A 58,294-nucleotide genomic window follows, 5' to 3' on the forward strand; every position below is an offset into this window, starting at 1 on the left:
CACTGGCTGACAGTGAGGGGGGGGAAAAAAAGGGGGTTTCTGTGCGTGCAGTCGTAAAAATGTGGAAAATAAAGATTAGCTGGGATGTTCCAAAGCTGTGGTTAAGCGTAATATCTCCTCAGGACACAGTTTCATCAGGCAACAATAAAGATGTTCTCCTCCTCCTCACATCCTCCTCCAAAAAAATGTGTGTGTTCGATCAAAATACCCCTTCTGGTGTCTTTTGATAAGCGTTTGATGTTTTCGATGACACTGCCATCGCACCTTGCAGCCTTTCTGTGAGATTTTTTGCGATTTCACTTGAAATAATCTGTCTGAGGGTTGTCCCCGCGAGCAGCAGGATTTCTAGTGAAATAAAATCAAATCTCTCTGGAAAATACACCACCTCATCCATCGTGCTGGAGAAATCTGAGTGTAGGTGACCCGTTCTCCACAAATATGTGGGGATATGGAAGATTTATATCTTTAAATCATTTATTTTTTGGTCAGGAGGGTGGAGCAGGGAGGGGTAGGTCAGCAAGTTCAAGCTAAAACATATTGTTTTTACAGTAGCTGCAGGTTCCTGTTGGGTGATATGTGGCTTTTGGGGGGGTAAAAAACGCCAGCGGCCCTTCTGTGATGCTGCTGCACAGAGGGGTGAGCGGGACAGCAAGTTCTCCTCAGCCCGATCCTCAGAAATGCGTGACAGGGAACAGGCAGGACCCCCAGGAGCAGCAGCCCAGACCCCTGGCTGCACGGGGTGGGGGGGGATTTTGCAGATTGGAGACACGAGCATGCTGGGGATCAAGGCTCCCTTTTCCCCAGGGAACAGGAGGTTTTTAGAGTGACTAGACTCAAACATTGCGTGACTTTTCTGACAGGTCATGCCCGTAGGCCAGTGAGAAGCAAAAAACAACCCATAGCATCAGATCCAATGGCACGGGACAGGAGTGTGTTACACAGTGACACAGGTGAGGAAGTTTATTAGAGCTGGATACCGAGGTGAAATAATCGCTACAGGCAAACGCAGTGCTGAGGAGAGATGGTGCAAAACGTATGATGGACAAATGGTGCTCCCCGTAAGGCCACGTACCCATCAGGAACGATGGAATCGGTGAAGAACTTATTTCTGCAGATTGTCTTCTCCAAGTGCACCTGTGGTTACCGGCCCATCTGGTTTTGGTATTTTAAACAATCCCCCTGCCACCATGGCATAACGAGATGTGTAACAGCTGCTGTACCGGCCCTTCCCCACCACTGGTACCAGTAAAGAACCGTGTGGGCTGTCGTTTTCAGAAATGAGCAATGGGGGGAGAAAGTAATGTCTCTTTAACATCTTAATAACTTAGAAATGTAGGCAGCCAAAATCAGCGGTCATTTCTGAAAATCACGCCTTCATGAGTACTGGGTTTTCAGGGGGTTGTTGGTCCCCCGGTTGTACCATGCACGCTCAAAACGGAGCCGGCCCAGCCCCTGGGGCAGACACGGCTGTAAGGTCTCACCCTGAAGGGTGCCAGGAGCAGAGCTGTTACTGCTTTCCACTGGAGTTCCCTTCGTGGGGTTGCTTCTAAGGTTGTACCGACAGTGCGGTTAAATAACTGGTACGGCGGCCTAAGAAAAGCTAAGGAGCACTTGTGCCGTAAAACACTAACTTGCTAAGCTTTTGCATGCACGATAAAAGTGACACTAACTTGCTAAGCTTTTGCATGCACGCCAGCTTCTATCCCTTAGCACATAAAGAATTATCTGGCTAACAACAGTCTGCATTAGAGCTTTTGCCATCACCTATTTCCATGTAAGAGCTGCTACAGAACTGACTTGAGTGCTTTGCAGACATCCCTAATGCTCTCCAAGAAAAAACCAGAACTCTCTGAACACACTCAGAGCTGTACTTTTAAGGCATAGAGGCTGACTTTCCAGTCTCAGTATTCGGCTTTCTCAACTTCTTAACTTCGGAATGAAGGGCTAAAATTATGTGGTTCTGACTTCTAGCAAGTACAGCATCTGCTAGAAGTTCAATTTTGTGAGCATTTGAGATGTAAATAATTTACAGCAATAAGAGAAGCACTGCGGCAAGCCTTGGCGAGGTGGGGGGAAATCCAGATTTCAGTCAAGCAGCGCTCCTTGGCAGCAGAGGCAATTGAGACACCTATTCTCTGGCACGTTTTGTACGGCCACTGGACACCTACCATCAGCGGCCAAGTTAAACTGCCAGGTGAAAGAGAGCGTTATCTTCCCAAACAGACAGCAGACACACATGCTGCTGCAGCAATCCACCAGGGAGTAGGCAGGAAGGGGAAATTAAAGCTGACACAGAATTAGAGTAAAGTGAGTCTGCAAGTGCTCCTGAAAGCCTGTGGAAAGCAAGCGGAAATCAGGCAGAAGCTATTTCTAGGCAGAATTTGGGGGTGAGAGAAGCAGAAATAGGCTTTTGCTAAGAACTAAATTCAAACCCTCCCAAGAATCCAAATTTAGTGTTTTAACACTTCTCATATCTGCTTGCTTTGTGCCAGCTCACACGCACTAAGCTGCAGCCTGATTGCAGAAATTAAAAAAATAATAATAATCAGAAAATGTTTCTTGCAATTAGCGTAGATAGACCTAAGGAGCTCTGCCTGACTTCCCACACAGGGAGCACTCTGGAATCTGAATGAAGTTAAAGAGGGACTCGGCACCTTTGGAAAAATCAGCCCACTTATCTTTGCAGATGACACTGCCTTATCTTGTTAACGTTGGCACTTGTCTTGTGTGCAGCTGACAGCATAAACTAGCGGGTGTTAAACTCAGTCATTGTGATGAGGCAGTGAGAGGGAAAATAACTTGAGGAAAGGAGGGAGCAGGAATTCTGCTATCTTAGCCAGTCAGGAACTGCTTGATATATTCCGATACGTGCTGCTGAGGACTTCCCAGTGGCTGCCTCCTCCAACTTTGCCAAACCCTGCAAGCAAATAAGGAGAAGGTGAACACAGGAGCTGGGTACCACAGAAAACTCTGCAACAGAGGTTAAAAAAAAGGGAGAAGAAAGGGGAAAAAAAGGCCCAGCCAGCCACATTGCATTAAGAGGCAAGCAAAGCAGCCGCGTACGCAGCGAGGCAGGTGCCCCTTTCCCTCTTTCTCTCTACCAGGAGGCAGAGGGAGGAAAGGAGGCTCCTTTTTATAATCTCAGAGCAGTGGCAGGGTTTCTGGTTGCCACTGCGGTGACTCCTGGCCCACCCAGTCCATCAGACAAAACAAAACCATATCCAACCTACGTCCTTGTCATCTGTGTACAACTCTTTAGTTCTCCCAGTGGTTTTCACTGCAGAGGATCTTTACGTAAAACAGTAACTGCACCTGCCACTGACATGCTGCCTCCTTGCTGGAGGTGACGTTAGGGCTGCAAACAGCACTCAGTCTCCTGCAGCGGGTTAGCCCAGGACATGAGGAAGAACTCTTTAATTACCTTCAGAGAGGCCTCTCTGCCTCTAAGGGACATTTCTCTCCTCACTGGAGCCAGCCCTCGGCTGTCTCCCCCACGTGAAGCTAACACAGCCTGTTTATCACATCATGGCCCAAGATTCTGGCTCTAACCAAGACCCCTGGGACCAGCTCTGGTGTGTTTCTAGCTAATTCCGCAGCAAGGGTCACTGCTTCCCAGTAAAAAGCCACAGTAAAATCCCTGTCTGGGTCAGTCAGTAACTGTGAGGGCTACATGCTCTTCATTCAGTAAACTCCATGAGGTCTCTCCTCCAGCTGTTTATGCTGACACTGCAACGGGGCACTCACCTAGAAGAGTTTCTCGTAGCACTTGTCACAGTGGACAATGTCCCGGTGGATGAATATTTTATCCAGAAGATCTCCCATTGCTTTGTGGCAAATTCCACACTGCCAAAGGGAAAACAACGTGGTTGGACAGTAACCAAAGCCCCAGGCAGTACTGACAGCAAGGAGGGGGCAGAGAAACTAACAGTCTCTGTATCATTTTATAGAGGTGTGAGGACACCAAAGCAGTGAGCTTGGAGGCTAAACTTTTCTACAACAGACAGAGCTGACTTGCGAGCTTTGCGAGGTTTGACAGATTCAGCAAGACCTGCACTGGGGCACAAAGGCCACCAAGCAGCAAGTCTACCACAAGGACAGGGACAGGAGAAAGGAGGGGGCTGCTATTCTATGAGATGACAATAAAGAATTCTCCTTGTTCTAATGCACATTTATTTGAGGAGCTGAAAACTTTTGGGGACACAACCAACACCTGTGACTGCACGACTTTTTTTGTCCCAAAGTGGATGCAAGCATTTGCCACACACTATATACATTACTCTGAAAGTTTGAGGACAGAATTTGCAGCAAGATTCCTCCCCCCACCACTCCGTTTCACAGCAGCACATAGCAGGTAACCAGTAGTTAAGGTTTGGTTGGGTTTTTTTTACCCTGAAGCAGTATTCGTGGCAGCAGATGTTAAGATGCTCTATTATGATCTTAGGGCAGTCTCGGATCTCACGGCTGCAGTAACTGCAGACAGGTTCACTGGACCTGTGAAGGAACAGCAGAGTGAATTCCTCTCTAACACAAGCTGGTTCCAGTCCCAGCACTGGCACCAGAGGTTTCTTACCTAACCCCAGCCCTGCTCTGTGCCAGCTACCCGCCACTACACGTGTTTCACTGTGTCAAGTGACAGTACAGAGGGACACACATTATCCCAGGGATGCAGAGACCACAACAGCAGGACAGTACACATCCTTAACTCACTGCCACTGCATTTTCCAAAGATCATTTACATTTCATGCTGTTATTTCACCAAACGCATACCAATATTCTAAAAAAGCAAAACCTGAGAGTCATTTCTGTTTAAGAGTTTGCTGAAACCCCCGAGGCAGCTCCGAACTGTCCTACCTGTGCAGGGGAGTGCTGGAGAGGTAGCTGTGGTGGCCATAGGTTGCTCTCTCCAAATCGGTCAAATCCACAAGGCTGCTGCTGGAGACAGAAGGAAATATCAGCACTTGACAGTGAAATACGGGAAGAGCATCTCGGAGGGAATAATTATTCATTAACCCAAAGGAGTAGGCACCTCCAGGGACAACAGAGACAGCAGAAAGCTGATGGCCCCAACACTTAACTTCAGAGCACCGAAAAATGTATCTGGCTGCTGCTGTCCCCACAGTTAGAGGCAGGATGCAGGCAGCATGGCTGGAAATAGGGGCACACACCCTGAAATGGGGCTCCTTCGAGCCTGAGGCTGAGCGGCGTGGCACAGGCACACAGCAGCCCTGCCCCTTGTCACCCTCTGAGCCAGGACAAGCAGGGGCTGTCAGGAAGCCGGTGCTGTTAGTCCCATGCGAGGGTTTGCCAAATGCAGCTCAGGAGGAGGCCGAGAAGACCTAACCACCTTGCCGAAGCAAAGAGAAAGGGTCAGTCTGGGGTAGCTTTACGTAGTTACCTTTGAGCAGAATACAAAAGACTGAACATTTAAGCTTGAAAATGGCATCTTTCAACTTTTTCTAACTCATAAATACCTTTTCTGAGTGAGAACCCTCAACCTCCACATTTTTCTCACCAATTCCAATCATTTGTTTTTGTGTGGAAATGCACAGCGAAGCCTGGCAGTGCCAAACACACAGCCTAAAAAACTGTAGTGTGGCGTTTTCACCCTGTCACCCACCTTAGAGACCAGCTCGCTTAGGCGGGGGAGCTTACCCCTCCATGGGGAGTTGTGGGACAGAGGGTCCTCCTGTCACCACAAGGGGACTAGACAGCACAGCGGGCTGCAGAGTCATCTGTCTGCATCCCCAAAGCAGCACTGCTGCCTTAGCAAAACTCTGCCCACCCGATGTAACCATCCCTCCAGGGCTAATGAGCTCAGGCAGAACGGCGTGCTGACGCAGCGCTAACTGTTCCAGCCCCGAGCTTGCTTGGTGTGTGGTAGCTGGCAAAGCCCCACGCTGCTGCTCTGCACACATAGGTAGGCACACGACTGGCTGTGGACACTGCTCATACCTGCCGTAGCGCGGGGAGGCCGATAACTCGCTGCTGTTGACGTACTCCTTCACAAAGAGGACCCCTTTTCTGGGAAGGGATGGAAACAGAAGGAGAAGCATTTGCATTAGAAAAGAGTGGAACTAATGAGAGACAGCGCGGGGGACCACATGGGTACACTTGGACCCGGAACGCGTGCATGAAAAGACACAGAGTGAGATGCTGTTGGTCTTGAATAAATACTGAATATCCAGCATTGTTGCTAAATAACACCTAATATTCCCCCCTAATTAACCCACCAAAACAAATCAAGTTAATTAAAAACAATGGGATGGATAATATAGCTCTCTCATCCAGTTATCCCATTTTGCAAGGATAAGTCTTTTTCAAATCGTGTCAGGATTACGCACACAATGAGTATTTAGAGAGCTTGTGGTTCTGCCTGTTAACGTGCAAACCCTACTGGCACAGCAGTGCTTGCAGCGACTGTTTTGTCACTGGAATATCTCCAGCATATTCATCCATTAGAAATTGCTACTGGTTTGTTTTGGAGATGTTTTTTTTACAGAGCTGACATTTCTTGCACATTTCTCCCTCTTTAAAATTCTAATTTCAAAATGCCATGCCCCCATCTGTCTGTCTACTGCTCTGCCGCAGAGCGAGGGGAGACACTGTGCCCACCGGCTCTCTTCCCAGAGCCATGAAATGAACTAATCAGGCTCCTTCTCCATGGTGCATTTTCGTTGCTGCCTATAAGCTATGATTAATCCTCTCTTCTTCTATGACCAAACTAAGCCATGTCACAGCTAAGGAAAGAAAAGAAAAGCTTTTTTTTTTTTTTTTAATCTTAGCACAGACACTTCCCATGTTGAGTGTTTCAGATGAGAGTCTCCTGCGTAGCCAGGTGCTGTGATAAGCAGGCTGTAGCAAGGCCAGGAGGAGCCACATATTGCCCGTCAAAGCCTACGCTGACCTCTCACTGCTTTGAAACCCCTGTCTACATTGTGTAAAACTGTGCAGCACTTTTCACCTCTGGCGTGGAGCCTGCAGAGACCACAAATCCCAGAACACAACTCCAAGTTGACAGCCGCACTGCAATAGGACACTGTCTTCTGTAATATGTGACAGGTCAGGGTCCTGTGCCAGCCCCACTGAAATCTGGTAACACTTGCTATGGACTGCTCGCTTGCTCATGATTGACAACAAAGTAAAGAGTCTTCCAAGAGCCCCACACCTCTCATGAGTGTGAACGGCACAAGGAGCTTCATCGTGTCCCTCCAGATAGAACATGTTATGGACGATTCATGATTTTGCTATGCTGAGGAGAAAAAGGCACAACTCCTACAGTGAGCTGCATCCTGGTCTCTAAAAAAGGGCACCTGGAGAAGAGTATCCAGCCCATCTCTCCCTTTTTGGTGGCTCTGGCCACCGTGACAGTGTCTGTGCTCTTAGCCAGAAGTGCCTGAGAAATGTCCCGCAGCCCAGATGCCAAGCAGCACAGCCTGGCTTGACTTCACCGAACAAGACGGCTGCACGCACAACCTGTACTGCTGCGGGAGGATCACGACCACACATTGCTCTTTACCCGGCAGTGCTGGAATCAGGCTGGTACCCGGAGGCTGCTGGGCTGCTGTGCGGTAAGGTGGCCATCGGACTGCAGATCCTCTCACTCGAACTTGAGAGAAGCCTGGCAAGAGAGAGAAAAGTCTGTGGGCACTGGAGACGTGAGCCAGGACATGATCCAAGCTGGCAGCCAAGAAAAGACCTACCACTAATGTTTGGAGGTTGCAATATTAAGGCCCTTAACCACACAGATGAATTCACCTTTATCACAGACCAAAAAGGCTCCTTTCTCTTTTCATGTCTGCCACATAACAGTACGATTTTCCCAGAGAAGTGATTTGGAAAAGTCTCATTTTTAGGGCCACAGGAGAAAAGAACAAGATCTTCAAGTAAGTACAGAGCTTAAGTGAATCACGTAGCCTGAATGGGAGCAGCCACGGAGAGGAACGGCATACAACACATTGCAGGAGAGGAGGAGATGGGGACATACTGGCCAAAGTCCAACATGACTACCCCCAGCATAACTATCCCCAATTTAATAATTTCAAAAGCTGCAGAAGGGGAAGGCAGCAAAGCTACAGCTACTAAAATGTCCTTGGCAAACAGCTCTGCCTGTCCACTCAGCAGGGAGACCTGCTAAGGCTGCCTCGCAGGGGTGAAGCTGACCTTGCCTGGAGCCAGTCCTAGGCTGTCCAGGGATCTTGTCCCCCCTGTTCACATCCACAACACGCTCCCCTTTACAGATCGAACACCCAGACCTCCGCGGGTGCCTCCATCCAGTGTCAGACCACACGTGGATGGACTGACACTGCCACGAAGGACTGCAGGAAGCCCAGGGTAATGGTATTCCATATCGGATACCTCTCACCTTTTCCAACAGCCTTGTTCTGTGACCAGTTCAGTCATTTAATCATTGACGTTCTGGAGATAAAGATCATCCCTCTTGACATCTCTCTTTGCTTTTAAACCCTCTCTTCTGTAGCCTCTGCAAAGGCCGACTTCTGGTCAAGGGAGGGTAGCCAGGAACCAGCTCTTCATTCTCGTGTCACTCTGTTCTGGCACCCCACATGGTGAAAAATCTCCAGAGACCAGAGCTGGATGTATCACAGACTCTGTGCTGGGTAGCTTTTGCTAGGAATGGTTTAGGAGTATGTGCCTCTAGATCACACATCCACTACCTAGAAATCATTCACATCTCTTTCAGCTCTTGGCTTTGCTTCCTGGCTTCTCTTCCACAAGAGTTTCACGGAGGTTTCCCTCACAACCATCAAGACTACCCATTTACCTGGTGCTGTTATAGTTTAAGCTGTCCATGTAGAACGGCACCCTGTGGCTTCTCTGGGAAATGGACATGGTGGGATCTCTGGGAAGGGAGTCGTGGCTATGAAAGGAAGTGATACAATCTCAACACTGAACTTGAGCACGTGAGGGGATTCTCACAAGTGGCGAGAATCTTGGCTAAACATCTCCCTGCTTAGCATCAAAATCACCCACACACCACAGCCACCCACGCAAGCAGCACCTCACTGCACATGCTTAGACCCAGGGAATTACTAAGAAGTGGGTCAGGACACTCCAGATACTGAATAAATGCAGCAGTGGGGTATTCTTTGGGTTAACAGGTCCGGATTCCCTTTGACTTCTTACCGTCCGGCCGTGGGGTTAAATTCACAGTGCCCCCTGGCACTAGTGCTGTCATATCTGCTGTTCTTAGGGCTGCTTCTCCCATCATAAACTCTCCCCTCGTAATCTGGAGTAAGTCTGGCAAGGAAGCACAAAGCCCTGATTACACTGTGCCAGGAGTCACTGGAGTCCCCGCGTTGGCTAACGAGTATTTCGTCTCGGCAGTCACTATCATGATGCATTCTCCCTTAGCTCTGCCCGCTTCACCTGTGCTGGCTCTGCAGCTGCAGCATGGATACAAATCTCTGAGGCTAGGAAAGGAGGCTCAAAAGCTAACGCTTGAAAGTAAAGCCGAAGCAGTTCATAAATGGATAGATCTTCAAGATTGTTTCCTTTCCCAGCACTCGCCAAACCCACCACTGCACCATCTGCATGCGTGACCTGCTGACCAGCTGGCCCATCTGGGTCTCAGACTTGCACCTTTTTCCTTTTCCAAGGAGGAACTCATTACCAGAATGGCTTTAACCTGCGGGCAGAGCTCCGGCTCTTTCAATAGAGAAAATGAGCTTATAGCTTCTGGTCATTCTTTCCTTGCAAGTGCCCTGGGGCACAGATTATGTTTATATTGTGTATCAGCAGTTTTATCCTGATTAAATCTTCAGGCAACTGTATAACTTAATGTTAAACAATGCTGAAAAACACTGCAAATCAATGCTGCATTGAAGAGAGAACGAGGGACAGGCTAAGCTCATCATAAGATGAGAAAAACCCTGCTCTAGGCAAGACATGCATTTGGTCTACAATATAAACCCAAGGGCAGGAATGAAGCGCGAGTTTCTTGCACTGCAGCATCACACAGTGCCGGAGGGGTGATAACAGGCTATGAAGTACGCTAAAGGTCCCATTTTTCTGTCCTAGTCTGCAAACACCTCCAAAAGAACATGCCAGCTTTGTGACTCCAACTTTCTGAAAAATGCTGAGATGAAGGTTACATTCAGACCACATGAATGTAGAGATATTTATAAATAGTAGTTATAAGTGTACAACTTGTCTCTTATGTCATTGAGGGTCATGAGAAATAAAAACCAGACTGCTCCTGAATCATCATGGGGTCTCTACACATCTGTCAGGCTTCCAGGCACCGTGTAGGTGGCCTGAGTACAACCTCCCAAGGACTCTACAGTATTAGAGAGCAATTATCAGCTCAGATCTCCTGAATCCCTTCTTTAGCCCTTCAGGTCCAAAAATGATCCTGTTCTATGTGTTGTGTGACCTGGCAATACTGTTGCTCCCTCTGAGAACAAAATCCTATTCTCACTTCTTAATGCAGTGATCGTACAACCCGGACCAGAGTTTCTGTCAAATATTTCTGTGGTAGCAGCTTTCCCTGTCCGCATCCCATCCCCAAACCCTTACCTTCTGGTGCCGAATACTTGGCTGTCTACGTAGGATGGTATCCGGTGACTGGGTGCTGGCACACTGGTGCTAAAAGGCTGGCGGTCCGTGTACAGTGGCATGGGATGCTGGGTCTCGTACGCACTCTCTTTTGAGCTGAAGTTAGACCTGCTAAGGAATGAGAGCCAATTTGACCATAAAGCCAATGCCTGTATTTACTACGAGCAGCTCACACAAGTGTTCAGGATTTGCTGAGGCTGGACTGTGCCACCTTCTACTGGCAATAAGGAAAACCTGAGACACTATGCTGTTAATTAAAGGCAGGGGAAATGGCAGAGGTCTGTACTGCTTCCCCTCACCTACACAAGCTGAATTCCCAGCACAATGAAATGCTGCAAGATTCAGCAGTCGTTTAAGTTAATTTGATAAGGGAAATGAAATAGGAACAACCATTTGTGTCTGGAATCCTAAACCAAATATTCCTTTGGTCAGTCTCATTTGATTAGCACACGCTGGGTGAATTTCCACAGGCCCAGGACTTCAGCCAGGTTTGTATTGCAAAAGAGGAATGGCAAAGGACAAGGACTGAGAGCCACTGCTGGGGAGAACAAAGGGACAGTCCCACTGTACCTGGCTGCCCCTGGGCTGGGCTCATTGTGTTTCCAGTCTCCTGGGCTCTCGTGGTGACTGTCCGTGGTGGGGCAGGTTTGTTCTTCGTAAGCTGAAGTGATCCTGGTCAGGGAGGAGAAAGCCTGTTAGCAGCTTTAGCACTTGTGTCCAAACCTGCCCACTGCGGTGAGTAAATGCAGTAATATCACGTTTATGTTGGTTTCAGAATTCACTAGCCAAGAAACGAGCATTTGTACTGCCCTTGAACAGGGCAGCAGGGAGAATGCAAGATGTGCGAGGAGACAGCAGTAAAGCCATGCATGGTCCCCTGGCTCCGTACCTGTCCCGCTGTGGGTCAGATTCATTTGCACACTGGGGCTCTGGAGCAGCGATGCTGCTTTCTCTGGGTAGAGAGCTGGGCCTGGCAAGACAGAAGACCATTATAATCTGCACAAGGGCCTAGAACTACTGCAGGATGTGGATGCAACCCCTGGTGAATCTCCTGCCTCGAGAAAAGTACAACATCCCTGCCAGGTAATCCAAAGACAAGTGAAAAAACAAACAGAGGGAAAATACAGATACCTTCAAAAATGGTCCTGTGCCAGTGTGACCGGAGTGCAGCATGAGACCTGACACTGACTAAGGTCAGAAATGAGACTCAGCGTTACCACAGAGGTGTTACCCCAAGCCAGATGAGGTTGCTTATTGGCATGTCTCTAGAGACAGTCTCTGCTTCCAAATGTAAGGTCTAGGCAGCAACTCCTGGCAGTGCAGCTGGACAGTGTTTGATGCCTCCAGCTCATGAGGATGTTTTCTCCCAGGCCCTCATGGAAAAGCACAGTAAAAGGTTCACCCGGTAGAAGCAGCACTACAATCAGGCACAAAAGTGGAGCCTGGGATATTTTATCAGCATATGTATGTGGGGGAAGACACACAAGGATTTAACCCTCATTCTGCGGGAAATGGCAGCGGGGTAATTATCTGGTTCCTTACCGAGTCATGCTGGGTTCATGTGCAGTGTGTTCCCTTGACCTGGGAGGCTCTGGGTGGATGTCATGGTCAGGAGGTTCTTGTCCCTTCTCAGTATGGTGGTTTGAGTCCAAAAACCTAAAATAAAGATATGTGCTTAAGGACAAAAACCATGCTGGAGCAGGTAGATACCCATTCCCTAGACAGGAGCCATCAGGGAGCAGGACACACTGTTTGGCCAGAGCTCTTCCAAACTGCCCTGGTACTGGATCTGATGGGAATCGAGCACACAAATCCCACCTGAGCTGGCAGGATCACAGCTAAAGGGCTTTCATCCGAGATTGTCGCAGAAGGAAAACATTAGGCACAGGAGAAAGCACTCATCAGAATTCCTCAGACTGACAGCTGCTTCCAACACCTCAGGACATGCTCACACGTGATTTTGGAGCATTCATAAATGCTTGGGTAGTACTTGCTGAGATCTCTGGGCAGCAGAAGCTGCCTGCCATTGTAGCACCAAGGGAACCATGTGCAGAAACTGTCTCTCGGACTTCACCCACTGTGTGGCTCTCTCTCATCCAAGTGGCTTTTCCGACAGCGCAGGAGGGATCGCCTGCTGTAATGTGCCATTATAAAGTCCTTGCTCCTGGGTGCAAAGCAGAGGAGCTGTTCTCTGGTCTCAGGTACATTGGGAACAGAAAAAGACATGAAGAATTATGAACTTAATAGATACTGTGGATAAGTCCTACTGAGCACTCACCCTTCTTGGATCAGCTCTGGTTTATAGTCATCTGAGGCCTGCGTGCTCTCATGCGCCCTTTCTCTAGCGGTGTTCCCCTCTTTGAAATCCTGGGAAGACCTGGCAAACAAAAAGAAACCCCACACATGGCTGCCAGGCACCAACACCTGACAGATCAGTTCAGGACACGCTGAGAAGAAAGTCACAAGGCTTTGGTGGAGGATATTGCGAGGGCTAAGCTGTAACCAGCACGTGAAACACTGACTTCACGGCACTAAGCACCGCTTAACTGCTTGGAATTCAGTGGACGGAGCAAGCAGCAACATTTTCACATGCTGAAATTAGCTCTTTAAAATACCAGTCCAAACTATGTTCTCTAGACAAACACGCTGCTTTCTAGCATGGAAGTCAACCTGCAGGGTATCGGATTATTTACTGTGGCTATATCACACATCAAGATGTGCATTCCAGGGCAGGCACCACATCTGATACAGTGTGTGATGATACCTGAGGCAGAATTTGAAGTGTTCCTCCCTGTCCAACACTCTGAAGGGGTTTTTTTTGGAGCCAGACTCACTCATTCAGGTTATCCAATGATACCACTCAACACGGCTTCGTCTCCCCTTGCCTTTCTAGCTCAAACTCCCTTTCCTCAGGCTGCACGTTGTGCCACATGCAGCAAGGCTGTGGCTGATGGGAAGAAACTGGGAAATGGTCAAAGCATTTGCTATGTGGTCAGTCCTCAGTGAACAGGGGAGGAAATTTACTACTTCAGTGGATGCTGGAGAGAGGAGCAGTTCAGAGCTGCTTGGACAAATGGCCCTTATGATGCTGTTGTTCTGGTGCTCGATATCTCCTGAGCAATCAGGATTACCAAGGCTTTCAACAATAAGAAAGAATAGATCAGCAAACGTAGGGTTAGCACCCCAGGTCCTTACGTTGCTTCATCCCAGTAAGGCTTGCTGTATGCTGGGACCTCGGGACTCGTGTATCTGCTCTCTTGGGTGCTGCTTCTCTCCTTGTAGCCCACCACGGATCTGATAATTAAAGAAAGACTCATTACATCTTTATAACTGGCACATGAATCATTGCAGTAGTGAATACTCTCTACTCACCAGGCAAGGCTTACACCAGTCTCTACCATTCACTGTTCCACACCAGGGTTTTTCTCTAGGGACCATATTTAGACAACAGTGGCATTTCAGTGTATTTCAGCTGCTGTTCAGCTCCCCTGCTGCCACTGCAGCATTGCTGCAGCATTTCACTGGATTATCAGTGGGTGAGAAGGCAGCGACTGAACCCTACCAAGCACTCAAGCACCAAGGCGGGAAAAAAAGCTGGGGTGCTTGGCTCATATCAGCAATGGAGGAGGGACACAACGCAAAACTCTTGGTTTATTTTGCAAGCTGTGCTTTAAACCTCAGCACAGTTGCCTTCATCCTGAGGACAAAAAGCTGTGACAAGAAGCCTCTTTCTGTGCCTGCCCATTCAGATTTCCCTCAATCCTCAGCATTACTCATATGTCAAATAAATCTACCCCACTCTTACCTTTTAAAGGTATATTCTGTGTCCTCTAGGTGCACAGGGGCTCTGTCAGTAGGAGGAGAGGGGACACCAGACTGCAAGCTACACCTGTCAAAAAAAGGAAAGAATCTACAGCTTGCCAAGGCTTCAAGTGGGACTTGAAATAACAGCACTGCACTTATTATATGAGAGCAGAAAACAGAAACTAATTTTCTGAGAGAACTGATTTTTCTTCAGAAAAAACATTTTCACTATCTCTAATCAAGAAGAATAGAGGCTGTCAGTGGAACTAATGCAGTTTCTTGGCCTCAATTCACACACATCTTGGCTGGATATGTCACTTTCTGGCCTGTCACAGGATCATGCACCCGGGACAAAGCACAACATGAATAACTTTGGGGAAGATGTTCCTACATTACTACCAGCAGCTCTAGGTCTTGTGTTTTACATCATCCTACTGGGAGCCTTGTGATCCTCCTCACCTCAGCTGGGAGGTCTGAAAACATGGTTTGCTCACCTCAAGCCCTTTGGTAAGCCAATACATGGAGACAAGTCCCCAAATAACAGACTAAAGTAAGCGAAGAAAACAGCTTCAGGGAGATTAGTGTGCTTGATGTCAACAGCAGCAATTCTTTCCTGACTCCACACCTCTGACGTTGTCAGGGGAACAAGCGCACTCTAAAAAGCATGTGGAGTGGAGGCACTTTTGAGATTAATGCTAAAAGCAACGATAAAGCTGTTGTATCAGCTCCCAGGATGCTTCTGTAGAAAAAAGTTGATGTGTAACAGCAAACAGAAAGAATGCCGTTCCCACTGGTTAGCCACCTGGGATTTCCTGGCTCCCCCTGTTTTGTTGCCCAGTTTGGATTCTATTTCCAACTCCACTCTGGACAAGTTACTTATTCCCCCTCCCACACCCGCCCTCCACAAGCAGCCCTGTGGGTACCAGCACCAGGCCCTGACCTCGCAGGTCCAGACTGTGCACCGTCCAGGTAGGGAGAGGGCTCATACTGACGGTGCAGCTTCTCTGTGGCATCTGCAGGTCTGTCCCTGCAACCAGAGTTGGACCTGATGAGACAGGGAGATTCACGGGTCACAGAGGGAAGCTGAGCAAGGTGGAGAACGGAGCAAGAAGCAAAAAAATCAAACATAAGATTTTCCTGTCTCAAACATAACGTCTTGTCCTCCCTCCTGCTTTGCTCGGTAAATTTCCTGCAGCAGACCTGAAGGGCAGAGACAGAAATTCAACCAGCTCATGCTGGTGCAGGGGAAGAAGCTGAAAGATCTCAGTCCATTTCAATCTGGTGGATCAGGTCGACCCCGCTTTGCAAGTGGATGCAAGTGCTGCTCCCAGAACGTATTTTTTAGGGCAGTATTAGGTCAGGAAAAGACCCCTCTCACTCTAAAATCAAGAAGAAAAAGTGGATTTTAAACTTACTTTGGTGGGTAAAATCCATTGTCAGCTTCTGTGTGTTCAGAATAACTGAAAAGGATAGAAAGCATCTTTGGTTTGGGTGATGTTCTACAATTATTTTCTTATGCACTGAATTAAAGAGAGAGTAGGAAATCTCTAAAATCCTGAGATGTTCCTAAGGATATTTCTACAGGTAAAATGGCAAGAAACTTTGGAGAAATTCAGTGCATCTGAAGTAAAAAGGAGCATTCAGTAACTCTGAACGTCATCGACGCATGACAGATGCCCGTGGTATGGAGTCACTAGAAATTCAAGCCAGGACTCTTCCAAAACCAGTGGGATGTCCTACAGCCCACAGCTGCTACACAGGCACCTCCATCTGCACGCCCAGGAGGGAAGGAACAGCCCTGACATCCTCTGGCTTGTCTCAGGGGAGCTGACAAAATGGGGAACTTCAGGTGTCTGATCCAAAAATCCTGTTTCTGGTTTTTTGTTTCCAGGCTGTGGGCAGCGAACAGCCCATGAGTGAACAGCTCTCACTGAACATTTCCTCTTCTGCACACCACCCTTCCTCCCTTACTTCCACTTTCTCGGGCACGACAGAAGCACAGCCACTGCTCTTTGCAGTTTGCAACCTTTCTTGATTGGAAAATCTCAGATTTTTTTCCAGTGGGGGTGCAGACTCCCTAGAAAAGCTGTGAAACAGACAGCATAGAGACTGCCACGTGCAGCTGCAGAACAGGCAGGAACTGAGCTGTTTCAGTTGCCTTCAGCGGATCGCTGAGAGGTACCCTCAGACTCTCAGATGTTTCTAGATCAAATGAAACCTCTGGAGAGGGAGGTGTGCCTCCAGCAAGGTCCACTGGCAGCGGTGACGTCCTTAGCATTGGCTCCACACAGGAGAGTCAGGAAACAACTTTTCCTCATCACAGAACTTTTTCATTCGCCAGACAGTTTACAGGATGTGCAATTTCCTTTTGTGTTTGAGTTTTGGGGTTTGGTTTGGTTTTTGGTTTTTTTAGGGGGGTCTCTTGTTGTAAAAGTGAATAGGCAGGTGGAGGTTGGAGGCTTAGAGGGACTGTGTGAGTGTGAACCCCTCTATACTGCAAAAAACCAACCAACCAAATTACATTGCAGAATTGGTTTACATTTGGCAATAAACCTGGAGAATGCAGAAATGACCCGCAAAAGTGACTTTTTTTGTATGATGGAAATAAAAAAAAACCTGGAACAATTTTACTGAAGAGGGTAGCGTTTTCTGTTTTTTCCCCCTTCTTAAATAAAATTGTAGAGAAACTGCTGCAGTTCTGTGAAGCACAGATTGAACAGTTTTTCCTTCAGTAAATATCCATTCCGGGTTTCCATACAGCTCAAGAGCAGCAGTTTATGATGTGCACAATACTCAAGTCAAGAAAGGAATTTCACACTAACTCTACCTTCCATTTGTGGAAACCACAGACGCTCTGGGGGCCAGTGCATCCCCATCCCATGGGAATGGCTCAGACTTTTCCTTAAGAGGTTTGTCACTAGAAAGAGGAAAATGATGGTGAGATATGACCTGACAGCATTTATAGTGTATCATCCTAGAACAGTCTACTGACATTTAGCTAGGAGCAGCACAAAATAAGGCTAACTCCATCTATCAGGACAGGACTGGCCAACCTTCTGAGTACACTGGCCCTGGCTGCAGCTCACGGGTTACTCAGAGAGATGTGTTGCTCCCTGCAGCGAGGTGAGCATAAGTGCCCTACAACAGTGTTTCTCTCTCTGCTCATGGGCCAGAAACTCCTTCCTACAGGCCCACCAGCTGGACCCTACACCCATCTTTCACTCCCCCAGACCCTTCAAGCTGTGCATCTGTCTCCTTCCCTCCCTGCCAATTACTCCAGTTTTAGGTGGCTTAAGTAATGAGGCATCCTCTAACTTCTCTGGGAGACGGCCTCACAATTAGGAGCAGCTATGTGACCCAGCTGACCCCAAGCACAAGGGGTGCATTGTCATCGGGCTGTCCCTGCAACGACATACAAGGATGGATTTATGGGCCTCAGCTGAATGACCATGACAATAGGCCAGCCTCTACCTCTTCTCAAGCACTCAAGACTTTGCTTCAGCCTGAGAGATCAGGTTGGGATTGTTTCTAGCTTTATCTTCACTGATGGAAGTGGAGAGCGTGCTGCAATTAACCGTATATGCTACAGAAACTCATTTGGGGAACCCAAGCCTTCTGCAGCTGCTTAAGCACAGCAGAGCGAAATGGGAGGGCACGTGTACAACTCTGCTTACTCCAGTCTGGACACAGACAAAAGTCCAGGGTGGTACCACTGAGAACAAAAAGAGCCCTGCTAATATGGGATGTATTTTAAAAATCCGGCATTCTCCTGTGCAGTCCAGAGGATAAAGACTACCTACTGGACATAAGCGTACAAGGAGGGAGTGATCTCTCTCTCAGGGGGCCAGAAGCTTCCCTGCACTCAACTGCAAGTTCCCCTCTCACCTCTGCAGCTACACAGTGTCAGAGCTCTGCCCCTTAATGTGTCCAGCACCTGTACCCATGCTTTTAGGTTCCCAATCAGCTCCTTCTTTCTTAGGTTTTCCTCCAAACAGCAGAAGTGTTTACACTTTCAGCCACCCCTTCAGACTTTCTACAGGGTGCAGGGGACCAGAACCAATGTTAGCAGGAGCCACCAGCAACTGGGGTTCAACACATCCCTTGTGGCTGGAAGAAGCTCCCCAGGGAACAGCAGTGGGAGGGCAACTGCAGTGGCAAACAAAACAAAACAAAACAAAACCACATGAAGTAAACTCTCGGGACTGAGCCAGAGAGGAGAATCCTCGAGGGAGGTGAAGGAAGAGCAGAGAAAACCGAAGAGCTGCAGCCCAGCCAGCAGATGATGCTCTTGGAGAGCAGCCCAGGACCATGACTGGAGAGATGCCAGCTGTCTGAGAGCACTAGCAGGTATATACTGGTTTTGAGCAAAAAGCAGGGTTGCGCCTTATGTTCAGCAGCACAGATCAGCTTTTCTCAACTTCTCACCCGTCGCCAGGCTGTGACACAGTTTCAGGTGAGGGTTTCCCATGAGGAGCCTGTCTGTTTTCACCATTTCTGCAAGAAAAACAGCAAGCATTGTTAGGGAGATGAGGGGACACAACATGAGGCACAGGAACCATACAGCAAGTGTGCTACATACAGCGCAGGGACCGGATTAAAACGAAAGCCTGAGCAGTTCAGGAGATAGAAAGGTCTGCAGTTTTTGGGCTCATATTCTCACCAGAAAGAGCCGAGTAATGCTCAAGCCGTGGGAGGCCCGCAGCTTCCATCTGGGTGTATTTCCTCCCAGAATGCTGTTGTAAAGTGCAGCTTTCTTAGATTCCCTGTGCTATAGTATTTATTGTTCCATGACTGCACTGTGTCCAGAACAACCACGCGTATCTGGGAAAATACCACCCAGCAGAGCCCAATTCTCCAGCGCAGCGTGCCCCTTGCTATCCCTCGTGGAACTTGAGGATGCTGCAGGGCCAACAGACATACCTGATTTCAGTAGATGTGGAGATTCTCTCTGAAGTTTCACTTGAGGATGTGGTTGTTTGGATCTTACTGTCTGTTTCAGTGCTGCAAGAGAAAGCAAAGAAAGCTGTTATTCCTGAACAAACCATCTCCCCACTGCAGCTGGCCAAAATCTTCCTGCATTGGTGTTCCTTTCTGTGAATAAAAAGTGTAAAACAAACATCATTGTTTTCAATACATTCACTTACAACGTCATCTTAGCAGGAGCAATTTTTAAATTAAAAACACTGATATCTGCCAATGTTACACAAAGAATAAAAATACCAGAACAAGGTCAGTAACCAAAGCGCTGTTTGCAGTGCTGTGGAAATCCATTTCAACAGTTTTTTATACTATAGTCATGAATTCAATCAAAGTTGAAAGCGGCTGAAAATCATTCCACTGCACATATTTGGCGAGAAAGGACTGAGCATGTTTGTCTTTTTTCCTTTCAGGTTTTGAGCACTTCTACCAGGATGTTGTCAGATCCTTGCAGGACATACCACAGATTTCAGACATAAAACCTTTTTAAAACAGCTGCCTGCATCTAAGAAAAGTCTCCCGTGTACAAGGCTGACAAATTTGCTTCATTTCACCTCCCAGAGGGGTGCCCACAGAAGTCTCTGACCTACAGCTACATGTGAGCTGCTACAGCTACAGAAAATGTCCAAGACATTATAAAACTTACCTGGAGGGAGACACTGCTGTTGGCTTTGGCTCATTCCAGGAAGACCCAGCGGTGGTTTTTCTTGGCCCATTAGTACTGACAAAAAAAGCCCCACAAGTAACAAGCATTAAAGACAAAAGATTTTTAGGTGCCCTCTCCTGTGGGGGGACGCATCCTGCTGGCCGGCCCACAACTCTTGTGACTGCTTCCTCGGCAGCGAGGCCAAACCCCGTTGTGCAAGGACACTCACACGCAGCTGCCCCGGCCACTGTTGCACTGATGTCACTGGTATCTTTCTGCTGAAATACTCAGTCACTAGAAACTGGCTTTTCCTAGGTAGTACAGCTGGAGCTGTTTCTATCCCCAGCATTGGAGTTTGCACTAAAAAACAAGTTCCCCAAATGTATAGATTAAAGCTCAGTGCATTCACAAAATTGATTTCACTATGTGCACATGCGTAATATGTGAGCAAAGGAGGGTAACTGCTTCCCAGCCCTTCTCAGACCTGCACCACAATGGCACAAAATTGCTACCAAAATTCATGAGGCAGCTCCTCCATCCTGAAAATAAAGCATTTCAGCCTGAAAAGCCTCGTTTATTGGACTCCCTGCTGGGCCCACTGAGGACCAGAGTGGCAGAGAAGCTAATAATGCCACTGCCTGGCATCAAGCCACCCCTCAGAGCAGGAATAGAGTGCTGAATCCCAAATTAAAAGAATCTGCTTGAAAACAGAGAAGGATTCTCCCTCCTAGGGCAAACATTTCCATTTCAGCCAAGCGTTTCTGCAGACTGGTCCCACTCAGCCCCACACCGTGTGCCAGCGGTTCCTGAGCAGTGTGGACTAGGGGAGGGTGTCACTGCTGTCCCTTTACACCACAGCCAGCCTGTCCCCCGGTCTCACCACGGCAAGAGTGCTGCAGCCTGTCTGCCACAGCTCCGTCCGGCTCTGCCTACACTGGGGCTTCACAGCAGCCTGTGAAAGGGGCTGGGGGCTTGAACCCAGGCTAACATCTCCCATCAAGGCAAAGATCAATTTAAAGATAATGAACCTCTCAAACCTCTCTGGTCACACCTATCTGTTGCTATCATGGTTGAATAATTAAATCTAAAGTCTAACAAAGGCAGAGAGCTGGCTCAGGGGACTGGAAATAATGAGATATTGAGTACTTCATGTCTAGGTGATGGGGCCAGTTCACGCAGCCAAGTTTGCTAGTAAAAGAAAATCGTCACTATCTGATGGCTGCTGGATGGTAGGTGAGCTCATCTAAACCTGCTCTGACTTCTCCTGCGAGCTGTCTTTCCAGAAGTGCCGCCAGGCTCCTTCCTGTGGCATACGAGCACTTTGTGAAGCCAGGACTGATTGAGCTGCGGAGTGTGATCAGGAGAGGGACTCAGGGGCAGGTTTACACCACACCACTCACAATAGAGCGAGCCTGTAGTTAAACGCAGTTTGTCACCCTCGGGACTGTCAGCTGGGTACTTTGTGACACACTGGCCCTGTCCCCTTGCCTGCCCATTTTTTTCACCAAGTTAGCTGACCTCATTTTTCATTTTGGATCTTTCCCTTTTTGCAAGAAAGGGTCAAGCAGGATTTTCTGAGAAGTCTCTTTTGAAATGCCTTCATCTCTAGTTGTGTGCAGAGAGCTGCTACCTTGCGGATAAACACAGTTATCTGCAAAGATGGCAAACCAGCGTGCCCTAAAATCAGAGGCAGCTAACATGCTACTCCAGGATGAGGTAAATACCTGTTGTCATCTGGTGGAAACCTGCATGAACCAGACGCCGTTGGACTCCTCCTCTGCTGTCCTTCCTCTTCTTCTATCTCAATTCTTTCACAAGGCAAAAAGAGAGACAAAGATCACACCGTTTCCTATTCCCCACTGCTAGCTCATTCAGGCAGTTTATTCTTGTTTTCCTTAAGCTATGTTTTCCCTCTGTTTCCCCTAGAGGCAGATTTTTCCTGCTCCTCATGCTCCCTGTGCTCTGCTGCTCGTGAGCATCTCAACCAGCTGAATGAAGCGAGATCTTCAGCCACTGTCACAGTCGCTTCACAAAAAAGCATCAGCTGAATGCTTAAATTCCAGAGAGTGTCCTAGGCATCATTTCCCTATCGTACCAACTGCTTTAGAAGTGAAATGCCTGAAGAGCATTCACCCTGCTGGTTGGAACCAGCCTTCCCTGGAGGACGAAAGGCAGTGGACGAGTCTTTCCTTGGTTCAGGTTGCCCATAGCCCACAGCATCATCAGGACTGTATTCTCGGTGTTTACAGCACTCTGGGCTCTCAAAAGCCACCGTGATTCAACCCAGAGAATCCCTTTAAGGGAAGAGTCCCTCCTCGGCTTTGGAACACTTGGGATCTCAGCGTGAACAGCACCCTGGGACAGTACACAGACACACAAGCCCAGCAGTACTTCCAGAGGGTCAGTGACCTACCTCTTGGCGAACAAGGGTGGAAATTCTTGTGTAGGGCTGCTGTAAAGGAAACATAAAGGCAAGAGTTAGAAGTTTGGAGGTAATGACACACCTTGGGCAGGGGCAGCTCCCACAGAGTCTCTGACCCGTAATCCGTATGGTGCGAGGCATTAAGGGGTCATGTAACACCATTTGGGCAGAGCTGACAGCCGCCAGGTGCGTTAAACCGGAGCAAATTACAGAGCAGGGGAAATAAAAACAGGAAGAGCAGCTGGTTATAACATGTGAAGTAAAAAGGTTCCCCAAAGGGTCTTTTTAATTCTATACCTTTCTGATGGCTGTTTTCCTTCCTGCCTACAGACCTGCCTCCCTCCACACCACACGATACCCAAGCGCCAGAGGAACCAGCAGCCAGTGCAAACAGCCTTAAGGTCCTTACAAACCCTGCCCAAGCACTGCTCTCATTCTGGGCACAGCTGAGTGCTGCTGGCACATCCCCTCCCTGCTTCCTCCTGCACTAGCAACCTCCTGGTGCCTCATTGTGTCACCATGAGTTATGTCAAGAGGAAAAGGATTTATAGTGAAAGCGAGCTGCAAAAAAGTCACTATCATGGCTCCTGGAAGATCAGAGACCTTGGAAATCTGCTCTTTTTTCTTTTTCCCCTCCCAGGAAAGAGATGGACAACAGAGCCTTGAACACCGGTAGCTCCCACACATCCTTCACATTCCTGTTACACACCCACACATTCCCGTTAGGTTCTTTTTCCCCACAAAACTATTTGGAAGCTGCAGCTATGATCAGGATCTTGTAAATTCAGGTATTGTTCTAACACAATGTAAAGGCAAACTGTGTTGCAAAAAGCTGATCCGTATTGGATGCAGTTTATATTTGTTCTGATTTTCCCCTTGTATGCAACCAAACCGGAGAGAGCAGTATGAAGAAGAGTCTGAAAATTGAAGTCTTGACTACAGGCCTCAGGGAATTAGGGACTATCATGGGTTTCCTCTTCCTGAAATTCCATCCCCTTCAGTAAGGAAGATTTCCCAAGACTCTTGGAGGGTTTCCCCAATTCTGCAAAAACCTGCGGATACCCTTGGCACTTTTAGAGCGAGAGCAGCTCTATCTTCTCCACTCACTGGAAAGGTGCCCATCACCTTGGGTCAGGCCACCATCCCTGTGAGACCACCTTCAACAGCCTCTTCCCTCTCTCCTGCCCCACACTCGCACGCTGAAGACTCACCCGCTGCTTTTCTTGGCTGCTGAGAGGACGTAAGCACGTTCCCTGCTGGCAGTGCGTCTCAGGACACTGTTGGCTGCCTCTGTCCTGGAAGGGAGGGACGGGGTGACATTCTGCTCATGCTGTTCGTGGCTGCTGGGTGTAGCCTTGAAGAGGCAATAGGTGACCAACCCCGTGGAGGCTGGTGCTAGCCCTGACAGAGCTTCCACGCTCTGGGTAGCACGAATCCAGCCAGAGCTAAGAGGTCTAACAACATCTTATTTTTTTTTCAGGCAAATTGCCAGGTTTTCATTTGTAAAAGTCTTGTGTCTGAGGAAAAGTATCTTCAGAAACTAGACTGAAAGCAGCAACAACGCTGGCTGCATCAGATGCAGATCTGCCACACAGACAAAACACGTTCTACTCCTGGGATGAGAACCAGAGACCCGTCTGGATCTGGACCGTGAGTCCCCAGGTAGTCCAGACTCAGCGACGCACAGGTAGGCTGCAGGAGGTGGACTCTCCCTTTGCTGCCAGGCTATTTGTACGTCTCCATCTTTTCATACAGATACTACGCAGCCAATGGATTCCACAACCCCTTTCCAGCTGCCAAATTAATTGGGGTATGCTGTCAGATTGAATTATGTCAGGCTTTTAATTATATTTTGTTGGGAACGCAGTCGCCTGTGGGCATAGATGCGCTCTGTGTAGAAATATCTGCTTATTATTATTTTATTGCAATCAGCCCTAATGGCTCAGCTGACCCTCCCGGTAATGAACAGTTAAAGTGAAGTCAGTCCACTTGTCACTGCCCCTGCAAGAGAAAGGTGGTTACCTGCAGGGCATACCTCTTTTTATGTTCATCTGGAGTAAAAGGCACATCATCCTCATCCAAGTCCACTGATTTTTGCTTGACATTATAGGGAGCTCTTCAATACAAAGGGAAAGGGAGAGCCATGGTAAGGGAACTGCCTCTGTACACTGCTGCAGAGGCAGCACAAGCAAAAGCCAAAGTAAACCCAAGGGCAGGGCACGTGGAAATGGGTGCAGACCCTAGAAGTGTTGCACACAAGCATGCAAGACATTTGTATTTTTCATGCACATTGGGGTATGTGTGCGCCCATAGCATTTTATCTTCTTAGTATAGGGGTTAAGCCTAGGGGCTGGTTCATGATAAATGCTCGGCTGCATTTCAGATCAGAGCCACAGTCTTTGACATGAAAAGCTGTGCAGGAAATGTCAGCAGCGCGGTTCTGCCACAAGGCCCCTCCTTTCTCCTGGTTTCAGAGGGGCCAACAATGCTGCAGATCAAGTCCCCAGGCTGCATCTTCCACTTTCTGCCTTAATGACCACCAAGGGATAAAATTCCCTCCATACAGAGGCCATTACCAGTTCAAGGAATGTCTTATGCCCCACACAGGCCTGGAGGTAGCACTGGGAGCTCCTTCACTTTCCAGTGAAAGCTCTGCAGTGCTCAGCCAGGCATCCATGTGCAGGTGGCTTTGTCACTGAGGTGCTGCTGAGCCTGTGCACAGACAGAAAGCGCTGCTCCCCTCCGCACACTCACAGTTTCTTGTAATCCTCCGTGGTCATCCTGTAGCCAGAGGACGAACGGCTTGGGCTGTATCCCTTCGTGGCAGTGCTGCAGGCGGCACAAATCATATCAGTTATCGTGACCCTCCTCAGCTCTCACCCATTGCCACCCCCTGCCCCAGGTGAGCTCATGCTCCACACGATGGGGAAACAGGGTGATCCCAAAGATCCACTCTCCAGTTCAGGGAACGCTATTTAATTGAAGGGCAGCATTTGCCTTCTTTTCACAGCCTTGGACTAGGATTCCAGGTCTGCTCTGCTTCCCCAGGCCCACTGCGAGTTGTCAGAGCTGGTATGGGCACACCCCTCCACCCCAGCATCATCCTTCTCCCCAGATGAATCAAAACAGGGGGAAAAATGGGGTTTCAAAAGGTTTCACTTGAGGTGCGACAAAGCATCTGCTTAGATCAGAGCCATGCTTAGATCTTACTAGAATTAAATGTCAGTGCCTTTTACAAGAGAGGTTTAAAAAAGAAACACAAAACCAAACCCATATTAAAAACATCAAAACAAAGTGTTGCAGCTTTGCAAGGACTCCTTGTGATTTGTCTCTCACTTGAAACTATTTTCCAAATTAAACCCAAACCCATGAGTACTTTCATAGCCAACTGCCACCCCATACTCTGGCGAGGAAAATACAGAGTTTGATGCCTTGTCTTTTTCCCATGTCTGCTGAGCAGAGCTGTTAAAAGAACAACCACGTCTTCCAGCATTTAGTAGGGATTTAGTGGAGCTCAGTGGAAGCCCACAAGCACTGGCCAAAGTAAAAGGATGACTAGAAATACATACAACATTTAAAAGTTAATTTTCATGAAGATGATGACACACACATACCTTTTTTGTGCCCCATTAGAAGATGAATCTGGCACGGAAGAGGTCTTATCGATGGTTCTGGTGAACACCCCTCTAGGGAGAAAAAGAGACATGCTAAATGTTTTGCAGGACAGAGAGTTTGGAATTAAAATCTGTTAACATCACCATCAAACTACCTGTTAAACAAAACACTCAGGACTCTCTCTTCACCAAGGTACTCCCTGAGTGTTGTAATGTTCCTAACTAATAGCAGAACCCAAGAGATAGTAGTATTCGTCACGCTTGTTGCTCCTGATCTGGTTCCCCTTCCCCTACAGCCCAAATACATGCCACTCTCTACCAACCTGATGAGGTAACCGGACTGAGGCTTGGAGGCAGAAGACCTGTGCAAAGAACAGACATTAGTGAATTAAGAAATACACGGAAAAACAACAGCAGCAGCACCAGTATTAAAGGGAAATGTCCACGTGGCTCTGTCAAGCCAAAAATCTAGATAAATGGGCCTTGAGTGATACCTCAGCTGTTGCACCAAAATTAACCTTGGAAGATTCTTTAAAAATTAATAATCATCAGAACAAGCTCTATAAAAGATTTTTATAAGAAAAGTGAGGTTTAGAGTTAGCCAATTAAAATTATCCATGCTAACAGTGTTTTCTGGGCCCCCAAAATTACCTGTCGCTCTGGGGAGCAATAGGTGTTGAAGCTGGGGATCCCCCCCCGGGCCGTCCAGACCTGAGTAAAGACAAAACACAACGACATCGTTCACTTCTGGCCTTGCTAAGCTGCCCTGCTGGACATTGCAGTGCTATTTTCAGAGAGCTGCTAAGAGAAGACCAGTTTGGGTTTGGTTTTGTTTCTAACGAAGGAGAAGCGGGTGCAGACGGTGGTGTTCCCTGACACAGGGGTGGCTGTGCGACACCCTGCGAGCTGCAGGGGGAGATGCAGACCTGGCTGGTTTAGGACTTCAGCTCCCTCCTCCTATCCAGGTCTGCCCCTTCGTTTGTCACTCCAGAGATGGTGAAACACAATCTGGTTTCAAAATACTTTGGAGATCTCCTGAGACTTCAAATCTGCCTGTGCTGCTGGATTCCCAGCTCTCAGGAAAGGCCACTTCTCAGAGCTTCTCCCCAGCCTGCATTTATCAAAAATAAACAGGCACACCGCTTCCCTTTGGCAGCGTCCTTTCCTGGCACCATGGGTACCCCAAAGCATGCTGGTGCCACATGTGCTCCTTCGGCAGGCTGGAGAACAGGGCACTCACGGGAGGACAACGAGGGAGAGGGAAGGGAGAAGAGGAGCATTCCTCGGTGGCCACACTCACAGCGGGCTGCTCTTCTTCTCATCCTCAGAGTCTGAGTTATGGTGGTGGATCCAGCTCTTATCTCCTTTCAGGGTGGTGCGAACTTTCATCTGCCTAATGATCCTCCTGCGGTCTTCATCCGTGGGTGGAATGACACCTCCTAGGAGAGGGAGAGGGAAAGGAAGGAGAGAGGAGAAGGGTTGCTGCAAGAATTCAGAGTATCAGCAGGTGAGCCAGGGTAAATCTCAGAGAGCAGGGAGCACAGTTTCAGTCTGAGATTCAAACACTGAATGAGCCTTTTGCCACTTGTGATGAAAGATGGAAACAAGCTTTCATCCACACTTCAGGATCAATTTACCCTGACATATCACCTCTGCAGAGATTCGTACAGTTCCTCTCCTTCCAGAGGAGTGTTTCACATTAATGAATCATTTTCTCTCAGGAAGACCAAAGACATTCAGTGGGTGGTCTAATCACGTATTTACAAATCCGTGAGTTTCCTCTGGCATTTCCCATCCCATCAGCTCTAGCGTAAGGCTTTTTTGGTTTGTGGGAGAGGACGCTACGTCTGGAGCATGAGGCTGAGCCAAGAGTTGGGGGTTAGAGGCAAGCCATGAGATGCAAACACCCAGCTGTCAGCTCTCTCTGCTGGCCTGTCGGAGTTGGAGGAGACATATCATTTTGGAGCTGCAGGTTGGAGCAGGTCCCAGACAAGGAAGAGGTGTCCTCTACCCTGGGACACACTGTACTGCGGGAGTTGAGCAGAGATGTTACCGCTGATACAACTGAGCAAAGAAGGCAAAGGAAAGCCATGAGAGCGGAGAGATCCCCAACAGCGTGGGATGGGGAAGGGAATTACCTTTACTGACACCCAGGGACATCATGGTTCTCAGAAGTGCCTTCCCCTTCAGTTATTGTTTGAAGACAACAAGCCCCTGGAAGAAATGAAAAAGAGGAAAAGCAGATGAGTAGTTCTGATATAAAAAATTTTTGAAGTTATGCAGAATGGAGAGCATCAAAACAGTGTCACAGCCGCAGAGCCTGGAGGATGGGGAGGCTGTGGCATATAGACCAGAGTTGTGATTACTCCCCACGCCGTGTACCTTCAGCATCGAGGACAGGAAAAATCAAACGGGTGTGTTCTCCACACCAGCAAGTCTTCAGATTGTCCATAACGAATGTATCCTTCCAGGTCTAGGAGGAAAGTGGTGGAGTGGTGCCCAGCACCACTCAGGTGGGACAGACCTTCCAGAGCCTACAGAACTCAGAGCGGCTGAGGCTGCTGGCGTGAACACGCGTTTTTTTCTCCAGTGGGAGTATAGCATAAAGGCTCTCGACAAATCTCAGTCAGCAGAGATATCTGTTATTCCCCCAAGATACAGCAGAGAGAACATCTTACCGCCTCTGTCTCAGAAGCAAGAGTTAGTTCTCGCTTCTGAGGGCAGCTGGGCCCTCCTTCGAATGACCACAGTAAAGCAGCAAGGAGAAACTCCTGCATGGACAACCTTGGAGATGCTCTGAGATCAGGAATTTGCAGAGCACCAATTCTTTAGTGCTGTAGTTGAATCAAAACCAACCACAAAGTAAAAGTCAGGAAAAAAAATTGGTTGTTTCAGGTTCTGCCAAGACAATTATTTATTTTAATTTGTAAACAAACAAACAAAAGAAAGCAAAACCCCTCAAAATGGACCCACTGTTTTGTGGTCAGTAGAACTCAGGTTAATTCAGCACCTGATTACAAGTTTATCACAAACGTTGCTTTTTTCACTCAAGTTTTTCATGTAAGCTGTGGGATGAGCCCTTGTTTCAGAGAAGAAAATCAAGGGCACCTTGCAGCTTTTCCAACCTTTCATTCTTTCCTTGCCAAAACTATCTGCTGACCCTGGATTCTTAAGGGACTATGGTGTTCATTAATAAAAACGCCCAGCCCTGTTCGGGAGCCTGTGAATCTAAAATTAGGTTGTTATTATCTGCTGGTGGGCTTGTCCCTGCAATACCGCTGCGAAGCCACACGCCCATAAGGAAACATAGCGTTGCTTCTTGGCAAAGTCAACTCCTTTGGCTTGTCTCAGCCAAAGATCTCTCCACTGCACATCCACTCCTCATCCAGTCTGCACTGAGGTGGTGAACAAGCTCTCTGCTATTACCCCAAGGCTCCCTCTCCCTTTTACAAACACTCCCAAACATTAATTCAGCTTTCAGCATGAGCAGACAGCCCACCTCTTTTCTTACCCTTCCCAGATCCCCCCTTCTCACACAGATTTAATTGACCCTGCTATTTAGAGAGCAATGAAAACCGTGGCATTGTCCTACTTTGGGTTAAGAAGAAATCACAGCATCTTGGACCTGCACGTGGCTTCATTCCCTGCGGTACCTGAGCGAGGTACATTCAGGCCACAGCTCCCTTGCTAACTGCAGTTCAGAGGTGGATTTGGTGCTCTCTTCTACTTAATTCTTTCCTATTCCAGGACAAATTAAGCTCTGCTGGGCTGGACACACCTTTGTGTCCTCTGCTTATTCATTAGCTAATACAAACGGCCTCTGCTGTGTGACTGGGAACATGTCTGTTATAAAGGGACATACGGTAAGTCACCAAGTCACTCTGCTCTAGATACCAAACAGAGCTGTCCAGGAATATATATTTTTTCCCAAATATTCACTACAACTACAGAAACTGAGGCAAAACCCCTCTATTTAAATAAAAAATCCCTATTCCCTCTCTATTTATACAGAAGGTTTTCCTCCAGAAGTCCAGTGGGAGCCCTTTGAAGCCAACTGCCTCCTGTTAAGTGTCTCCACACCGCGAGTGCAATAGGCCCTTGATCCTAATTGGCACCCCTGGGTGCCATCGTTATGTAAATGAGCAATCATCCTCCTTTACTTCCTGACCCAAACAGTTATTGCAGGCTCTGCGGCACCGTTAAGCATTGCCCAGCGTACTCCAGAGTGGTTGCACCTTGCAGGATGATTCCCTCAACACCCCGTCCCTGGACAACCTCACAGTTGCAAAGTGCCCTGAGATCCCAAAATAAATATGAGATGGGCTCGCATGACACCAGCTCGGAGAGGTGACACCCCTCTGAACACAGTCACAGAGTAAGGAGCTGCATCTCCTGCAGATGTCAGGTTATTTCCTTTGCTGCTGAGCAGCTTGAGGCTGCACCTGGACCACAGGACTTCCCAGGTCCCCTGCTCAGGTCTGTGCTCCTGCCGTGCCGACTCCTGACACAAAGCCAGGGCCAGCGCTGTATTTCTTCCCAGTTCCATAGAGATTTCCGTGGCGCTTGGGAAGCTGTGGGGTAGGACAGCGGGTCTTTTACCCGGGCAGTGAGAGAGGACTGACATGAACATGAGTGTGACCTCCTAGAGAGACATCAAAACAAGCAATTAAAAACCCCCAGACTGACCATGGTGCCTAAACGTGCCCGTCGGAGTGCCTCTTTGTCGAGAGTCACCGACGTGGCCGGTGTCAGCAAGTGGAGCCAGTGGCATCGCCCGTCTCTTCGTGTCCTGCACAAAGGCGTCCTTTAGGGGTTCTGACCTCATGGCTTGTAGGGAGGGGGCACTCCTCTCCCCTCACCGTAATCTGCTTTTTCGATGTAGCAGTGCAACGTTAAGAGGAGTGGGAAATTAGTGGGGTATGGGCTTACTCATTTCTCAGGCATAACTAAGGCACAGGCAAAAGATGGGGGTTTTTTAACTTGCCAATCGTTTCCAGCGTAGAAAATGGTTGTTTTGGTTTGATATGAGAACACAGCTTTCAGCAAATGGAAAAATTCAGACGAGATCATGACAAACTGGCCAAAGGATTTTGTTACATGTTATTCTGCTATGTATGTTTTAAACAAAATTAAATGAAAGTTGAGGAAAAAAAACCACATTGTTTCAAAACATAAAATGCAAGTGTTTCATTACAAAAGGCTTAAGTCAGCCTTTTGTTTCAGGTTTTAATTTATTTTTTTCTTGGGAACAAAGACTTAGTGAAACTTGCATGTATTTTTGAAAGAGTTCACTGTTGCTAATTCTGGGGAAAAAAAAAGAAAGAAATTGTGTAAGTCTAACTACAGAGCTGTATCAGGTTCATCGCTGCGAGTCCAAGTTCCCAAGGCAAAGGAGCTGCCAGCTACAGCTTCCCCAAAGTCCTCCAAATCTCTCCTTTACCACGATCCTAGCCAAAAAAAACCAATCCAAACCCCCGAGAAGACCCTTCCCCAACTAAAATTCACCAAATGCTCTATCCGCAGCCCAAGCTTTGAATTTGGGGTACATCCTCATGGGATCCTACGGACATACCTTCTTCAGCACAGCCAGCCTCTGCTCTGCTCCTCCGACAGACACCTCTCCCTGCCACCCTCTGCTCTTAGGCAAGAACCGAAGCTTCATCCATGCTCCAAGAGTGTTGCTCTCCTCCCAGTTGCTGCTGGGAGCAGCACATCATGGGAGTGTTTTGCAGGAATTCCCAGTGGTGGCCTGCTTGTGTCCTCATTAGTGAAATCCTGTGGTGAAATCCTACCTTCTTGGCTTGCTGCAGGCTTCCCCGCTCCATATTCATCACCACTGCGCTGCTTCGCCCCGATACCGCTGCCATCTCTTTCATCTCTTATCTCCTGGTTTCCCAGACCCGTCCTTCCCTCGTGCTGGATCTGCCCACGGCGCAGATTCAGAGAGGCTGGCACCGTCCTGAGGCTCTGACTTCACGGGATGTTTCCAGCGTGGATCGGAACAGCAAAGCAACAGGGTCAAGTGAACCTGCCGCCAGTGTTTGGTCCTTCATGGGGGAGAGGTGACATGCTGGCCACTGGACAGAGTGATTTTTAAACTCATCTCCTCTCCCCAGGTTCTCACGAGCCCTTTATGAGTCAGGACCTGACCAGCTTCCAGGCAATGAAACCCAAATTGCCTCTCCCCTCCCTGCGATAGCAGCTCTCGGGTATGTAGCACAGGTGGAGCTGCGTGCCGGCTACGCTAGCGAAGGTGAGCTTGATCATCTGAGTGATACTGCTGGGAGAGCCTCTGCGGATCAACCACGTTTCCTTCTCCATCAGCAATGCAGGGCTGATTTCAGGGAGCAGCAGGGATTCATCTGTCCCAGTTATGACAGTTTACAATCTCCTGAATTCTGCAGAGCACTTCACAAGCCAGAGATCTCCAGGCCTGCCCCCCTCATCCCCTCCAGCTTCTCTCCAGCCCGTCCCTATAAGCAGCATCAAGATATCGGGAACTGGCTGGCCATCCCTGGGCAATGTGAATACGACAGCTATAGGCTAGATACTCCTTCTGATCTTTGAAATCATCTGTGAATTACAGTCCAGCTCAGCCTCGTGTTTCTAGTACAATATGGCCAAAACGCTCACACTGCAAGTCCCTCAACCAATATGCTGGCTGGTTGCATCCAGTGCTCAGCTTCCAAACAGCAAGCTCTGGGATAAAACACTAGGATGCCCCAGGCAACAGGAGACCCATAAAAGCGGAAAAGCCTAAATCCCTGCTGACAAAGCATCCAACATGAGCACCTCAGCACAATAAATAAACACCCTGCCTGCGCAGGACCAAAATCCTATTAGACCGTGTCCTGAGACTGCACGCCTCAAATGGAGCTGCTGGATAAATCCATGCCAACTACTTCTACAAAAACCCTGATTTTCAAAGGCACGGAGCACTGCCCAAGACCCTGGACAAGCAGGGTCCTCAAAAATCACATGCAGGTTATGTCTCTGGGATCCCCTGGGGTGCACGAGCAGCTTCGCTGCAGAGCTGGACGGGCAGAGAGCCCTGACCCGGGAGCCAGCCTGCTGAGCGCGGCAGGAAGGGCACGGTGCCTGCCAATATGCTGCCTCCCACCAAAGACACTAACTCTGAAGATCCTCATCACGTGAATGAAAGCAATTACAAGCTATTTAATAAGGAAAGGGGAGCTGAAACCTTTTTTAGATCTCAATCTTCAGGGTGCGTCCGTCTGCGGGCAGCCAGCCAGCTCAGCTCTCTCTCTGCACGCTCCGGGGTGCTGCTGTGGTCCCTGCCCTGCCTCAACGCGCTTTTGAGTTTTTAAGGGACAGTCTCTGCCTCTCAGCAGAGCTTCAGAGAGCAGCTCCTGGTGCAAGGCGGCTGTGCTACGTGAAACGAGCTGAATTGCCCAGTTTGGCTGCCCAGGGGTGCGGCGGGGGCTGCCATCAGTGGTACCCCCAAAGGAGCCCAGAGATGGCCCAGGCACCACAAACTCCTCTCCTACCCTTAGCAGGGAGCGATCCCTATGGATCACAGCCCCCGGGCTGAACAAGGGAATAACTAGAGCTGTGCTTTCCTGTCCCCATGGCCACTGATCTCCCCGAGGCCTCAGCTGGCCCTGGGCAGCTGGCAGAGGGAGCGGGTGTCACCAGCTCATGATGTGCAGCCAGACCAGCACTCTTCGCTAATAAATTCTTCAAGTGCCTGAAATCAGCAGCCCATCACTTAATTGGGAATGATTCTACTTTCTATGTAAGCCACTTAAAAAGAGGTAATTATACCCCAGGAGATGAAACACTTACTATTCTTTAAAAGCTGACTGCAGCTCCTATTACCTGCAAACACACAGAAGAAAAACCTGCCAGCCATCCTCCTTTGTGATGGCTCAACGGCACCTTGAAAATGTTAATAACAATTTTTTAGCCTGCTGTTGTCAGGAGCTTGTAGGGCACTTGCAGTAATAGCCCCTTTGTGCCTAACAGCCACCTTGCCCTCCGTTCGTCTCAGTGATGAGCTGGATCCGACATTGGACCTAGTTCTGAGGACTAAATGACTGCCCTGGGAAAGGAAGCGGAGCTGCTTTGATCCTGTAAATACAGTTTTCCTGGCGAGTGCCACAGGGTGCCTTTAGACTCCTGAACTCTCCGCACAGCCCAGGCCAGCCACCGAGTTCACATTACAGCCCTCCCATTCCCAGTGCCTCGCTCCCCAGTCTCAGGATGTGATTTCCCTTTGATGACCGGGGCACCAGGCTCACTTTACTGTGCCGGTCCTGGCGAGAGCTGCATGGCGAGAGCTGCATGGCGAGATGCTCTGCGCCAGAAAATGCTGTACCAGTCAGACCCCTCCGGTCAGGCACCCCACAGCTGAGCCATGCACTGCTGCCTTCCCCAGTCCACGCAACAGGGACTTAAAACGCTTGGTGCCTCAACAGAAGGTCATTAATAGAGGACAAACTCTGTCCTAAACCCGTGTTGCTTTCCTGCAGCCCAAAATCCACGTGGCATCACTTACATGATCAATTGCAAAGCAATCCTGTCCTGCCTGCAGCGCTCCAGGACCTGCAGCCAGCAGCTCTGGGCTCTGCTGCCTGCTAGCAGAGACCACCCGTGCTGTCACGCTGCTTTCCAAGGAGCTCTCAAGTGCTCCTCCTGTTCCTGGGTAGAAGCACAAAACTCATTTCACCAGCTAGGAACTTGTGTACTAATGGAGGACTTGCCCAGTGACCTGAATGCTGGCCCTCAGCTGCAAAGAGGACTGAAGTCAGTCATGAGGAAGAATATCCTGCTTTAATGATAATTGATGCCTGTTCTGACCTTCACCGTCCTCAAATTAAAATGTATTTAAAGCTTGCAAGAGGTTTGGACCTTCTTCATTTGAACCTGCTAAACTATGGTGTGAATTTTGTTGCCTAGACCTCAATCAGGGTCCAAGCCCCTATTCTCCAGCCCATACGGTGACAGGTGGGACCTTGGTTTAAACACTCCGCAGATCAAGCCCAACTTTTACAAACCCACAGGAAGGAAAGCCAGGGAGAGAAAGCTTTTTCACATAGGTGACACGCAGCCACGAGCCCCGCTGTCCCAGAAAGGCAGCGTTCAGGCTGCAGGGTTGCTCATCCAGAGCTGTGCGCTGTCAGGCTGCCCTCCAGTGAGCCGGGTTAGGCGTGGGCGCGTACTTGCATTTCTCTCGCATTAACCAGAGCACACAATGCAAACTTTGTGCCAGTGTTATGCTTTTATGTCAGCTGTTACCTGATCTGCTGTGAAGGGAGAGCAGCGTGGATAGACTGTACCTGATCTAGCATAAACCCTGCCAGGACAACGTTAACCCTTCAAACTCATTTCAGCAAGTTTGAGCTGGTAAAGGAAGTTTATGCTGGATTAGCACTTTGTGCCCAGTGGCTGTGAGATTTTTGAGCCAGCATTCTTGAAACTAGATTTATTTCACCTTTGAACTCCTACTTGAATGACATTCCGTGCCTGGGAAGGATGGACGCTGTCTGCACTTGGGGAAATGAGTGGCAACAGGAACTGAGCTTCAGGCTTCCCACTGTGAGCTCCCAACCTGCAATTTAGGATCGCAGCCCACCTTGTGCACACAGGTGGCAGATCATGTTTGAAGTGGGAAGTTGTCAGTCAGCCTCTGAAAGTCCAGACCCACAGCCCGAGGCACACGCCAGGACCTGAGCTGAGCCTCAATGGCAAACAACACCAAGTGTCCCCGATACGGGCTCAGTATCAGGAGCAGCTGGATGGCAGCGCGCTTTCAAACCGAGCCAAACTCACCCGTAACCCTCTGACCAGCAGAAAGTTTCCAATGCTAAACCCCAGCTGAACGGTCACCCACACAGGCAGGGTGACGAGGCCTCACATTTTGACAATGCTTAGCTTCCCTGAAGGACCAGCTTTTCCCTCTTGCCTTCCCCCTTTTCCCCGCAGTGATTATTTAACACTGACACTGCTACATACGCACTCCCTGATATTTAAGAAGCACTAGGAGATTTCTAAAGCCAAGCTTGCGAATGATCAGCAATGCCATACTCAAAGCAGTCCAGGCAACCTTAAATCAACTCCTCTAGGCTCATGCAACACAATAGCTCATCACTACTTTGTTGGGGCGTGCAGAGACGCTCTAAGGAGAAGGCAGGCTAGAAGAGGAGCCTCTGTTCCCCAGGAACCGCTGCTAGAGGTGTTTGAGAAGTCAGACAGCAGCTGGAGCGGATGGATGGCTACTCTGCCGCAGGTGACATTCTATGTCCCTGCCACAGTTCTTTCCTGATGCTGGTCAAATAGTTTAAACTGCATCATGGTCATCAAACTGCACACCCACCTGGGGACAGCGAACACCTCTTCCTCCCCGAGCACAGGGAAAAGAGAGGTGAAAACCTGCGATTGCCATGGGGAAACCTGCACAGAACTCATTAACATGAGCAACACAAACACGTTTCACCCATGTCCGAGACAACGGCTGTAAAGCTACAAATGCACAATTATAATTTTTTAATTCACTTGCAACCACATACTCCCCCCTCACACATACACACACACAAAAATTAGTCCAACCAGAAGAAGTTGGCAAAGATGTGAGCTACTGAAGTCAGGAAAATGTGGCATAAACTTAATTAGAGCAGCACGCAAACCTGCCTATCCCAAGAAACCATCCTGGGGCCCTGGTGTGCTAGGAGCTGTATGAACCTATGTAGCAGGACCACCCCCAAACAAAAAAACTCACTGCTGTTACTGCCAAAAATTACGAGATCATTTTTCACTATATTGGGTATACAGTTTCATTACTCTAATTACAAGGCATTAATTCCTAATTGCTCCACTAATTTCTGTATTTGAAAAGGAAGAAGGATGTAAAGGATGTTTACCACACCCGCATGCCATTGACCTTAAGCCTTGATGTCTAAACATGAAAGCAAGAAGGAAAGAAAAGTTCATTTTTCTTTCAAAGGCAGAGCTTTGCGTTTGTCCCACAGACCCACAAACAGAGCAGGGCAGAAAAGCTCATTGAAGCTTCATGACGTTGCAGAGACTGCACAAAGTTTTGCCAAGAAAAAACAATGTTTTGGTAAGAGAAAACTAAAATCTGTCATTTGTGGAATTTGTGACTTCCAATTAAGGCATGGTAAATTTTTTGGGAACAAATTTAATGCTTTTTCTTCGGCTGGATGAATAAAATAAACTAGCCTAAGTACGATGTTCCAATCAATCTGAGGAGGGGAGACACCTCTGCTGCCCAGCTCACAGTGGAGCAACCTGTCCAGCTGAACCCAGCTCGTCCTCCTGGGAGGGGCTGGGAGGCAGAAAGCGGTGCAGCTCACCCCAAGCCTCTCCAGAGACTGTCAAGGTGACAGGCTCAAATTTTACCTGTTGTCTAGACTCTGCTCACTCCTGCCCATACAGATTGTTCACAGTTAGCTCGCTGCCATGCCCCCTGCTCCACCTAGGAAATTAAGAGGGGGACAGATCTGAGAAAGATGGGGGGTGATGGGCAGGGAGGGAACTCGGTGATCAGACATGGGCAAGCAACACAGACCCATACTCAAACCTCTCCTCTGCCTCATTTGTGTATTTCTAACACCACCACCCCTGTAGTACTCCAGGACCATTTTAGAGCCACACTTTGGTCCAACCCACTACAGAAAAGAGCTTCATTTCCCCATGCAGGAGGAGGATTTAAGGTATTGGTTCAAGACTCCCTCATCCCCGCCAGATCCCTGCATCAGCAGGTTAGGAAAGGACAGCCCTCCTCTTCCTCCTCGTCCCCAGGCAGAGAGAGCAGGTGAAGCACAGAGAGAAGCAGCGTCGCAGCTGCTCTCTGCAAGGCTCCAAGGACCAGCCTCCCTGCTCAGCCCTACCTGCGGAGGCTCCTCAGCTGTGGCTTCCCCCCAAAAGACAGATGCAGAGCAGTCTTGCAAGCAATCTCCGGGCACTTCTGCCCCCCAAGGGCTCGCAGCAGGTATCTCGGATCCTCCCTGGCAGCGAAGGTGACTGTGGGCGAGGCTGAGCGCTTACCTGCTGGGCGGACGGAGAGGGCTGGCTCCTGGAAACCAAGCCTTGTTTTGAGGAGGAGACTTGGGTGTGTTTTGCCCTTCAGGGGAATCAAACAGGTTTCTCCATTCAGAGGGCATGGTCTCCCCTCCCTGTAAGCTCTCCTCTACATTCCTCACATTCTCCAGCAAATGCCGTGTTCCCCAGCCCTGTGCTGCAATGGGATGGAAGAGAGCAGCCCCCCATTTCTCACCCCACTGAATTTCTTCTCAGGCCAAGCATTGCCAGACGGGTTTGTCCCGCAGGAAGGGGGAGCAGACACCCCACCGCTACTCAGGTACCTGCAAGCCCTTGAGTCCAAGAGAGCCGCTGACAGCAGTGGTACCCAGGTAGCATCAGGGACTGGCACTATAATTATCAGTCAACAGTGATTGTCTACTCCTAACTAATTAAATGAGGTACACAGGTGTGATTATCACTATTCACTGCAGAGGAAATTGCCAGGTATTCTGCTCTTCCTCAGTTTATTTCCCCTTCTAATTGCTGTGGTCACCACAAGATCCCTGAGGCCCAGCTTTGGACGGACACAGCAAGGCCCTTGGATACACTTTTTGCCAGTTCCTGGAGACTGGTGCTACACGTGAGCTCTCTGACAGATCTGCTGCAGGATGGGGCGCAAACCACCAGCGGGTTGGGATGTGCTATAACAGGGCTAATAACCCATCCCTGGCTCCCAGCAGCACAGCAAAGATAACGTCTGAAAAGTCCTGATGTCAACGTTGTTATTCCAATCCCAGATCTTTCTCTCTATCTGCTCACACTGCAACACCAGCAGCAGCGCAGGCTCAGCTGAGCTTTCTTCCCCAGAGGCTGCCGGTGATCTCAGCTGAGATAAGCACAGGAGAGAAGATGTAACACCCACAAAGCCGCACCCTGAGCTCAAAGTGGGCACAGAGGCGTGTCCAACTCAGGAAAATTTAAAATGTTTAGAGTGGGCTGTTAAAAATACAGCCCAGACCCTGCCTCGGGAAAGCATCCTCTGCTTCAGGGCTGACAGTGCAGCTTTATGTTCAGTAGCCCCTGAGTCATCCCATCGTTTGCTGAAGGTTGGTTCAGGTTCTTTCCTGAAATAATAGTGACTAATAGCCTGGCCAGCCTTTTGGGTACAAGAGGTCCTCTGCCAAGCAAGCAGAAGGGACACCCCATGCTCGAAGGACTACACTTTTTTCCCAGTGTACACACTGTTCCACAGTAAGTGTTCAAAAGGAAAAAAAAAAAAAGAGGCACCTATTCTGAGCACCTTAATATTAAACATCAAAATAAATGGATACGAAGATCCTAAAACAACACACACAGAAGCTGAGTGGTGTTCCACTAGATGCAGAGAACTATCTTGCTCTGGCACATGTGCAGGCTAAAACATCAGTTGTCTATCAGCATTGCTCTCTTCGCCAGCAGAAAGGAACACAGCAAAGAATTGCTTCTCTAACTAACTAAGAGGAGATGGGTGCAGAACATTTTGTTCTTAGCTTGAAAATACAGGTCCCAGCATATGTACAAAACTTCCAAAGACAGGTCTTGAAGTCAGGGGTGTGGTGGCAAGGTAGAAGAGCAGAGAATGTACTTCCGAGCTGGCAGCTCCATCACAACAACCTGGGTGCGCGAAGGACACGCCGCACAGCATGCAGCCCATCCAGATACAGAGAAACGCCACGCAGGACGCTTCTCCTCCACAACAGGACGAACTACCATCCAAGCCCTGTCAAAGTCCCTAAAGTCTCCTCAACCTTCAGCCTCCGTGTTCAGCCTCCTGATGCCCCCCAAAGGCCCGCTGATTGAGCACTGACCTCACACAGCCTTCCTCCGGTTCAGGAGTCAGCTCCCTTGATACTCCAGTCTGCAATCCGTCTCAGCCCCGCACCGGGTGCTCCACGCTGCGCTAATCCTGCAGCAATGCTCCTGAGAGAAGGGACAAAAGGAGACATTTTATTTCACTTCCTTTAGCCATAGTTTTCTTGTGCAAACACTACCTACGGAATTTCAGCTGGTGGCTGACACAGCTGTGAGACACGAGGCTGTTGCACAGCAGCACTTGTTGAGCGAAGGAGAGCATTTGCCTCCTCATAACACTGGCTACACAGAGCTTCTTGGGAGTAAGGCAAGAGGAGAGTTAAGGCTTGTCCAGGACAGCCAAGGGAGAACTATGGTACTGCTACAACTGCCACACATGAACAGCCTCCATCAGAACAAAAAGGACTTCATTCTGATATATCTACTCCCCCTTTCAGCTAATTTCCCATTTAAATGTGGGACAGTTCCATTTTATTTAAGAAGCCACAATGCACTGGTGAACTGCGGTCCTGGAGAGGGGCAGCAACACCCAGCTTCTTCCTGTATGACCGCAGTCCCCACGTCTCCTGCAAGTGCACAGCTCCACTACGGCAATGCCTGCGCTTCAGCCAGTACCTTGTACAAAAGCTACGAGCATATAATTGCAATTAAACCCCAGACCTATCCAGCAGCTCCAGCTGACTCTCTCCCATCTGTTTTGAAGAAGCATAGCCCTCACCGCAGGGGAGCTGCTGTCATTTGCGGCAAGGTGATGGCAAGGAGAACCACGCTCATGCATTTCAGGACATCACGTCCCTAAAACATTGCACCCGCGTCACCATTTAGCACGTGTCTGCCAAACACCAGTTTCTGCGGACGGAGTAAAGCAGGGAAACGCTTCCAGCCATGAGTGTTGCTGACGAGAAGCCGAGAAGTAGATGCTCCAAGGACAGCCTGAACGTCACGGACGTCTCAGGGAGTGGGGTTCCCAATTAAGGACAAGAGAGAGCGCACTTAGTTTAAGTCCGGAAAGAAGGAATTCTCAAGAACAGTTGTGTTCCAGCACTGGCAGAACATGGAAAGGGACCTTCTGTCTTTCTCACATGGAGCAGGACAACACCAGAGAGTCACAGACATGAGATCATGGGAAGTGTCGTATATGTGTATACACCTGTTCATATACAGGGATGCTAATGTAAACCACAGCTTTGTCTTTTATTTCCCAGTAAGGAGAGTAGGATAGGAAGACACTTTTTTGTTTTTTCCTCTTTTTCCCCCTGTAGAAAAGGCTTTTCATACTCTTTGTTCAGCTGGATGTAGCCACGGCCAACCATGCAGACAGCTTACCTTGAGCTGGAGCTCTCCAGGGCTGTCGTGTCACCACAGCTCAGCAAGTACATCCACGGTGCTCAGCAGCTTGAACAGTTAGGGACCATCAGTCCCAACACGTCTTTGTGGTTTTATCCCAATTAAGGTCTTCGATAAACCACTCTTTCCGAAGTATAGCTGGATGTCACTCACACCACCAGGCACAGAAACCCTGATGGGTGTTTTTCTTCCTCGTAATTACAGGAATGTATTCAGTTTTTAATGACATGGCATTTCAAAATCACAGTGGTGGCCAGAGGCAGAAGGGTTTTTGCCAGCAAGTGGCAGGGCTGCGTGACATCTGGAAGAGCACCATGCCGCAGGGCCGCTGAAACGCAGCACCACCAGGTCACTCCAGACCAGAGGCTGAAAGTCTGCAGGGGAGGACAATTTGCTTCACTGCAGGCACTTAACTGAGACAGGCAGAACAGAAGCATCATCTCTCTAGCTTCTAGAAGAGGCTGAGGGATGAAGACTCCAGGTTTATGTTACGAATCCACTGACTATACAGTGTGGGTGCACACGTGTGTGCAGGGGGAGTGAAACTGGGTCTGTTTGCTAATACGTGTAGCAACAACTACAGTCTGATACTACTTTGGAGCTAGCAAATAACTCTTACCACTGCAAGCAGCAGCAGCTTCTCTAAGCTAGCAGCCACAGGTTAAATACTGACAAATTCATGATGCTTTGGGGAGAAAGCCACCAAACTCAGTCTCACAGGCAAGACCAGCCTCATCTGGAAGCAGAGCAGTTAGCCTGCATACCTCTGGAGCAAACCCTGCATGTACTGAAGTCACCAACAAAAAGTCCCCTGTTTTCATCAGGCCAGGAGCAGAAGCCAAGAGGGGCATTTTTTCCTCCGTACCAGGTTAAAACTAAGAGGGTCTGGCTGGAAACCCCCCCCTACACTGCTGCAGATCTGGACTCCCTCCTGGAGCAAAAGATTTAAAGGACTCCAATCGTTTAGGTAGAAAAAAAAATAATAATAATAACAAAGAAACAGAAGTGACCTGACCATAGTGTAAGAGAACTATCCAGGAGGAACGTGGCAAGTATGAAGGGCAATTGCATCCAAGAAATAAAAACAGAAGAACTGAGGACCAAGCTGCAAACTAGACACTTTCCAAGAAGAGTTTTTTGTTTGGGGGTGGGCTGGTTTTGTCTTTTTTTTTTGGAAGAGCAATGGGCATTAAACACTGCCAGTGCTCTGAAACATCAACAGAGGAGCTCTCCATTTGTTAATTCCAGCAGCTGTCCCAGAGGGGAGCCCTGCAGAGGCGCGCGCAGGAAAGCTCACAGCTAGCAGCGCAGAAGGTCAGGCTGGCAGGTTTGGCTGGCTGTGAACTGCAGTCACGCCTGTGCTGTAGTCTCCTCTTGCTAGGGTAAATCACCCTGTCCTGAGCTCTCTTCTGCCATGGGCACGCTGCTACACTTCCAGAAGCAGCCAGTTTAAAACCAGTTTGTGTAACTCTGCGGTACGTTCCTCTCTAGAGGTGCAGTATGCATACCTTTAGAAACAGTGATGTCTACAAGGTAGGAACCTGCTCAACTCTCCAAATCCAGGCAGCCAATTTTATGGGAAGGTGGTTGTACTGAGCAGCACAGCAATTCTTGTCATTCCTGTAACAGCAGTGGACTTTGCCCAGAGGCGTGCAGCCTCCCTGACCAGTCCAGCTTGTATTTGAACATTTCCTACAATATATTCTAAAATATTTTGAGTATTTTGTAGCCATGAAAAATTAGTCAACACCACTCCAGAACAATGAACTCCATTGGAACATTTCCTATTTTTTCGATGACACTTTCTCCTCTGTAACTGTCTGTCCCCCATCCTTGCGCTGAAGGTGGAAGGACGGTGACTAACCCATCAATCCTTTGGGCCTTCGCCACAGTGACAGAAAACCAAAGCCTCAGTAGAGACTGAGCAGAGCTGTGATGAGTAGAAGGGTGTAAAACCACTACACCCATTTGTTACAAGGGAATCAAACTGGTTTTTCGTGAGGTGTCATTACAAAGCCCTGCCAAAACGCCAGACCTCACCTTCCTAATAGCAGGGAGCAGAACAGAATCGCCTATCCTTGACTGCTCAGTGCTAGAATACAATCATCTCACCCATGGTCACGACACACCTGCGCAGGAGGTCAGGAGCTCGCAGTGCTGAGACAAAACAATCTCGTCAGCAAAGGCAGGGCAGAAGAGAGGCTGTGGCTCGGTGCCAGCCTGATGGCATTGCTAAGACAGTCAAACATGTGCAATCTGGTAACAGAAACACCTGAAACATGCTCTGTTGCAAGTAGGGAGATGCCTATTTATTTCTCATCACCAGCTCAGCAAGCTTCCTCTGGGCTCTGAGGCAAACAAGTTGCTTACCTGCTCCCATAATAAGAACCAAGTTGCACCATCACTTACATCTGTGGACCTGGCACTTTCCAAAGGCTTGCACAAGCATCAGCGAAACTTGGTAAACAATTCTCTCAGCGAGCAGAGTCCAGCCCACTCATGCCGTGTTTGGCTCTGCTGTGCTACAAGAGGTAGAAACTCATCCTAGTGCTTGGTGACCACTAGCACCAGCAGATTTGAATAATATACACACAGATCTACTGCAACAGAAGGTACCCCTTCCACAGCTTCACCAGAGGCTGCACCGGAGCCCTGTAATGCACCGTAGGTCCCTGCATTCATACGTCACTGAAGGTACTGAGCTTCCACAGCAGTAACCATGTTTGCGTGATGTAAATGTTATTCTGCGTCACTGCAGGTACTGAGCTTCCACAGCAGTAACCACATGTTTGCGTGATGTAAATGTTATTCTGCACCTGAAACCTCCTACATATCCACCTCAGGCTTGACTCAAGTTTGCCTCCATGCATCTTTGCTCACTGGAGACGCAAAATAATTTCTGACCTGCTTTTTCATCAATTGCTCCTCTTCCTGTTTCAAGTAATTACAACCAAGCCACCTGTTTTCCTTTCTGGCACTGAGGCGTGTCTGAAGAAGAGCTTCCTCCACACCTAAGGGCAAGACTAAAAGTTATTTATTAGACTGTAACACTCCTCCTGTGCATATGTCCCCTTTGCAATCTCTCTGTAAGAGGGGGAATGGTGTTCTTGGTTACCTTAACTCCACCTAAAAAGCACTTTTATTCCTCTTCCTCTTGCCCTCCCTCTCCTTCCTCTAGCATAAGCAACAGAAGATCTCTTTTATCTCTCCCACTACTTTTCAAACCAAAACCAGTCTCAGGTCAGCAAAATTAGGAGCTGCAGCAAGAAAAAGCCAGGAAAGCAAAGTGAGAGAGATGAGGAGTTTGACAAGAGTGCTACAGGAAAGCCTTTGAAGTCTTCAGCAGCTCCTGTTGAGCATTACTAAGAACGACAGATTGCAACTGCATTTGACCCCAGATATTTGGAAAGAAAGTTTGATAATGGCAATTTTGCCTTCACACACATCCCAGGCAGGAAAGTACAGAAGGATCTCATCGGCTTGCCCAGAAAACGTAAGATGGGATTTATGGAGGTGCTTAATTAGGATGCAAAAAAAGTATTGAGAGGAGACGGCTTGATCAGGGATAGAAGAGGCTCTGGCTAAAGCAAGGTTCCTCCTCTCTTGGGGCCAGGGCTATGGGCACAGCAATGTCAGGCTCCGCCACACCAACAATGCTGGTTTACTCCTGCTTTGGAAAACAGAAGCTAGTCAGCCTGCCAAAAGAAATGCTGGGAGCTGACCTAATTATATGGGGAGTACCGAGGCAAACCAACTTCAGCATGATGCAATGCTCCTTTCCCTGCCCAGCTCTGGGAAACTGCTTGCCCCCATACAAGCAAACCTCTGGTTTACCCTTCTTGTATTCACCAGACACTTGAGGGAAACCCTACTGCCCACTTCTTTTTATCCAGCAGACTTGAACTTCCAGTGCCTCTTGTTTCTGTAGCTCTGTCTGGTTGTTATGTTCACCTCTTACCTTGATGTTTCTCCAAGGACACGGGGAGGTGAGTAACCTCCACTGGAACAGTGTCCAAGGACTGAGTTTTTGGGACTGGTTGAAGCTGCAAGGCAGAGCTAGCTGGGAAGTGCCATCTAGAGGCCAAAATGTGCTTTTACCTAATTTTTATTTGTGACTTCAATCGATGGTAGTGCTTGCCCCTTTCACTTCAGTACCACCCCATTCTCTCACCCCCTCTCAGGGTGAGGGCAGTGTTATCCCCGATTCACAGCTGAGCCGCTGATGTTCTCTGCTGGGCTGCACCACCAGTCCCAGAAGCAGGACCGTCCTGTCTGGGCAGCGCTGCATCCGAACTAGAACACGCCGTCCCTCGGGGCTTTCTGCACTTACCAGCTTGGGGTCAGCACCTGCCTCTTCTGCTCATAGCAGAGGCACACCTGAATTGTCCACTTTCACCAAAGGACATTCCTTCTAGTACCAAGCTACGAGTTTAATGTCAATCAACTACATTACAAAAAGCAGAAGCGGGCCCAGCTGTACGCAAAGGAGCAAGGAACAAACATACTCCAGTCCTTCCTCACCCCTTAAAGCAGGTGAGATGTCCGGCTTTTTACAAAAACCTGGGGACTAAAGCCATGTCTCTCAGCCAGGTGTGGTTTCACCATGAGTGTTCTTTTCATATGTCACAATTTTTTTTTTTTTTTATAATATAGATGGGGCACAGGGACACAACCTGCAGAAACGATGAAGGAAGAAGGGGTCTTTCCATTAACACTGAATTCAGCACACTGATTCATCCCACGAAGGCTAGCATGACTTAGATCTTTGAAAGCAGCATCTGTCTCCCACTGAAATGGGACATGCGATGACACAAGCAGATTCCAGAAACCCTAGGAACCACAGAGATTTTTTTTTTTTTTTTTTTTTGAACAACATGCTGCTGAAGAATTGCACTCTAGAATTCAAGCTTTAAACATTTAACTCTACAAGCTGGGAGGGAGAAAAAAAAGAAAAGCCCAAGGTGGCTGACTGGTGCAAACCAGAACTGTGTGCACTGTCCCAAGCAACTGACTAGTATTTCCTTCAAGATAAGCAAGGCAAAGGCTGGTAAAACTAGCTAACTGTTAAAGCAGCAAATAAAAATTTCCAGGGAAAAAAAAAAGCCCAACATAAAACTCTCCAGAAAATAACCAGAAGTTAGAACTGATTTCTAAGCAGTGTATTGAGCTCCCAGATGAGGGTAAGGCTCATTGAGCAAGGCACGTCCCATAGTTCTGAAATTTGAAACACCAAAACTCCTGGGGAGCCAGGAGGGAAGTTCCAACTCTGACCTAGACTCTTCATTTAAGAGTAAAACAGAACTGAAGCACTTGGAAAGATTATAGGGTAAAGTACACTTAATATAAACGTCAAACTAAACAGCTTGGTGAACATAGTATTATCATAACCATTTTTTTGTGGAAAAGTTTTTTTTCATGTACTAAGTGGTCAAAGCAACAAAAATCCCCATTCCCAGCAATAACATGTCAGACACGATGAGAGCTCCGTGCAGTAGGATCTTCCAACCAGCGCAGTTCTTACAGGAAGAAAGTGAGCTATGGTAAAATAGCATGTGCTGACGGACAACAGCCACAGCAAAGATTTCTCCTGACACAAAGGGAATGATTAAAATCCTGTTTATGCTGAGATGTTCAGAATGGGGTCTGCCCTTTCAAAGATAGAACACAAAATTAGGAAGTCATCTCTTCTTTATTTATTTAGGTTATATTTGAATAGGAATAGGCACCTGAAGAAACAAAGGCACGTGCCCTTTGACAAAGGGAGGCCTAGCATGCCTGTTCTCAGCTTTCCTTCTGATGCCTCAGCAAGAAGCCAAATCACCCACGAATCATGGAGGGAATGACACAATCAGATTCAATGATTTCAGAGATGGTGGCAGAACTCCTTTTTGGCATAAGCCTCTCTTTCATCACTCTTGTGTAGAAAAAAGCCAAACCACAGAGAGGAACCACTCGTGAGAAGTATTTCATTAACCAGTCTGCAGCTATGAGAAGAGGTGGCTGTTATCACCAGAGCAACAAAACAGAGCACAAGGGTGGAGAGGGAAGACGAAGGAATGCTGATGTGCTGGGTTGGGATTGAAGAGGGCACGGCAGGGTGTTTATTCATAGTCCATGGGGTTCAGCAAAGTCACATCAAAGAAAAGAACTGTTAGCACAGCTCCTGCACGAGGGTTTTTTCAACCCAGATAAAGCCATCCTGATAATGGTGAGGAGGAACTTCAGGAAAACTCCCTGTTCCAGAGAACTAGGGAAATTTGCTTTAGTGTTCATTTTAGGATGTCAAAGCAATCATGAAAATCATGTAAAAAAAAAAAATCCATCTAGGACTTCTCAGGCCTTAGCCCGGCGTAGGTGGGGGTAGCTCTGCAGAGTCCTGTCTATTGCTTCATCCAAGCTCACCACTGGTTTGTAGCCCATGTCTCTCTTGGCCCGTTCACAGCTGTAGTAGTGAAACGTTCCAGCCAACGCTACCCGCATGGGGGTAAAAGTGGGCTTGATGGTGACCAGGGGGCTCAGCAGCCACAGCACGAGAGACAGGAATAGGGCCAGGTAATACGCCAGCCAGTAGGGAATACGGTACTTGGGAGGGTCGTAGTTCAAGCCAGTCAAGATACGGGACATGAAAGCCCAGAAAGGAACTGGTTCATCATTTGTGATATGAAATGCCTGAAAGAGAGGAAGACAAAAAGCCAGATGATAAAATCATTACGGTTTTCACAAATGTGTCTCTGTGATGGCCCATCTCGTGTTCATGCTGAGAAGACTGACATCCGTGACTTGACTAAGAACATATTTTCGTGAGAAACTGCTTTGCACTAACCACCTCTGTCTGGAAAGTGATGAACCCCTTCTTTGCTAAGAAAGCCAGCTACATCCAGCACACCAGACGTGAAGATTACTCATAAATGGTCAAACAAATTACACAACACAACGCTAACACATTGAAGCACCCTCGCCCTATGTACCGTGCATGCCCAGAGCACGGTGGTGCCGTGAAAATCTAGAGAAGTTTCTCCTGTTCTGAACTCTATTGGAAAAGAGAAATTACTACGTTACTTACACATGCATCTTGGCTGCCCACAATTCTGCCTGGATTTCCTTTCACAAGGAGTTTTATAACACGAAGTTAAACTCTACTCATACATCTTAGCCCATGTGGTTGCACACAGTGGTCACCAGATGGGCAACCATTCATTATACCCACAGACAGAAAAAAAAGGGACCGGTTTGGGTGTGCTCGTCTCCAAGATAGATGTTCCATGCAGACAAAAATCAGCATGAGCTCCCAAGCAGACACATGAAGCCAAGCAAGGCTCGCAGATAAAGTTTGGCTAGGGGATGCCCACTCCCCTCCCCTTGCTAGGTCCTTCCTTACCTTCCCACACAGGGGAGAGTCTTTCTGAAGATTTTCTGCAGCTAGGATGTGTCCATGGACCACATTTTCCACATAGGTGAAATCTACCAAGTTCTTTCCATCCCTGCACAGACAAAAGGAGGGAGTTTAGTCCTGAGGCAAGTTAGGCTGAAAATCTGCTTGTGACAGAAGAAAGGACTTTCTCACAAGATACATTTATTCCAAGTTTCCTCTTCTCCTGCCCTCTTGTGCTTCAACTTCAGGCTATACCCTGTCAGAGAGATGACATCGCTGCATTATTTTGGAGCCAAAGGAAAGGCTGTTACTGCCTCAGCTCATTCCTGTAACAGTACCATTTTTAAACCTCACAAGTTACCAAGTTTCTAGGTGTTGCAGATCCTACCGGTCTCAGAACCAGCAGAGTGATCCAGAGAAGCAGAACAAATAGAAGCAGAGTGGTGACTAGCACAAAGTCATTTAAGGACAAGCTTTCAATGATGGATTTCTTGGCTCATGACATTCTAACTCACTCCCTCAATAAGCCAACTTCAGCCCTAGCTGAAACAGGTTTAGCCCACTGGGTTAAATTTATTTCTACACAGGAACAGAAAATGAAAATGAATCTGAACATTACTTTCAAGAGTCCAGCTAAATCAAACAAACACTTTGTTACAAACCCCTCACTACTCATTTGGCCATTAAGCCAGTATTGCTGCAATCCAACATTCTGCAAAACCATGATTTTCATTTCCTTCACTCATGGATGAACAGCTATTTTATTTGTTTCTTGGAACGGATATACAGGTCTGTATAGTGGTAGGAAAACTCAAATGAGGAATGCGTTTGAGCTGGAAGAGAGTGCAGACTTGCACAAAGTGGAAACCTTGAGTTTGTGTAGGTTTGCTGCTGACAGATCAGTTTGAGAGATCAATTCAGAACTGAACTGTAAAGAAGAACAAAAAAAAAAAACAAACCCAACACAAAACCAAAAAACCCACAACCCTATTCCCTTTCTTCCTTCTGCCCCAAGCACAGATTCACCCGTGCACATATACACACAAACCAGCTCCTTGCATGTAAATAAAAATATTTTATAAACTAAAGAGCACATTTCTTTTCAAGAGCATAACACAATTGATAAACATATCCTTAGTAGCAGCTTGAACTATTTATTTCTTTAAAATTTCAGAGGTCCACTAGAAGCTCTGCAAGGCTCAAGAACAAGTCAAGTATCTTTGATCTTATAATCAGAAATATGAAAACACTGCCATATAGGCTTTTTAATTGCAAGAACCTCAAATACCAGAAGTGTATATTAATTAACAGCAAGTAACCTGAGCTCTCTCATGTTTAAAAGGACAGCTCTTTAGACAATGCAATGACAGCTCAAGCTATGTCAGCTTTCCCCGCCGATATTCTTTTTGCATTATGAACGCTCACCATCTGAGTGCCTGAGCCCCTAGCAGGGAAGAATTTTTTTAAAAAAAGAATCATGGATCTCAAGTGAAAAATTCAAGAAACGTACTTTTTTCCATGCCATGACAACACTACTGATTTAATCTTACTCCCTTCCAAAAGCGCTTTGTAGGTTCAGCATCAATTTTATCAAAAGCTATAAAATGACTGAGCCTTGCTCACCCAATTATGAACTTCATTTTGCCGTTCTTAGCTGCTTGGATGAGGATGGGAACTAGCTGAGGGTCTCTAGGGCCGAATATTCCATGGGGACGAATAGCAGTAGTGAAGAAATTGTTGTCTGGGTCATTCGCACTGAGCACTTCCTGAAGGGAAAAAAAGAAAACCAAATCAGGAGAGAAAGGCTGGGAAGAAAAATCTGGCTTAGTAATCTATTCCAAGATCATCAGTAAAGGGGGTGGGTGTTCCCCCATCTCCTTGGAAAGACATCAGTGGAAGAACTACTGCCCACCCATATCTTTACAAATGTTCATTCCTTTGTTCCCATCTCTTCTGCCACTTCTCTTTAATGAGAAAAACAGACAAAAATCTGTTCCCATTATTGAACACTTAATGGATGGACAGGCAAAGGAAGGGAACTCTGCCTCTCTCATTTAACACCACAGAAACCAGAGGAGCTTTGAAAGTTCCTTCACTCCATGAATTCTTTGTGGACATTCTGGAGAAAAGGAAGACACGTAAGCAATTCAGTCTCTGTCTCTCTCATCAGTCCGTGGCAGATTTCCATCACGGGCCTTCTCGGTCTCATTCATGGTGTGATCCCATCCTCCTGGCAGCACCAAGTGCTAAGCAGATTTAGCATGGCATCTTTGAAGAAGATTTAATTCTGTGGGAGTTTCCAAACAATGTGTTCTACTAATTTTTAACAGCTGCTGAATCTTCTATGAAAAATCCACAAGCAATGCATACAAATAAACTCTGAATACTTTCACTGTCTCACCCAACAGAAAGACATAATTACAAGTATATTGGGCTAGACTTCATTGTTGCTCACAAGCTTCTACTTTATTAGTCCACTTTACTGCCAAGGGGTTATGCTTGCAAATGAACAGATGTTTTTATGCTGCCTGTTCAATTTAGCTCTTTTCAAGGAATATAACCAAAATTCTTAAAGGCTAATGTTCAACTTTAGAGGACACACTGTCAGCTTCAGTATGGAAGTAAGTCTTAAATTCTTACACGAAAAGCATATATTCTTTCCGCTGCTGAAAAAAACCTTGAAAAAAATGTTTGTTTACTTTGCTTTAAAACATCATCATACCATATTTAAACCACAAATACTGCAGCATTAAGAACCTGAAATAGAACAGCTACTGATGAGCTGCAAATGTCCAAAAGTAATTGAAATTCAGATGTGGAAGAAATTTTTTACATCTTTTTTAACAAGCAGATTTTCAGTACATAGCCAATAGCGTTAGTTTACAACACGTTATTAGGCTGGCATGCTCCCTAACTCAGTCCACGTCTCCATCTCATCTCCTTCCCCACTGACTTGTTCACAATCCCAGCTAACTGCAGGCTGCACATCACGTAAGCGTGTTTCTGAAACAGCCTTCGAGCTGGAGCAGAGAAGGCAAAAATCTCCCCTCAGCTGCTCTTAAAACGAAGCTGGATCAGTTACGATTATCACATGGCTCTTGCAACGAAAGCGACATCTCTGCCAGTTCTTTTATTCTTGCTCCAGAAACAACCCTTGTAGTCTAACACACTATTTCATTCAACTTCCCTGGTAATTTATGTTACAGCTTTGTTTTATTCTCTTTTTATGAAGTGAAGGCACTATTTAGGAGTTTCACCCGCTAAGCAAGACATAACGGAGTGCTTCTGTATTTGGACGGCTAACCAACTGCTGGGAAAGCGGCCCCTGGCCTGACCCGCCAGCGTGCCAAGGGAAAAGGATGTGGGTCATTTGTGAAAGACGCAAGTGGCAGCCACCTGCCACATTTCTCTGTAACAGAAAAAATGAACCCCACGCTCGCTAGCCTCCGTGCTGAGGATAAGAGGGCTAAAATCTGACAGATTTGTCTAAAAGAAGGGAATTTTCTATTTCAGTTATACTCTGAAAACTATTCAGGCATTGCCATGATTCTGTGCAGATTTTCTGTACAACTGTAAGACTGAGATACTTCTCTTTAATGAAACAGAGATTCTGGAGAACAACAGAGATCTGTTCAGTCTTGAAGAGTCTGTTGCGTCCCCTCGGGCATGCCCTACTTTTAGAAGGGCCATTGAAGCACCAAAAACAACAACGTTAACCATATGAGGACAAGTACCTTCTCCTGGAGGATCTTCATCTCCGTGTAATAGTCGATAGGTTTTTTTGCATAAGGGAGGTCTTCTGATCCATTTTTTATGTCTGTGCCCTCAAAAACTACACTGGCACTGCTAGTTAACACCAGTTTCTGCAACACATGTCAAAGAAAACAGTCGTTTAAAGCCTAAGACAAAAGGGTCATTATTTACGAAGGCTGAGTAAAGACAATAATGATGTTTAATCAACTGATTCTACAGATAAACTAAGGCTAGAAGAACATGGGCTAACAGAAGATGATCTGAAACTGCAGGTAAGAAACTCCCACTCTTTTAATCGACTCTGTCACATTGCTTAGTGGTACCTAAAGGAGATTAAAGCATTTCAACAAACATCCAAGGCAGCCAGTCAAGGGGAAAACATCTCCAGGAAAATCAGAGCGCCCACTTGGCTTGGCACATTTTAGCACTTAACACACAATGAGTGTTTTTAAGATATATTTCCTCATCTTAACGATATCAGTATCATGGTAAATGAAACCAAAACACAATTCTTATCTTGGATGTTTGTGTTGGACAAAAATGTACCCTAGTGGATTCAAATACAGGAAGTCAGTGATGTATCTGAGTAATCAGAAACATGTGGTTTTCAACAAGATCTACATTGTAACAGAAAGATGATGAGATCCAACAAGTTCCGACAAGATTTAACTCCCTACTCTGACAGAATCCAGACTAAGCCTGAAGGTAAACACTGCGTGGCCCTTTTCCTACAACAGCTTATTACACGAGGCGGGAGGAAAAAAAAACAACAAACGCCAAAGTGTGGGGCTGGGAGTCCTACGTGGTATATATACATCGTTTAATTCTAAGCATTAGCACTGGTACATGGACACTGCCCAAAATGCATGCTTTGGAGGCAACGTCTCTGCCCAGAATAAGTGAGGGATCTTCACATGCATTGCGCTTGAAAATTTGCTAAGAATGTAAATGAAAACTCGTGTGATAACAAAATAACATATGGGGAAAAAAAAAACTAAACCAAAAAACTTGCCTGAACAGCAGCCTGGTTTCCTCTGGCTCCTTCTTTTGTGGGCAAATGAATTTCTAAACCAAATTATACTGAGATTACAGTACAAGTGTGTTCCTTCCATTGTATGTCAAAGAATTCACATAGGTAATACATGCCATGAATGCTTCCACTGCTGGAAAAGCTATCCTTTGAGCTGTCTCTTTATTAAAGCATGAAAGAATCCACTTGTCAATCACAGTTCTCCTGTGGCTGATTCCCAAATGTCTAACAGGGCAGCTTTTAATGGATGCTTTTCCTGCAGCCAAGAGGATTGCAATGTGCAGGTGTTCTGCAGCAAACATGGACTGAACTTACACCAGACACTATGTGGGAGACCAGCTGAGTCTCTCCTGCTTATTTTCATAAACAAGCAGGAATTCAGTGGCTTGGAGACCTCTGCCACTCTATCCAACAAGACTTAAATTGGTCTGTGCTGCCATTGTTAGAAAGTCACATCAGTGTTCTACAGTCTCTGTGTGCTTTTCTACCCTTACCTGCACTCCAGCTTCTTTGCAGGCTTCAATGACAGCTTTGGTTCCCATAAAATTCACCTTGTAAAACAGCTCCCTGTTGTCACTTGAAGGCGCTGGTGATGCACAATGAAATGCCACTGACACTCCTTGTAAAGCTGGGAGCAAAGCCTAGAAGATATATCACATGAGACAGCAATGAAGCAACAGGAGTTGCTTGGAAAAATAAAACAAAGAAGGATATAAACCACAGTTCTTTTCCTCATGGAAACAAAGCTGCTACATTTCAAGTCATGTTCCTTTCACAAAGGTGAGCAGCTGGAATAGGATTAGCACCCTTGATCTTCACAATGTCATCTCCTTCTTGATAGGCAAAAAAGCACTGCATCATCTTTCCTTCCCAGAGAAGAACCCGAGAACTTTCCAAGACCTGGAGGCTATCTAGACTTAACTACTTGCAATAGTCTCAAGTGCAGGTTTGAGACTCAAAACTACCTGGAGAGAGGAGTTGGAAAACTCAGCAAGCAGCAGGTTTAAGAGCCAGCAGCAGCCCACGGCACCGTCTGTGGTGGAGCTGACTGTCACAAAGCTCTGAGATGTGCTACTTGACACTGGTGGGGAAAAGTCTCTTCACATTGCAGACAAATGTTTTGGCCAGGACTCACTTGGAATAAGGCACTCTGCGGCGCTCAGGCAGCTGAGGTTAGCTAGGGGAGCACCCACATGCAATTACCAGCAGTGACTGTAATTACATATCTGAGCTAGCAGCAATGCAAATCATAATACAGAAACAACTTCTGCTCTTTTCAGCTTCAAGCAGACATCAAGTATATTTCTTTAAATGTTCTAGATGAGGGCTCCACAGAAAACTGTTTAGGCTCCTGACTTCACAAGGAAAGGCTGAGGGGCACGTCTACATCCCCCTTTACAACCTGTGCAACGCCTCCAGGTGCGTTAGCGCTTCAGGCACGGCTCAGTAAGCTGCTTGAATGAACGCTGATTTGAACAGACATCCTCCCTACCTGCCCACGTTACGTGCTGTTGTTAGTCTGTACCTCTTTGTCGCAAAGGTCTCCCAGGAAGAACTGCACTCTGTCGTTGTCAAATCTCTTCTGAATATCAAACACGTTGACCGCATAACCCTTCTCCAGGAGCTGCTCCACCATGTGCTGGCCTAAGAATCCTGACCCACCGATCACCGTACACTTCTTACCAGCCTGCAGAGACAGGGAGAAAAGCACTTCAGCAAGCAGCCATACGCCAACAAACCACACAAGTGAACCGATCTGAATTTCCTGAGACCTTCACGTGCTGCGAGTTTGCACAACTAGTCAGTAGGGAGTTTAATTGAAGGAGTCTATATTCAGATATCAAAACCCTCTTCAATATGTCTGTGCTATTCACAGTAACTTAAAAGTTCAGACAAGCTAATGGTTCACACAGCTCACGTGCTGCTTGTATTTGGTGGGGCTCTGCCTCGTAACCAAGCAGCACAAGTAGTAAGGAAGAGAATTGGCTCTGCCAAACTCTGCCCTGATGGTAAAGCAAACAGAATTTGCTTCAGCCACATGGCACAGATAATTCAGAATTCTAAAACTGGTTTTGTCCTTGCTAACAGTGGCATTCTCAGAGCATGTGAAAATTAGGCTCCTCCAAGCCAAGAAAGCAATCAGGTAAAGGCAAGGCTTATCCTTTTTAGTTGGTCATTAGTTCTTACTTTCTTTTTTTAAAGCTTTTTAAAACCAATGGCTAGAGACACTGATTAATGCATTCCGGTCTGGTCAGTCACCTAACTGGACTGAGAGTGAAGACTTTGCCCCCAACATAGAACATACAAGCGACAAGTCTGAGGAAGCTTTTGTACAAAGAGTGCTCTGTCCTGGTTGGAAAGAGATCTGCTCCTTATTGTTGCTACACAAAACCCCACCTCTGCAGTTACAGGATCAAGCTGAAGGGAATTTTAACCCAGGAAAGCCCCACAAAGACGACAATTGTTCAGAAGTTTCTAAGTCCTACATCCTTAAACAAAGGTTCTACCACAAAGTGTCAGTTATCCACAACAGAAATTAGAAGAGTTCACTGCGGTTGCTCAGCCACATTGAAGCATAACCAGTTACTTAGAACAGCACACACAAACTGGAGTCAGATTACAAGAATTTTTAAAAGTTCTAAGGAGTTGGCCCAGTGCTCTATTTGGTTTTGATAGTCGCAAGAGAAGAGATGATATAGAAAGAATATGCGAGTCCAAGGACACTCTGCATTTTACTCGCCTTGTAATCCCCCACTACAACAGCTTTGCATTTGCTTTACTCATCAGTTTCCCGATTCTCTGACCTCTGTGACATCCCTCCCTGCTGCAGTGTCCTCTCCCCATTGAGGGGTCTGGCTTTTCCAGCTCCTCCTCAAAAGGCAGCTGCCCCATTCCACTGATATTTTTCCTTGCCTTCCCCTGTACGCTGTCTTCATAAAACAAGATGCGCTTGGATGCACTGAAGTAAAGTTTTACAGCGGCAGAACAACGCCCTCTGTCTGGTTCTAAATATCAGAATCATTTTCTACCACTGCAGGTGAGATGCTCCAGGTTTTTTGGTATGATAGGTTTCCACTCACCCACATAAAGGACAGCATTGTAACTGGTGATGAGAAGCAGACTAATTAAATAATCTTTAGTGCACCTTTACGATACGCAGTACAATTTAGTACACACACCTCTTGGGAAAGGACTAAATGAACCAACTCAGTGACCAGAATCAGTGTAACTACAGCGAACAGTGCTGCACTTGGATTAATGAGCTGTTTTTAAAAGTGCAGGGAGAAAGCCAGGCTACACATGATTATATTGATTTTAGGATATGAATTATCACCTATCTAGCGCTGGGCTGTGAAGATACAACAGCTTGTTCATGCTCTCTAACATGATGCTACATTGGGGGTTTCTTTGATTTTCTTTTTTCCCCTAAATATCTGAGATTCACTGGTTTTCCTTAAGCTTCATATGAATTACTGAGAAAATAGTTCAGAAGGTAGAAATGTCTCTATGAAGAGCCACAGGTAATGCAACAGAACCGCTTAAAAGAAATTGTACTCCAAAGAGTAACATCCAAACACTCTCTGAGCTAAGCAAAGTGTTACTCCTTCCATACTGTAACCTCCTGCCTTCGATGCAGCAATCACAGCAAGAGGTGACAACGGTCTAGTGGATCTCAGGGGCTGCAGCTGGGCCCCTGCCTGCACTACAACATGAAATCATTTTACAAGGCATGTAGAAATGATCCTGGAGTAAATAAATCTCCAGACCAATTGATTTGGCAGCACTGACAGAGCCCCTGGTGTTCCTGGGGGTTTGGAGCATTCCTGCATCTCTTGGGAACTATAACAGCAGCAAACTATTCCTTGGTAAACCACATTTTCCCTGGCAATTTCTCTGGAGTAGGCATTAAGGCAGAAACAGTTTCATGTCTTCTCTAGTAATGTTCACAAGAAATGCTTATGAATATATGTTTCTGTAAGACAAACCTTCATAAAACATCATTTAAGTCCTCAACTTACCGATCTGAGGCGTGCAGCCATTTCTCAGACGATTCCCTATCAACTTGATTCCTTTAAAAAAAGGAGAATATTGTTTTACTCACAATCCAGTACTTACACACACCACTAACACAAACCATACTCATTTTTAAACACCTTCCTAGTTATAGAAATCAAGGTTTGAAGCCATTATGCTAAAGCAGAAGCATGAAAAGAGTGAGCTAGTTCTCTCTGCCCTGCTGAATAAAATAAGCAGTACAAGAGTAACAGCCACATCCAATAGGTTTCTCAAAAGCATAATTTTAATATAATAAAATAACCTCAATAAAAAGGCACCATCTCATTTTAGCTAGCATGCATTCCTTTAAGTCTGAATATCTATACTCCAAATACCATGAACACCCTCGCAGGTTTTGGCTGCTAAGAAATATTAGTTGTTTAGCTTAAATAAATGAGTTTTAAACAGAACTAATCACGTAGAGTTGTAAGGTTGTGTGATTTAATATGCTGTTCACTTAGCAAGTAGCTAGATTTGCTGCAAACCATAAATTTCTACTTAAGTCTATTTTTCCTTTTAGCAGCTAGTACAGCGTGCTGTGGTTTGGGTTTTCAGTGTGAGAACAACATAGATAACACACTGAAGCTGTGGTTACGGCTAAACATTTATCCTAAGCCTGGGACTTTTGCAGCTTCTCATATTCTGCCCAAAAAACACAGACCAGAAGAGATGAAGGCTTCAAGGCTAAAACCATCAACAGCAGGTGCAACTCGTCAAGATAAGAACAACTGACAACCTGCCCAGAGACAGAATCCAGTGGGGAGCTGGATCCTGCAGCCTCCCCTACCCCCAGGACCCCAGCCACCCACCCCACAACCTACCCTCTACCTCACGTCTCCTCACACCG

General features: G+C 47.3%; 2 protein-coding genes across 2 annotated transcripts; both read right to left on the reverse strand.

The window, feature by feature from the left end:
• Positions 1 to 2,529: 2,529 nt before the first annotated feature.
• Positions 2,530 to 25,201, reverse strand: LOC104460761 (zinc finger protein 185-like). The gene is made up of 26 exons (XM_010083704.1): positions 25,176 to 25,201; positions 24,457 to 24,537; positions 23,633 to 23,716; positions 22,413 to 22,451; positions 21,724 to 21,807; positions 20,000 to 20,074; positions 19,297 to 19,377; positions 18,802 to 18,870; positions 17,204 to 17,293; positions 15,792 to 15,836; positions 15,269 to 15,421; positions 14,378 to 14,455; positions 13,768 to 13,866; positions 12,851 to 12,949; positions 12,115 to 12,228; positions 11,462 to 11,542; positions 11,143 to 11,244; positions 10,534 to 10,680; positions 9,142 to 9,255; positions 8,780 to 8,875; positions 7,517 to 7,618; positions 5,953 to 6,021; positions 4,852 to 4,932; positions 4,389 to 4,491; positions 3,745 to 3,843; positions 2,530 to 2,917 (listed from the first exon to the last, which is right to left on the reverse strand). The coding sequence occupies exons 1-25, from the start codon at positions 25,199 to 25,201 to the stop codon at positions 3,745 to 3,747; spliced, it is 2,211 nt and encodes a 736-aa protein (XP_010082006.1). The 3' UTR covers positions 2,530 to 2,917.
• A 22,069-nt stretch (positions 25,202 to 47,270) lies between these two features.
• On the reverse strand, positions 47,271 to 57,462 carry NSDHL (NAD(P) dependent steroid dehydrogenase-like). Its single transcript, XM_010083703.1, has 7 exons — positions 57,411 to 57,462; positions 54,917 to 55,078; positions 53,886 to 54,032; positions 52,343 to 52,471; positions 50,232 to 50,374; positions 48,615 to 48,717; positions 47,271 to 47,905 (listed from the first exon to the last, which is right to left on the reverse strand). The coding sequence occupies exons 1-7, from the start codon at positions 57,429 to 57,431 to the stop codon at positions 47,570 to 47,572; spliced, it is 1,041 nt and encodes a 346-aa protein (XP_010082005.1). The 5' UTR covers positions 57,432 to 57,462; the 3' UTR covers positions 47,271 to 47,569.
• Positions 57,463 to 58,294: the final 832 nt, after the last annotated feature.

Source organism: Pterocles gutturalis, unplaced genomic scaffold, assembly GCF_000699245.1.
Source record: "Pterocles gutturalis isolate BGI_N339 unplaced genomic scaffold, ASM69924v1 scaffold5265, whole genome shotgun sequence".
Lineage (NCBI taxonomy): Eukaryota > Metazoa > Chordata > Aves > Pterocliformes > Pteroclidae > Pterocles > Pterocles gutturalis.

Excerpts from the sequence above, each read along its gene's own strand:
- LOC104460761 (XM_010083704.1), bottom strand. The coding sequence starts at position 25,201 with ATGACCACGGAGGATTACAAGAAACT. Across the intron at positions 20,075-21,723 it reads TTTCCACCAGATGACAACAG|TACTAATGGGCCAAGAAAAA; the intron begins GTATTTACCTCA and ends TTTTTTTGTCAG. Across the intron at positions 19,378-19,999 it reads ACAGCAGTGTCTCCCTCCAG|CACTGAAACAGACAGTAAGA; the intron begins GTAAGTTTTATA and ends TTTCTCTTGCAG.
- NSDHL (XM_010083703.1), bottom strand. The coding sequence starts at position 57,431 with ATGGCTGCACGCCTCAGATCG. Across the intron at positions 50,375-52,342 it reads TGAAGATCCTCCAGGAGAAG|GAAGTGCTCAGTGCGAATGA; the intron begins GTACTTGTCCTC and ends TTTTCCCTTCAG. Across the intron at positions 48,718-50,231 it reads AAAATGAAGTTCATAATTGG|GGATGGAAAGAACTTGGTAG; the intron begins GTGAGCAAGGCT and ends TTGTCTGTGCAG.